Raw genomic sequence first — 72,089 nt, forward strand, 5'->3', positions numbered from 1 at the left:
CTATTTTGAATAGTGAGGCAATGAAATAGTCTACTACTTGTTTTTTGGTGGATATATGTTTTAATTTCTATTAGGCATACACCTAAGAGTGGAAAGGCTGGGTTATAGAATATGCATATATTCAGATATACTCTCAAACAGTTTTCCAAAATGGTTGTACCAATTTACACTCCTGCCATTAGTGCATGAGAGTTTCAGTTGCTCCACATCCTTGTCAATACTTGGTCTTTTAATCTTTTTCATTGTAATCATTCTAGTGGGTATGCAATAGTTTTAATTTGAATTTCCCTGATTACAAATGAATTTGAGCACCTTTTCATAAGTTTATTGCCACTCAAATATCCTCTTTTGTGAAGTATTTGTCCAGGTTTTTTTTTTTTTTTTTCCCTTTTCTATTGGGAAGTCTTCCTTTTTCTTATTGATTTGTGGATGTTCTTTATATATTTAGGATATTAGTTCTTTGCTGGATATGTGCATTGAAAATATCTTCTCTGACTCTGAAGATTTCCATTTAACTCTCTTATTTTTGTCTTTTGAGAAACACAAAATGTTAATTATAGTATAGTTTGATTTAACAAATGTTTTTCTTTTGTAGTTTTGCCTTATATGTCACGTTTTAAAAATAATCTTTGCTACATCCAAGTCAGGAAGATATTCTCCTGCAATTTCTCTCTAAGTGCTTTACTGTTTTATTCTTCACTATTAAATCTGCAATCCATCTGGTATTTGATTTTCTATACAGTGTAAGGTAGGTGTTAAAATACATTTTTTTCTATAGTGATATTCAATTGACACAGTACTATTTATTGAAAAAATCATTCTCTCCTTACCTAACTGATGCACCACAATAACCTTTTCTTGGCTCTTCTTGGACCTTTGCATTTCTATACAAATTTTAAAACAACTTGTTTTATTTTTTTGTTTTGTTTTTGTTTCCTGGCTTTACTGAGGTATAATTGACAAATAAAAATTAAATATGTTTACGGAATACAATGTGATGATTTAGTGTATGTATGCAATCACAATCTAGTTAATTAATACTTTCTTCACCTCACATAGTTACCATTTTTTCGTGTGTGGTTGAGAACACTTAAGATTTACTTTCTTTGCAACTTTCAAGTATACAATATGATATCATTAACTATAGTCACCATGCTGTATATTCGACGCCCAGAACTTATTCCTCTTATAATTGAAACTTTGTACTCTTTCAGCAACATCTCCCCAATTTCCCTCACCCCCCACCCCCTGGCAACCACTGTTGTACTCTCTGGTTCTATGAGCTCAACTTTTAGATTAAGCATATAAGTGAGCTTATACAGTATTTGTCTTTCTGTGTCTGCTTTATTTCACTTAGCATAATGTCCTCTAGGTTCATCCATATTGTTACAAATGGGAGAATTACTTCTTTTCTTTTTTTTTTTTGCTGAGGAAGATTAGCCCTGAGCTAACATCTGTTGCCAATCTTCCTTTTTTACTTGAGGAAGATTAGCCTTGAGCTAACATTTGTGCCAGTCTTCCTCCATTTTTTATGTGGATTGCCACCACATCATGACTGACGAGTGGTGTGGGTCCAAACCCGGGCCACTGAAGCAGAGTGCGCCAAACTTAACCACTACACCACAGGGCCAGCCCTCAGAATTCCTTCTTTTTTATGGCTGAATTATATTCCATCATATACATATATTTATATATATATATATATTACATTTTACATTTTCTTAATCATTTGACTTATTCATTTTATTATTCAACTTTGTTTCCATATCTTGGCTATTATGAGTAATGCTTTAATGAACATAGGAGTGCAGATCTCTCTTCAAGATACTGATTTCATTTCATTTGGATATATACCTAGAAGTGGGATTGCTGGATCATAAGGAAGTTCTATTTTTAATTTCTTGAGGAATCTCCTTACTGTTTTCCATAATGGTTATAATACTTTCCATAATACCAATGTAAATTCTTACCAACAGTGAACAAGGGTTCCCTTTTTTCCACACCCTTGCCAATACTTATCTCTTGTCTTTTTGATAATAGCAATCCTAACAGGTATGAGGTGATATCTCATTGTGGTTTTGATTTGTATTTCCCTGATGATTAGTGATGTTGAGCACATTTTCATATACCTGTTGGATACTTGCATATCTTTTTTGGAAAAATGTCTATTCAGCTCCTTTCCCCATTTTTGATTGTTATTTTATTTTACTTTTTGCTACTGACTTTTATGAATCCCTTATATATTTTGGAATTAACCTCTTACCAGATATATGTTTGTAAATATTTTCTCCCATTCTGTAGGTTGGCTTTGCATTTCGTTGATTATTTTTTTGCTAAAGGCATCCAATTTGGAAAAGTTAAATTTTCTCTGTTTGTAGATGACATGATCTTATATACTATTATATAAAATCCTAAATTTAGTAGGGTTATATAAAACTCTAAGGATTCCACCAAAAAATTATTAGAACTAATACATGCTTTTAGTGAAGTTACAGGATACAAAATCAATATACAAAAATAGGTTGTGTTTTTATACACTAACAATGAACTCTCAGAAAAAGAAATTAAGATAACGTTCCCATTTACAATAGCATCAAAAACAATAAAATACTTAGGAATAAATTCAACCAAGGAAGTGAAAGATCTGTACACTGAAAACTATAAGACACTGATGAAAGAAATGGAAGAAGATACAAATATATGGAAAGATAGCCTGTGTTCATGGATTGGAAGAATTAATATTGTTAAAATGTACATATTAACTAAAGTTATCTACAGATTCAATGCAATCCCTGTCAAAATCCCTATGACATTTTTCACAGAATAGAAAAAACAATCCTAAAATTTGTATGAAATCACAAAATACCCCAAATAGCCGAAGCAATCTTGAGAAAGAACAAAGCTGGAGGCATCACACTTCAAACCATATTACAAAGCTATGGTAATCAAAACAGTATGGTACTGTCATAAAAACAGACACAGAGACCAATGGAACAGAATTGAGAGCCCAGAAAAAAACCCATGCATATATGGTCAACTAATCTTTGACAAGGTTGCTGAGAATATATGATGGGAAAAGGATAATCTCTTCAACAATAATGTCAGGAAAACTGGACTTCCACATACAAGAGAGTGAAATTAGACCCTTATCTTACACTATTCACAACAATTAACTTAAAATGGATTAAAGACTTAATTGTAACATCTGAAACTGTAAAACTCCTAGAAGAAAACATAGAGGAATAACTACTTGCCATTGGTCTTGGCAATGATTTTTTGGGTATGACACCAAAAGCACAGGCAATAAAAGCACAAGTAAACAAGTGGGACTCCAACTTCTTTATTTTAGCCACAAAATAAAAACTACTTGTCTCAGTCACCTCGGGCTGCTATAATAAATTACCATAGATTGAGTGGCTTAAACAACAGAAATTTATTTCTCACAGTTTTGGAGGCTGGGTAGTCTGAGATCGGTGGGCTGAGATATTTGGTCTGATGAGGGCCCTCTTCCTGGTTTGTAGGCAGCCTTCTTGTTGCATTTTCACATGGCAGAGTTAGAGAATGAGAGAGAGAGAGAGAAAGAGAGAGAGAGCAAGAGAGAAACCTCATCTCTTCTTTTATAACAGCACTAATCCCATTCATGAGGGCTTCACCGACAAGATCTAATTACCTCCAAAAGACCCCATGTCCTACTACCATTACAGTAGGGGTTAGGATTTCAACATACGAATTTGAGGGGGACACGAACATTCAGTCAATAACACTGCTGGAATTTATATTGGGTCTGCAGTAGGTATATAGATTAATTTGTGGGGACTTGATATCCTCACAATATTGAGCCAATTCAAAAACATGATATATCTTTCTTTTATTTAATCTCCTTTCATTTCTCAATAATTTTTTTTAACTTTTAGTATAAAAATCTTACACATCTTCCATTGTATTTCTTGTATGTGATTATTATTTTTTGTGTGTGTGAGGAAGATCAGCCCTGAGCTAACATCTGTTGCCAATCCTCCTCTTTTTGCAGAGGAAGACTGGCCCTGAGCTAACATCCGTGCCCATCTTCCTCTACTTTATATGGGATGCCGCCACATCATGGCTTGCCAAGCGGTGCATTGGTGTGTGCCCGGGATCCGAACCTGCGAATCCCAGGCCGCCAAGGCAGAGCGCGTGCACTTAACTGGGCTGGCCCTGTGTTTGATTATTTTGATGCTACTGTAAATAATATTTTTAAAATTTTTTTCTACTTTTTGTTGCTTAGTACCACAAAATACAGTTATTGAATTGTATAAAAATAAAATTATTGTTGTATATTGACCTTCCTCGTATCCAGCAAACTTGCTACATTTATTTGTCAATTCTAAAAGTATGCAGATTCTTTTGGATAGTCTAGGTCCACAATCATGTAATCTGCAAACAATGCCAATTTTATCCATTCCTTTGCAATCCTTATGCTTTTTATTTCTTTTCGTTTGTTTGTTTTGATGCATTTACTAGGACAGCCAGTACAGTATTCAATAGAAATGGTGGAAGTGGGTTTTCCTGATCCCAGGGGAAAGTTTTCAATATTTGTCATTGAGTATGACGGTTCCTGTGGATTTTTAAAATACATATTTGAGTTGGTTTTCTATTGCTGCACAACAAATTACCGCAAATTCAACAATTTGAAACAAAACAAATGTATTATCTCACACTTTTGTAGACCCGAAGTCTGGGTGGAGTTCAAATGGAGTCTCTATTCAGAGTCTCACAAGGCTGAAATCAAGGTATCGGCAGGGGCTGGAATTTTATCTGGAGATTGGGTCCCCTTCTAAGATTATTCATTGGCTAAATTCAGTTCCTTGTGGTTGTAAGATTGAAGTCTCTAATTTAGTTTTTCTCTTGTTTTTTCTTGGCTTTCAGCTGGGGGTTTCTCTAAGCTCCTAGAGGCCACACTCAAGTCCTGGCTATTTGGCCTCCTTCACCTTCAAAGGTAGCAATGGAGAATATCCTTTACATCAAAAATCTGTCCGACTTCAGGGAAGTCCCAGTCCCTTTTAATGGCTCACCTGATTAGGTCAGGCTCACTTGGATAATATGCTTTTTTGTTTTTTTGTTTGTTTCAATTATTTTATTGAGGTCATAATGGTTTATAATGTGTAATTTCAGGTGTACATTATTATTTATCAGTTTCTGTATAGACTACTTTGTGCTCACCACTAATAGTCTAATTTTTATCCGTCACCATACATATGTGTCCCTTAACCCCTTTTGCCCACCCCCAACCCCCTTCCCCTCTGGTAACCACTAATCTGTTCTCTTTATCCATATGTTTATCTCCCACATATGAATGAAATCGTGCAGGGTTTATCTTTCTTTGTCTGGCTTATTTCTCTTAACATTATACCCTCAAGGTTCATCTAAGTTGTTGCAAATGGGACGATTTTGTCCTTTTTTATGGCTGAGAAGTATTCTGTTGTATATATATACCACATCTTCTTTATCCATTCACCAGTCGGTGGGCACTTGGGTTGCTTCCACGTCTTGGCTATTGTGAATAACGCTGCAATGAACACAGGGGTGCATAAATCTCTCTGCATTGTTGATTTCAAGTTCTTTGGATAAATATCCAGTAGTGAGATAGCTGGATCATGTGGTATGTCTATTTTTATTTTTTTGAGAAATCTCCATACTGTTTTTCCCACAGTGGCTGCACCGGTTTGCATTCCCAGATAATCTGCCTTTTGATTAACTCGACATCAACTGATTAGTAACTTAACCATGAGAGTGATCACCATCATATTTACTGGTTCTGCCCACACTCAATGAGAGGGAATTGTACAGAGAATATAGACCATTGGGTGGAAATCTTGGGAATCTTCTTATACTTCTGCCTACTACAATATTCTTTGTTAATTAATAAATCTATAACGAGTCTGCCAAGAGTTGTTATCATGAATGAGTGTTAAATCTTATCAAATGCTTTTTCTGCATCTGTCAAGATGACTAATATTTTTAAATTTTTCAACCTGTGAATCACATTGATTGATTTTTTTCAAACCTCACTTGATTATGATCGTACTTTTCTTAAAGATAGGTAGATCCAATTTGCTAATGTTAGTTTGAACCATATAAAATGGCTAACATTTGACCTACAAATGTCAATTTAGATGGTTCAACCTCATATTTTTACAAATTTTATGTCTATTTTTATGACATATATTGATCTGTAATTTTTCTTTCTTGAAATACTGTTGCTGGATTATAGAATTGAGCTTATTCTGGCCTCCTAAAGTGTTAGGAAGTATTCTGTCTTTTTCTATCCTCTGGAAGAGTTTGTGCAGGATTGGTATTATTTCATTATTAAACGTTTGAATTAATTCACTGACAAAGCCATCTGGGGGTCTGCTACGATTAGTCACTTTGAAAAGATGATCTAACTGATGCTGAAGAAATCTATATATACAGGTTAAGACTACTAGGCTGTAATCTATGATGATTTTTTGGAGCATAGTGGTGATGATGGAAAAAAATGATGGGTTAGTCCAGTAGAGAAAAATTCAGATATAATCAGGTATTGGTCCAACAATATTCTGACTATTCCAGTATTTTACATTTGAAATAGGTTCTCTGCTAGTGGTGATCCTTCAGGGAATCTGCTGTGAAGAACTAAAAACGGTGAGTCACTTTGACTCAGTCCTATATCCTGCTTTCTTTGATTCTTAGCAGGCATCAATTGGGCCACCTTTCAGATGATGTGTGTACTTGGGCAAGTGATTATGTCTCACTGTGCCTCACTTTCCTCACCTGCACAAAGGGAATAATAAAATAATCTAAGTTACAGAGTTATGAGGATTCATTTAGATTATGGATTAACCTAAATTAGCACAGTGGTTAGCCCACAATAAGCACTCAAGAAAGGCTAACTTTATTTATTTATTTATTTTTTGTGAGGAAGATCAGCCCTGAGCTAACATCCATGCTAATCCTCCTCTTTTTGCTGAGGAAGACTGGCCCTGAGCTAAGATCCGTGCTGATCTTCCTCCACTTTATGTGGGACGTGGCCACAGCATGGCCTGACAAGCGGTGCGTCAGTGTGCACCCAGGATCTGAACCCGGGTCACCAGCAGCGGAGCGCATGCACTTAACCGCTACACCACAGAGCCAGACCCCCCTAATGCTAACTTTAATAATGCTTTATCTAGTCACTTTGTTTTAGAAGCACTTCTGTTTTCCAGAACATTTATTCTTAGCAGAAGTAACAAATTTGCGGGTGACTTCTGAGGTATTATAGCAACTATGACACTTTCTTGCACTTAGCTGTGTCTTCTTTTGCCTATTTGACTATGAGATTTTTGAAAGAGGAAACATTACCTCATTCATATTTATATTTTCAGTGCCTTATATAGAATAGGTGCTCAATATTCTCTACCAAATAATCAAATGAAAAAAATATCCCAAAGTATCAGTGACAGAGATTTATTAAATTATGTCGTTATCTTAAATTTTAAGAGCACATATACTCCTGAAAATTTTGGTTTAACAATTCATCCCTCAAGATTTACGTTTATTAATTCCTTAGATTTGGAATAACTTGACATTTTTAATACAGGTGCAAAAGTGTGTCGTTCTATAAGGAAAGCTACTTCATAAAAGTAGTGAGCAATATTTTATTGATATATTTATGACAGACAAAATATACATACCCAGGTTTATTAATTTCAACCTTAAAAATCCTTCTTCACTAAAGGAACTTAGATCCCAAAGAGTAAATAAAAAATGAAATCTTAATTTCATGACTAGATTGGTTCTTGGATATTTTCAGAAGGCAGAGGGGCAAGCTTATATTTCCATATACTAAAAAAAATTCATTGTTTATCTGAAATTCAAACTTAACTGAGTGTCCTACATTTTTATGTGCTAAACTGGCAGCCTTAAATAGATCATTTGTGACGGTGGAAGCTCTTGAGCCGATCTATGTTATTCAGTGTTCTGAGGGAGCACAGTTTAAGCCTCATATTTTTTTGCTCCCAAATTCAAAATGAAAAATTCAGTTGTTCCACTTATAGAAAACTAATTCTGAGCAAAGATTTTCTTTTGAAAATCAATGAAAGGAGGATGCAATTTAAGCCCAATCTTTGAAAATGGGTGTGTTGCAGTTGGACCTCAAAACAGATTTTTGAAGACAAGTAAACATTTAAGTAGCAAGTAGTTAGGTCCTGGGGCTCCCTGACCTACTATAAATGAATATTGCCTTTCAGGATAAGTGAGAATAGAGGATTATACACCAACTATTCTCAGTGCCCAGCTTTGTAGTCTTAATCTAAATCGATATCAAGAAATGCTATGATATAAAAATTCCTGCTTGAGTGATAAGGGACCAATGACCAATAATTCTCTGTCTACACAGACAACTCGAAGACCTTGTTCTAAGTTTTCCCTAGCCCTGATTTTTAACCAGGTGCAAGATAGAGCATGATATTTTTATAACATTTAACCGATCTGTGTTTAGTTTCACACATGGAAAATGAAACTATTGTCTACTCCCACATACATTGCAGAGATAATTAAAGAAACACTGAAATAATATGAAACTAATGCCAAGTTATTTCTTGTCTTTTCCCACATACCTCATTTTATTAAAATGAACTTTATTATTTATATCTGCTAGCAAATCCCAGCAGAGCCTCATTTAGCATCTGCTCAGTTCATGGTCCACAGACTCAGAGAACAAGGAAGAAATCAAAAAAGGCCTTCATGATGTAAATCTAACTGTCAAAAGAAAAGGAACCCTCCTTATTCACACTCTTCAAAAATGCTCGAGTATTTCAAGCAAAGATGGTAAGTTAAGAAGTAATTTGGGGAACAAAAATGCTTAACTGTAAATAAAGTGGGATTTGCAGAGAATTTCCAACTAGATTTTGCTGATAGTACAGTATGGGCCAAACAAGACCATAACAAACCAAGATTACAAACCAGAGCTTTTAAAACATGATTAGAACCATGGGAGTGGCTTGGATAAGCAAAACAGACTTTGGTCTGAGATTGGTAGCACCGCAGTCATATTCAAGGGCTTGACTCTTGATATGGGCATAGAGTGATAACTACAGTAACCACCTTTATTAATTAACAAGCCCCTTTAAGTGCAAGAGTCTAAAACAATATGAAATAATTGGACTTTTAGCAGACCCACACATAAACCTGATCGTGCCCCTGGGATACCACAGCGAGGATCCAATTCCACAAACGTGCATTGTTTGCTTCTATTGAATGAAGCAAATTCATTTTTCCATCTGTCTGTGTTATTGTCACCCATCAATAATACATAAAAAAAGATATGATTCTACCACCCGTGCTAGTCCCTTTTAAATTAAACGGCCCTCTTTTGTATGATGAATAAAAAAGAGAGGGCATGTTAACCAATATTTATTTCTCCCATTGTTCTCCGCGAGCTTTGTCCTGTGGTTTCTACTTTATGAAAAGTTAAAACACCAAGTGGGTCAGGCTGTTTTGGTTGCTGGTCCATGAGCCTTGAGTAAACAGACTTTCTCTGCAATCTTTTCCCCCATTTTGCTGGGCATTTTGTTCTCTCTCGTAATGGCTGAACAAAGTTTTTCAAAGCCAAGATAGAGAAGGGGGCCAGGGACCTAAACAAGATGACATGTACTGTACCAACACTCCAAGTGAACACCAGCCTCACACAATCGCGGCTTTACAGAGCACACTTTGTGTAGTCGTTGCTGTTGTGCACTGCAGAAAAGGGAGGGAACCAGCGGCGAAGTCCAGTGGGTCGCATTCAATTCTGAGACACAAAGACAACTGGCAGGAAAAAAAGAGAGAGAGAGAAAGTTTCATTCGAAAGAACCAAAAAAAAAAAAAAAAAAAATTGACCTCTGTGTTGCCCCTGGGTCAAAGCCATGGATTTCTATATAGAAAATGGTTCATTCATTGCAAAGATCCGAACTTTAATTTGGCATAATGCTAGTTCTTCGTTTTGCAGAGTGTCTTTCATCATATTGACCTGAAGGTTCTTATTAAGCATCTGAATTAGAAAATAATTGTTTAGAAAAATGAAAGCTAGAAGCTGCGATTGGGGGAAAAGAAGCGGGCCAAATTGTTTTCCTCCTTTGAGACTTCATTTTGACCACAGCTCAGGGAAACACATTAATGCTTGCTTTCCTGCATCCTTTATGGGCTTCCTTATTTGCAGAAACCACGATTAACGCTTAATTTAAATAAAACGTGTGCAAATTCATCCAGAGCTGCACTGGATGAGTGCATCTTTTGCATCCTTGGGGCACTCTGAAGTATGCTCCATGAGCCACACTTGCCTTTCTAGAAATAAGGGACTGGGCCTTTTTGCTTGCTACTTGATCTGTTGATCTCACATCTAAATGCCTGAATGGCATTTAAGATGAAGAGTTCTGGGTGCCTTAGGGGGCTGTCTGTTTATTTGGCAAAATGCAGGACCTTCTACTCTCCTACCCATGGTCAAATGAAGCACAGTTTCTCCACGTACTCCGTGGTTTATGCAAACCACATTAGTAGATAATTTGTGGAAAAAATGCCTTAGCCTCATGATGTAAACAAAGACATAAGGAAGAACATTATGATCTGTCTCATAAACACGTAAGGAAGAGTTCAAGTTGTGCAAAGAGGCATGTTTTTCCTTAAAAAGCACAATTTACACAAAGCACATTTCTGAAATAGTATCTGTGACATTGGTCTTGCTTCTGAATGCTCATTTATGTTAGTCTATATATTCTTAATATAAAAAAGCCTTATAAATAACTTTTATTATGTTTCAATTACATATGCAGTACATAAAGACAAAAAAATCAAATAGAAAACCCAAAGAAAAACATAAAAATGACCCATAATCCCACCACCCAAGATTACCATTATTAGCATTTTGATGGTGCCTTTCTAGACATTTTTTTCTTTCAATCTATTGGTATACATTAATCCACACACAAACTCTATTGCATTTTTTAAATCAAAAGGTCACCAGACTTCACATACTCTTTGGTAACCTATTTTTTTCGTTCTTCAACAACATATCATAAATGTCTTAAAAATGTTAACAATTCCTTAACATCTTTTAGTGACTGCAAAGTGTTTCATTAGATGGTTGTACCACAGTTTAATCAACCAATCTACTTTTTCTTGAATATTTGTGTGGATTTTAATTTTTCACAATTATATACCATGTTGCAATAAATATCTTTGTGCTTACATTAAGTTTTCCTTTAAGATAAATTCTGAGAGATGGAATTATTAGGTCAAAGGATATGGACATTTATAGTGCCAAAGGATGTATAGTGCCAAATTGCCCTTCAGATGGGCTGCACCAATTTAATCTCTTACCCACAATGGATGAGACTGCCTGGTTCACTATACCTTCATCACTGCTGGTTATTATTCCATTTTTATGTTGGTAAATTTCATATAAAAAAATTTAGCCCATCCTTTTCAAAGCAATAGAGGTGAGCCTGGACTATAACATCTCTGTTAATGGCCATGATCATCTCTACCTTTTCTCACAAGGCCTCTTGTGAGATTCACAATGTACTGAATCGGAAACTAGAAAACTCAGAACTCTAAGAGAAAAAAATATGAATTTTTTTAAATGTGTGAAAGATGATAGAAATAACAGAGTTTAATTCTAACTTTTTTGGAATATTTAGGAAAGGGCAATGCAGAAGTGCCATTTCTGGCTGTCCAATATCCAATACTAAAACTCAAAGCATTCGGATTGCTTTTCTGGATAATTCCCTATTGTGTGTAGTCATGGGAAGAGATGGTGCCCACTCCCACTATGGGAGCTAAAGAAAACACAGCCAGAAGGCAGCCAGGAGTAGGTCACATGACCAGCTTTGGCCAATCAGATATCTTTCCTAGGATTTTGAATCTTGAGAGAAGGACACAATATAGAGATGTCAATCATACCTCTTAAGCATTGGATATGTACATCTTACAGCTTAGCCCCCCAGAGTCCCCATGGTTCTTGCTCAGTCTAAGCCTGGTCCTCCTAAGCAGTCTCCATATCCTTCCAAAATATTCCCTTCTGCTTAAGTTGCCCAAGTTGGTTTCTGTCGTCTGCAATCAAGAACACTGACTACACACAAACGGATATCGTGATTTTTTTTTTAACGTAGTGAATGCTAAATAATTTTTCCTCCACCCGTCAAAATTATATCACTCCTGTTAAAGCTTCTTTTTCAGCATCATGAGGAATGTATGTTAAACCTCAACCCTCAAATGCAGTCAATCCATGTGGAAAACTTTTCTCTTTGTCTTGCAGTGATGAAAGCTGATACCAGCATCTACTTTGCCTAGTCCATTGCAAAATCAGAAAATTGTACTCTCTGCCTCTCTGGTATCTCATTTTTCATTAAGGGACTTACCTTATTTACTTCAAATATGGCTTAAGAATGGAAAAATACCATGGGACTTTCCTTAGTCCTGTTAAGGTGACTGCAAATAGTCACAAATCTCTGGAGAGATAAAAGGCTTTGTATTCAGAGCCCAGATTGCCTGCAGACTCACTCTTTTAGCTTTTTTCTTCTTCTCCCCTTTCTCTGACATTTTTTTGTTGTTGTTAATATGATGAAGCCAAAGTAACTTACTGAAAAGCATTTCAAGCCAAGCTCCAAAAATACATGTCCTAGATTCTTTAACCAGAAATTCCCCAATAAATATATATTCACCAAGTTTATACTTTTTCAATCCAAAAGATAATAATAGTGATGAACATAGCAATAATTCAGTTATTAAGCAGCTATTAAGCACTTAACTGTGAAGCACTGTGGTCTATGCTATGTTTGGATTAGCTCATTTGATCCTCACAATAACCCTGTGATGAGGATAATAATAATAAGGATTAGTAGTAGTAGCATCACTATTATTAATATACTATTATTATCCCATTTTACAGATGGGAAAGCTGAGGCTAAAGAAATAAAAACCTAGCTCAATACACACAAGCAGTAAATGGCAGAGCTGAGATTCATACTTAGGAGTCTGACTCTCAACAAGTGTTTGGTTTGTCTGTGTTTCAGAGGTTACGGTGATATCAAAATTTCCCCCCAAACATTTCTGTTATTTCATCTGATGTATTCTTCAAAGGCCTTTCTCCTATTAGAGAAAGACTTTGTAGACACCATTTGGAAATGCAAGCCTTTGGAGGTCCTTGTTTCAAAATATGAGGCGAATTCTCACTCCTTTCAGGTAAAGCGGGTGAGGTTTTGCAAGTCTACACTCAGTGTGCAGAAACAATCGGCAACTGAGGGTAAGTTACTGTCACTCGTCAGAGGGCAGTTTTTCTGGGTTCTTGGTGTCTGAGGTGGTACCCCACTGACTTCTCAGACCTAGGCTGTGACCCAAGCAAGGAGGAAGGAACGACAGAGGCCGGGAATGCCACGGAAGGTAACAAACATTCAGAGAACCCAGCCGCCTCCAGATCCTTGGCTTTATTTTGCCCTTATAAATTGCACATATTTCTACCCAGTGATTTTCCAATATTGAATTCCAAACCCACCATTTTGGGAGCAATGAACTACCAATGTCTCCTTTCATGGGTCAGAGCCTTGAAAATGCCGTTGCTCGCTTGGAAAAAAGGACACCCCACAGCGTCTACTATTTGCTCAAATACTTTCACATTTTTTTCCTCTCCTTTTTTATCCCCTGGGGTGAAAACTTGCAGACAATAACCTTGCCACCTGTCACGTTCCAGTGTAAAATGTGCTGCTCGCAGACAGATATTCTTGAACCAACCTAAGCCTCTAACCTTGCCCCCTTTTGCCTACTCCTGTTCTGAACTGGGAGGTTACCCCACAACGTGCTTTTGTATATTAAATGGAATTGCATATGTTTTCATTTGAAATTCCAATGCCCTGTGCTTAAAAATTTAACTTGAACACAATAGATGAACTTGATTAAAAAATATTATATTTATATTTGTGCTATTAGTTATTACTGAAACAGGTGGTTTGCTGCACATATTGAGTTAGGTATAAAATGCGCTGAGCATGGAGAGTAAGCTCTTTCTGAGACACATACAGACAAATGCACGTGAAGTTTGGCTACCCTCTGAATTTCCTTTTCCTCTCTGATTTCCCCCATCATTGAATCAAAATGGTCATTTCATAGTTTAGCTCAAAGAGAGGGGCAAAATGAAACTTTTAGAAATAAAAGTTCTCTCTTTCTCTCTCTCTTTGCTACACAAGAGTCTTAAGTTTGGGGCCAGTCGCTCAATGAAAAATGCATCTAACAAGTTTAATTATTTAGATCCAGTGAAGGCTCACAAGAAAAAGAAACCAGACACAATTTTCTTAACTTGAGTGAAATTTGCCACAAATGTTCCAAACTAGCATCCAGAAATATCTGAGGTTTTAAGCTGGTTTTGTTTGTTTGTTTTTAAGTGACTATCTGTCAGGAGAAGGAGCTTGTGAGGAGGAATTAAGAATTTATTTGTATTGTTCATCTTAAAGACAGTCCATTTGTGAGAAAGTGACAGTAAAATCTACTTTGGGCAAATTTTGTACCAAAGTATGACTTTTACCAATCTCATTAATTTTAGTTTACTGAAAACAATAAGAACAAAATAACAAAAATGAAATAACAACAGCAAAACTCATCACTCAAACATTGTAATCACGTTCTTTAACCCATTTCTTTCATTTCTACTTCAAGCTATATATTTGGAAACAATGTCATGTGAAAGAAATATGGAAATTAAAGGGATAATTAATTAGAAATATGTAGGATTGCTATTACAGTGTTCATTCTATTTTAGTTTTTGGAGTGACTGTGTTCCTTTATTTTTTCCCAACATTTTAATGTGGTCATTTTCAAAATATAGACAAGTTGAAAGAATTGTACTGTGCATACTTATATACCTACCACCTAGATTCTACAATGAACATTTATCTATATTTGTTTTATTATAAAGCTATCCACTTATCCATCCTTGTATCCATCTATCAATCCATTTTATTTTTGGGTACATTTCAATGTAAGTTGGGACCTCAGTGGACTTGCCCTGAAACACTTCAACCTGCACGCCATTAACGAGAATTAAAAATTTGCTTGCCAATTAGTTGGTTTTTTAACATACTTTATTTTGCTCTATATTTTGGGACTCTCTACTCTCAGGATGTCTTTTCCAAACTTTACAGGCAGCTAAATCAGGGAGCTTCAGAGTCTAGTGCTAGTCAAATCTGAGGCCTGGGCTTTGTTGAAATTGTCAAAGTTGACCCGGACTCTTCTCACTCGTGACGAAGGTGGTTTGCTTGGAAAGTGGTTAAGACAAAGTGCCTTTCCCAGGCCTAGCGGCTTTTGAAATTCAAGTATAGGCTTGTATTTAGCGTTTGAATCCAGAGACAATTTTTCAGTGGTTTGTCTCATATGTCGCTGATGCGTGCGCGTCTGTGTGCGAGGGCATACATTGTGCGTTGTTTGTGTGTGCGTGTCTCCCCGTCACATTTGGGGCCCCTGTGACCTACAATTCAACATGGGGTTTGTCATCAAGCCTCTTTAGACTGTCAGCTTTATTGGTGCCATTTTTTTAAGTTTGTTTTGTTCCCTATGCTAATAAAGCTTGTCTCTGCTTCAATCAAAGCATATTATCTCTCCTTTTTTTTTTTTCCTGTAAGTAAGGCAGCAATCTGTTCTGTTTAAATGCCTCATCATCTTCGCTCTCCCCATCCCTCTTTCCCTAGATTTTCGAGATTGTTGACTATTATGTAACAGATGGCCCGCCAGACCTCCGACTCTTTGCGATGTTGGCCAGCTTGGCTCAGAGAAATCGCAGCACTGGAGTAAATTTTCCCAGGCATGGGACGCTCATGAATTTTAACTCCTCTGCAACAAAGGAATTCAAAGGGGGTAAGAGCCAATCTATCAGGAACCGAGGCAATTAAAAGATGTAGGTTGGCATTCTGCTGCGAAGGATTCTCTTCTCGGGTTCTGAATATTTAGACTAGATTAGGTCAGCCTGGCTTCCATTCATCGCTGCCCTGCCACAAGGCATCAAAACAATGAAATGACTCAAAAACAGGCGCCAGTGGGTTTTTAGCTTTTAACGATAAAATGTTTGTATTGTTGTATAAGAATACAATGGGGGAAGGGAGAGAGGAGCCATACACAAGATCCCACCTCATCTTCCCAAGGATAACTCCATTGACACTGGGAAGAGGCCACCCTTTCTGGTGCGGATTCGCCTCCTAAGGCGCTGGTATTGAGTATTTCAGCCACATGGAGGGTGGGCTTAGAGCTCGGGTTGCTCATATTTTGGCGATCATTTCAGGGTATAAAGATATCTGTAGAGTAATGAGATGAGGAGATGGAGTGGTAGTTATTTGTCTGTGTTTTAACTTAAAATGTACAGAAATCGACAATGAAGAAAATAGCTATTTTTCATAGTCTCACCATTACAAAACACTTTGGGCATCTGCTTGCTTCCTGACCTTTTTTTACCCTGTATTTACATTTTGTGTTAAATTATACATACTATATATGACTTCATTGTCTCTTTAAAAAATTAGATTAATGCAGATAAAACTACACAGATTCAGCACCCAAGCCTCTCCAGTGTGGCCTATTTCTAGCCCTCTCTGTGCCTCAAAATCAGCCCACATTCACTTCTGAGTGCTCTGTATATTCCCTTCCCTTCCCTTCCCTTCCCTTCCCTTCCCTTCCCTTCCTCTCTCTCTCTCTCTCTTTCTCTCTCTCTTTCCTCCCTCCCTTCCTTCCTTCTTTCCTTCTCTCCTTTCTTTCTTTCTTTCTAGACATACACATCATAATTTTTTTGGTTGCCAGAAATCTCCTTTTTTTCCTTTTATTTTTGAGCTCAGCTATATGCTTATTAATATTTTTAAATACTGACCTCTATCATTTCTATGAGTGTGGGAGCAGAATGGGAATGATTCTAAGTGTGTTTAAGCCACCATCTGGAACAAAAACTCTGAAGTTATTTTTAACCTGGAATAATAAATGGTGAATTCAAAAGTTATACTTGCAATTCACTGACTAATATTGTTTGAAAATATGAAAGAAATTTATATATCATCCACATGTCTGGAAAATAGCACTGAATATCATTGTTATTATTATTATCATCTGGTTCAGTAACGTCCTTTATTGATGAAGAAACTGAGGGCCAGAGAGGTAAAGTAAGGACTTAGGGTCATGCAGTGTATTAGGGGCAGAGCTAGGACTAGAGTCCTTATTTCCACTTTGGTGTTCTTTTTTTGTGTTTTGCAGTAAAGTGTGGTATTCAATTAAGTAACAATGAGCGCTGGACCTTATGGGGAAAATACAAGGAAAGTACAAGACAGGGGCATTGTTCTTATAGAGCTTAAAATCTATCTGGGGAGACCAGGTAACTCACATGGCGCCATCTAAGAACGACACAAATGCATGATTGTGTTAAACTGTGTAGTATTGATGGTAAAGGAAGTAAGAATTCTACAAAAGTAGATGATTAACCCCATAGAGGGGTTTAAATTTGAGCTGAATCTTGAAGGATAGAATTGAAAAAAGAATGGCAAGGGATGAGTTGATGGAAGAGAAGGGCAAGAGGTGAGCAAAGGCAAAGTGGAGAGTGGCTTGGCTTGTTACAGTCGGAGGACGGAGGCAGTCTGATTGGCTCAAGAGCTGTGCTGTGGCATCAGTCAAAAGGGAAACTGAGGTGATGAGGAGAATGATGACCTTGGCTTCTCAGGAAGTGCAGGAAACTTTCTTTTCTGACTTGTTTTCTTCTGGGGAATATGTAGTTTCCCGGGAAAGAATTTTGAGTGAGCATTTCAGAAAAGGATTTTACCCCACTTTGTCTAATATTTTGGAAGAGCAGGACAGGAAACAAATATGTCTAATTCATATTTAGCTCCTTTTTGATAGATGGTCTGAAGTGTGACTTTCTCAACATGAGAACTCCTCAGCACCATCACTCTTACCACCAAAGCAATAAGAACATCACACACCACCACCACTATCACCCCCTCGCTACCACCACCAACAAAAACATCACTCCTCTATCACCACCACCAGTACGATATCACCCATCAACAACATCACTCAACATTACCCTACCCCCAACAACAATACCTGACCCCCAACATCCTTACTACCACCAATAACAATATCACCACCACCAACATACCCCACCAGAACTCCCACTCAAATGACTAAAACTGCCCAATTTTCTGTGAAAAATCTTTAGAGAGGAGTCTTTCTGGATTGAGTTTCCTATAGATTTCTGCTGAGAAAACAAGATAAGAATGAGCAGAAATGGTACAGATAATTCAAAGACTCTTAGAAATTTAAAGTAATATGGGGCTATAACTAAACCACAGATGATTTGATTAAAATCATCAAAGGGAAAATCTGACAAACTATAGTTTGTGAAAAGTCAATGTGAAAGTCAATGAAAATGGATGCTTCCCAGATTATGACTTTTGGATTGGAATGCAGTTTGGGGCTGAAAAAGCAAGTGCTTTAAAGACAACTTTGATTAGAGAAATATAGTAAATGTGTAACTCTTAACTAGTTAAAAGCCAAGACTGATCATATTTATGCATCAGATTTTGTATATATTCCCAAAGAATTCAAAATCCTTCTCTTCCTATGTGAATCTTTAAAGGATGCCAAGTAACTCACCAAGGCCTCACAATTATTTCTAATTAAGGCAAGCTTATTCTCCTCTAGTAATAGATGGAATACTGTGGCATAGATTCCACTTTTATCAGTTTTTTTATGCTATTGTTGCCACCATAACTCCCACCAGCACATTCACCAACATCTACTTTGGGTATCCAGGTAGGCAGCTGTAAGTATCAAGATGGTCAATAGAAATTATTGGATTCTAATTTAGCTTCAGAATCAATAAAGAATGTAAATTCTTGGGAAGCAATGCTACAGTCTATCTAGAGAGCTGCATGGGCAAGGGTGTCCGTATGGGTGTCTGAGGACCAAATTCTTATTCTGGCTGTACCATTGACTAGTTGGCAGCTGTGGGGAAAAATCCAGTGCACCCTTAGCTGCTAGGGATTGCAGCAGCAACAAGAGAGCCACCTGGCACAAGGTCACACAACCTTCAGGGGACAGTCCACATCCAGTGACGCATCACTGTGAGGTAATTAGGCCCAGTCCCCTCACCCATACTCAAGGCCATTCTACCTCCAGAGCTCCCTAGCCTTGGCCAAGGCTGTAGTTGAGTCTGCACCGAGCTTGACTTCTGCCTGTGCCCAATCCTAATTCTTTTCCTTGAGTGTTGATCTGCAACCAACTCCCTAAGAAATGACCTAAACACTAAGCCACCTCAGAGTCCGCTACCTGGGGGACCCACCTGCCATTGTAACCGTGGTCTTCTTTCTCAGCTTCGGTTCCCTCCTCCAACCCATAGGACTTTTGTGAGGGTCAAATGAGATGGTTCAGTAAAATCTCTTTGAAAACCACACTGTAAGCTTTGTTTTTTTTTAGTTAGAATGATGATTAAAAATAAATCCTCAACCAAACCACCTAGAACGGAAGTTGAGGACATAGACTTTGAAGGCAGACAAACTCAGCCTAGAATCCCTGCTTCACCGTCTATAGATATAAGATCTTGGCCATGTGACTTTGCCTTGTTTCCTCTCAGCTCTTCCATCTGTAAATTGAAGGCAATAATAACAATTACTGAACTGTTTTGCTAATCAGATGAGATAATATTTAAAGGGCTTGGCACAGAGGTTGATTGGAGAAAGTGCAACTATATGGTCTGTACCTGGGAGGGAGTGATTATAAAATGTCAGGTACTCACATGTTTCTGGGAATGAATAACACAAATCTCCATGAGATAGGCACTTTTTCCCTGGGAAGGGGATGGGGAAAATGTTCAGCATTCAAGCTAATTGGCATCCTCAGAATTTGTCTGGGGATTTGCGTGGGCACTGGGGATGACAGGTAGGCAACACAGGGAGAGGTCCACACACAGTATGGAAGACAGAAGCTAGGTCGGGCAGCAGTAGGTGGTAGCAGATGTCCCCAGGATATGGGCCAAGAAGCCATTTGGGCCAGGGAAAGCTGGAAGGTGATCTTGTGCCAGAGGCTGGGCTGCTGGATTAAGAGAAAAAGATCATTGAATCTGTAGATTGCTTTAGGCAATATGGACATTTTAACTATGTTTATTCTTCCAATCCATGAACATAGAATATCTTTCCATTTCTTTATGTCTTCTTTGATTTCTTTCAATAATGTCTTATAGTTTTCAGTGTATAGGTCTTTCACCTCCTTGGTTAAATTTATTCCTAGATATTTTACTCTTTGTGTTGCAGTTGTAAATGGGATTGCATTCTTGACTTCTCTTTCTGCTAGCTTGTTATTAGTGTACAGAAATGCAACAGATTTTTGTATGTTGATTTTGTACCCTGGATAAGGAGAACAGATTAGTGGTTACCAGCGGGGAAGTGAGTGGGTCGAGGGTGAAAGAGGTAAAGGGACGCATATGTGTGGTGATACAAACTAGATTATTGGGGGTAAGCATGATGCGTCTATACAGAAACGGATATATAATAATATACACTTGAAATTACACAATGTTATAAACTAATATGACCTCAATAAAATAATTAAATAAAAAAATGAGAAAGGTCATTCAGCATTCTGGAGTATGGAGGATAGTGAAGACTGGGCAGGAATGCCCTTTGATGTTGTTTGGGAAGGTGTGAGTAGAGAAAAACACATCACAATAGGTGGGAAAGGAGATCATAAAAAAAAAAAAGGAGGGGGAGGAACCTTGAACTCTGAGTGAGGTTATCAAAAGGCAGCAAAAACAATAATCACTTAGGATGGGTCTGATACACAGTAGTTACTAAAGAACTATTTTGGTTGATTGCTTCATTGATTGGGAAAAGTGGGGGTGGCGAATGGAAAAAACCAATGAAGTATATCCAAGTATATCCACAGAAACTGCAGCCCGTCCGCTTGGATTTCTCCCATAACCTTTCCATCTTTCATCCCACATGACTCAGCTCTGGTCAAGGTCCAGCGTCAACATGCCCTGATGCCACTCAGTTCCATGTAGTAACACATTGGAATCATGTGCAAAGTCTGAAAAACCAATAGTTGTTCCTCCCATATCTATTGGTAGTCTCTTTCCTGTAGTCCCAAGCACTCTCCTGGGCTTGCATCAGCATTTTCTCTGCTGTTGGTCTTTAAGTACAGCTTCCAAGAATATAGCATGCAGTCATCATGCTTATCAATGGTCGTAGACTGGTTGAGGCAGATTTCTAAGAATACTGATTACTAATACGTGGGAAGACCACCCCACTTATCCTGTAGGTCCATTCAGTGGATGTGACTCCTCCGTCTTCCTCCACTACTCCCTGAATATCACATCCTAGACTCTGCAGTCAGTCAGCCAGTATGACCTTCCCAAGAGAAAGATAACATTTCTTCCTTCAAGAGCATGTAAAAGGCTATGCTACCTTCTAGCAAGCTAGTAATTTCATTTACAGAAATAGTTTCAAGAAATATTTAAAATCTTATAGTCTATCTGGCCCACTAATAACTAATCACCTGAAAAGACTTCATTGGATGATCAGGATGATGAAGATAATGATGATGACTCTATTTATCGAGTGCCTACCACACATGGTGCCCCATCCATCTCACTTTACATACGTTATCACATTTACACTTCAAAACAACTGTGCAAGGTATTGTTGTTCCCATTTTACAGATGAAGAATCGGGGCTCTGAAAACTTATGTGTTTGTCCAAGATGACACAGTCAGTAAATATTTGAAAAAAGTTTAGAACAGTGCTTGGCAAATGGGAAGCATGATGTGTTTGCTAAATAAAAAAACAAATACAAATAGTGAGTTGCAGGATCAAAATTTGAACCCACCTCTGTAACCCCAAAGCTGATGCTTTTTCTACCCCAGCACATTGGTCCCACCCTATACCGTGCTGCCCATTCTGTGGGGCCCCCGTGGGGCAGGATGAGCATGGGAAAGTATAAAGATTTATCATCAGCAGACTTCTCTGTTTTTTTCCTCCCTCTCTTCCTTTTTTTCTCTCCTCCCTCCTTCCTTCCTGTATTTTTTTTTTTTTTTTTTGCTTAGAAGATTTACCCTGAGCTAACATCAGTGGCCAATCTTCCTCTTTTTGTATGTGAGCCGCCACCACGGCATGGCCACTGACAGACGAGTGGTGTAGGTCCGCACCTGGGAACTGAACCCCAGCCACCAAAGCGGAGTGGGCCAAATTTAACCACTAGGCCACCGGGGCTGGCTGTCCTTCCTCTGTTTCTTGCTTTCATGAACAAGTACCAAGCACTTTTCACATGGCAGGCTCTGAGATATGCACCTGGGAAACATGATCCTTCCTTTCAGGTTGTTCATGGTTCCAGACTTCAGAGGATTTATAATTTAGTTGGAGAGTTGAGACAAATAGACAGAAAACTATACCACAATAAAACCAAATGGACTATCATTGTCTTAAGTGATGTAGAAGTATTAGAGTAGTTCAGAGAAGGGAGAGAGAGATTAGTGAAGAATTAAGAGGCAAGCAGAAAGTGGTGCTCTATGGGCATTTCCTCCTCCCCCCATTTAGATATTATTTTATAATTTTTCTGACTCTAAAAATAATCTAGCTTCATTACCAAAAACATTCAGATCACAGAAAAGTATAAAGAAGCAAAGAAAAATCAAGCAAAGAATATTCCCATAAGTACTATAAATAGACATATGTATGTATATATGTATCAGGGTTTCTTAACTTTGGCACTGTTGACTTTTGGTCCAGATAATTCTTTGTTGAGATGGGGGCAGTCTCGTGTGTTATAGAATATTTAGCAGCAATCTTCGCCCCACCCACTAGATGTTAGTATTTCTCCCCTGTCCGGTTGTGATAAACAAAAATACCTTCAGACTTTGCCAAATGTTGCCTTGTGGGGAGGCAAGATTGCCCCTATAGACAGAGAGATGAGACAGTCTGTCTGTATACACATTCACACATATGTACTTCTATACTTATATGAGTGTGTATGTGTATATATGTATATGTGGGTGCACACACATACATATATACACACACACACACTTACATTTTCATTCCAAGAGTTTTTCTATGCAAACAATATACTTTTGTTTATCAAAACTTGGTTATCCTACGCACATTGTTTTTTAACGCATTTTTTTGTTTAGGTAATAATGTCTAAATAATAATATCTTAGACATTTTGCATTAATATTGCATTTTATACCTAGTGTTGCATTTGATTCCTGTACCATATTCGCCTAACCATTACCCTGTTTTTGCCCTTTTAGGTTATTTCCAAATGTTTTCCCAGTATAAGAAACACTGCAATGAATATTCTTATGCATAAATGTTAGTGAAGGAAGATTTCTGTCTGATAAACTCCTAAAAGCAGAATTTCTGTGCTGATGACCTTTGTAGATTTTGCTAATTTTTCTCCAGAAAGTCATCAACTAATCAAGTAATGCTCCTCTCAACTCTGTGTGACAGTGCTTATTCTTCACATTATCATCAACAGTTGGTATTAGTAATATTTTAAATCTCTGCCAGTGTGACAGGGAAAACGAATAATACCACATTGCTAATTTGAATTTTTTTATCATTAGTGAGATTGAACATCTGTTTGCATATTTTAGCTATTTGCATTTCTTGTTTTAGGAATTGTATTCCATGTTCTTTGCTTATTTTTATTTAGGCATTTTCTTTTTTAAAAGTTGATTTGTAAGATTCTTTATATGGTATATATAATAATCCTTAATATTCTTATAGGCAACCAATAATTTCTCAGTTTGTTGTCTTTTAACTCTAGTTATAATTTTTGTTGTACAGAATTTTTAAAAATTCTTTAAAGTCATTTAAAGATTCTTTAAGATCATTTATAAAATTCATAAGTAATCCTGTTGAGAATTTTATTGGAATTACAGTCTTTGTAGGTAAAAATGATTGAATATTGACAGTTTCATATGGTTTAATCTACTACTTTAAATTTAATATTAATTTTGGGAGAATTAATATCTTATCATTTTTAGACACGGAATATTTTACGCCCTTCCGTATATTCGTGTCTCCTTTTATGTCCCTCAGTAAGTTGATGGTATATTTTTACACAGAAAATTTTTTTATAATTTTATCTTCAGTTATTTCATATTTTGTAGTTCTTGTGAATAGAATCTTATTTCAGAAAATTAACTGTTATATGGGAAAATAATAGGGGATGGCATTTTTAGCAGCTTTTTCAGTCGGTCCTTTCTCTCTCTGTTTATTTTTTCAGTTGCTGTGGAGTTTTCTATCACACCTACAAATGGCAATAAGTTTGCATCTTCCTTTCTATTTTTTAACCTCTCTCTCCATTCTTGAACCATTACACTGATTATGACTTCCAGAAAAGTGTTGATAATGTCTCTCATAATGGACATCTTATCTTGTTCTGATATTAATAGATCTGAAACTAACATTTCACCACTAGGTATGACTATTGTGAAGCTTCCCATTCCTAGTTACACTGTGGGCTTTTCTCACTTGCTTTAGAATCAAGAGTGGGCATTCCATTTTTTCAGGTTCTTTCTAGAGGTAACATGGAAAAGGCTAGAGCTGTGGGACTTCCCGGCAGCGGGTCGCCTTGGAACCATTTCTTTTCTGCTTTCAATAAACCAACCATCTCTAGGATGTTGGTCCTAACAGAACCTGCCTTTTATTTTCATCCAGTTTCCTGGGGTAGATACGGGCAGTAGTGCTGCCTAGACTTCTCCCAGCCAGGAGTCAGCTCCTGCCATGCTGTAGTCAGCTACTATTGCCGCCTTCATCCGGCTTAAACTCTGAGGGCAGCCCAGGGACACTAGCAGCTTCCATATATGCTCACTGCAGCGGAGAAAGAGAGCCCAGACTGTGTGCTTTCCATTTCCAGCCTAGTGACTCTAGTTAGGGAATTACATTAAGTCAAAGAGTGTCCTGCCCGTGTCTTCTTCTGGGAGTTTTATGGTTTCAGGGGTTACCAGAGTGGAAGGGGTTGAGAGGAAGGTGAAAGGGGTAAAGGGGCTCATTTGCATGGTGCTCCTTAATTAGTCCTTAATTAGTCTAATTCCCCAGATTATATCTCTTGCCTATTCCTTCAAATTAGATACCTTCTCTGACCCTGTGCTGGGACAGTCGTGCCCGGGGTCACCGCAGGATTATTCTGGGAACTGACTTCCTGCCACCTGCTAAAACTAACAGCTTGCTTTCTGATCCAGTCAGTCTGAGGATCTGAGCAACAGTGAAGCCTTCTGCGCTCCCTGATTGCAATTACTCGTCTGCAGACATTTGCCAACTGGCTGAACTTTTTCTTAGGTAACCTCCTCAATCTAGGACAGCTGTGGCTCATTAGCATCACAGGGCAGGAGTTAGCCCATACACACTGTGGCAAAGTCCCCGAAAATCCCCACATTTGAACCCAATAGCTTCCCCTGACATGCATCAATCTCCATAGGAACCCCTGTGCACATTATTTCCAATAAAATATATCCAGAATTTGACCACTTCTCATCAGTTCACTGCCAACAGCTCGATTCAAACTGCCATCACTCTTACCTGGACTATCGTAGTAGCTTCTTAACTGGTCTTCCTGCTCCTCCTTTGCCCCCCTTCAATATATTCTCCACACTGCAAGGCCATCTTAGGATACAAGGCCGCTGATACCACTTGTCTGCCCACGTGCCCCAACAGCTTCCCATCTCACCCACAGTAGAAAATCAAAGTCCTTACATTCACCTGTAAGACCCTTTGCCATCTGGCCTGTCATCCCTCTCTCTTAGGACCCCACCTCCCCACTCTCTTACTCTGCTCTAGACCCTCTTGCTCTTCCTTCACCATACCAGGCAGGCTCCAAACTCAGAGCCCTGACACTTGCATTTCCTCTGTCTGGAACATGCATTCCCGATAGCCACATAGCTTGCTCTCCTGTCTCCTGTAGGTTTTTAGTCAAATGTTACCTTATCAGTGAGGGCATTCCTCATCATCCTGTTAAAAATTGCAACCCTGTGCCAACACTCCATTACTCCCTTCCCTGTTTTATTTCTTTTCATAGAACTTATCACTGTCTAACATTCTATACATTTTACTTATATATTTTTTTCTTGTTTGTCTGGTTTTCTTCCATATTCCAAGTGACCTTGTATGTCTGGATTACTCCTGAATTCCTAGAGGCTGTATAGTGCTTGGCGCAGAGGAGGTGCTCAATACGTATTTGTTGAGTAAATGAATGAATGAATGAATGAATAAAAATAATGGCTGAAACCTTGTGCTTAATTCCCCTCCCAGGTCACAAAAGAAAACAAAAATGCCCTGATGGATGCAGAAAGCCTAGTGCCCTGCACGTCGGGAATGCTGGCTCTACCCTCTGATGAACTTTGAAGTGCATGTACTCTGAGTCCCTCCACGAACCTGTTCCTTTTTCACACTGGGGTAGTTGTCAAATGAAACAGACAGAAGGAAGAGCTGGCAGAATGTAAAACAGTTGTTTACACCCTCTTGGCTCATCCCGTTGAGAGTTCAAAGCATTTCAGGCTGTGGCCATGGTTCTTCCTCCAGCCTATCCCATACTTTCCTCCTTTCACAGGAAAAAAATAATAATACCATGGCCACCTTGAGCAGACACAAGGGCTGTATGTACACATACAAAATGAAGTAAAAGATTGAGGCAATTTTTCAGATAACAAAAAAACAGAATCCATCAACTAGATGGTTTGTTCAATCCAAATAATGTCTAAAATTTCCTCACTTCTTCACTTTGAAATGACACCTTTAGCCCCCAGTTCACATATTTTCTCAAAAATACAGAAATCTATCCCATTTCTGTTAGGTGGGTAATTTCCACCTAAATTTCCCTATGTAGCTGTTAAAGCGCTTGCGTTATTAGTTTCCTACTAAGTTGAAATACAAGTGACTTGGGCTACAAAATATAGTAATATAGATATTAAAGTTACAAAAACTAGCAGAGGCTAATCTTTTCATCCAGTATAAGTCATTTCACCAAGCCTTGGGAGTAGCAATTCTTGAACACCAGGGTCGTCTGGGTCGTCTGGATCAGCCTTCACGTTTGAGAAATACCTGAGGATCGGACTCCAGTTGGATCTGTGGGACAATGGCAGCATGGTTGCTGGGGACAGCTTGCTGGTGTTGGCTTACTGAGCCAGATACCAAAGTCCACCCTCTTTGCTCCCCGGTCTGACCTGGTCTGTCTATTCCTCCCCAGCCACATGATACCCAATTCCTGTGGACTAAGGACATTCCATGTTTGATACAGCTCACTGTTCTTGGATTTTCATGGAAACTCCAGTGATATAACATTCCCTTGAATGCTGTCCTTCCTAAGACGTTGCTGCAGCATTCCAATGCCACAAAGGAAGGTTTTCATTCAGCCTGCTGATCAGGGATATCAGCTCTTCTCCTTAATTTGTCTTCTCATTTGGTAAAGAAACATCTCTTGCCATTTCTGAAATCAAAATTAAGTTTTATTTGCATAATTAAGATCAAGAGTAGATTATGTTCACTTCTTTTAAGATTAACTGGTTATGATCTCTGCCTAAATATGGTAGAAGACAACATATTCCACTTGAATTATTTTGTTGGACTTTTACTCTGGTTTTAAACTTCCACTCTACACAGATACAGCATCTTGGAAATTATCTGAAAGCAAGATTTAGATAAATCTGAGCCTCTACCCATGTTAACTGATTTAAACTTTTTGCCAGATTAGGTGTCCCCAAAAGTTCATGATTTTGACAACAGCACAAAGTATTAATACTAAATTCTGGAACATTTATATTAGCTGAGGCTTTTGATGGAAGATATTTATGCTGAGAAACCTTCATCCATTCTCTCCGTCAGTCTATAAACATTCTACTGCCTTCTTCCAGGCTTCTTCTAAAAAGAAATATAATAATAATCATTATTATCGTAATAACAATAATTGTAGTAATAATGTTAATAATACAATAATTATAATGATACTATTAATAATTATTATAGCAATAATAATTACTATAGTAATAATACTTATATTAGTAATATAATAATCATTATAGTAATAATATAATAATAATTATAGTAATAATATAATAATTATAGTTATAGTAATAATAATTATTATAGTAATGATAATAATCATTATAATTATAGTAATAATTATAATAATAATTATTATTATAGTAATAATTATAATAATAATTATTATTATAGTAATAATTATAATAATAATACAGGAATAGCTGCCATATATCTTATTTAATGCTCACAAATGACCCATGATGTTGGTATTTTTATTATCCCCATTTTATTGATGAGAAAACTGAGGCATGGAGAAATGAAATTATGTGTCTTAAGTCAAACAACTGGTATATTAAGGTGCTGGGACCCCTTCTCTCTCTCACTCCTATCTCTGATGATTCAAATGTTCTTACCTCTAGAATGTGCTTGATCTCTTTCCACACTATTAACGTTCATCACAACCTTCTGGAAATGATAGACTCTTTACCTGTGCATATGTTCTTTCTGCTTATTCATCCCACAAATTCAGTCTTCAAGACTCGACTCGAATGTCCCCTCCTCCACGAGGCCTTCCACATGCTCAGATACAGCGTTAATCACCCCCTCCTCAGTGTTCCTATTATGTCTTGTTTGGGCTTCTATTATTGCACTTATCACACTGTCCCAAAAGTATGCTCCTTGTTGTCCCTTGAACTCAGCTTTCCAGCAAGGGGCTTGTCACACTCACATCTGTGTCTCCAATGCATGGTACAGTGCCCAGCGCATAGTAGATGCTACACAGAGGATGGCTTTATAAATTAAACATGTGCTTCCCAGAAACACAGGAAATGGCTCTTCTGTGTCTTCTGTCCTTCCCCACCATCCCTTCTCCCCCGTCCTCTAGTGCGTCAGGACTCCCCAGTTGATAATTGAGTGAGATGGCCAATTTCCTCAGAAGCAGCAATAACCCAGGGTTGTACCACCACATCAAGGATCTTCAGCTAACAGCAAGGCCAAAGGCCAAGTCTGGGTTGAACTGGCAAAATCTATTGCCTCCCTCCCTTTTTCTATCACAGAGGGTAGTGCTTGGCTTGGGGGTGAAAGGTCAGAAATGGTATGTGCGTAGACACACATATGTATAGTGTCATTCCCTTCAGTTCCATTTATTTATTTTTTCAACTAGTATTTATTAAATGTCTTCTCTATTCCACGTGTTGGGCTAGGTGCTGGGAATACAATTTGTACAGTTGGTAAAAAGGTCAGATATAGTTCCTGCCCTCATGGAGCATGTAGCTGACTGGGGGGAGATGGACATTGAACAAGGATTCCATTCTCTGAGAATTATCCAGATCTGCCAGATCATGATGGCTCATTACTCATTGGCCAGTTACCACCACACTTTTCTCTGCCACCACAGTCTACGTCCTGGGATCTTCCCCCAGGCTTACGACCAGATGTGACCAACATTTAGTGGCTGGGCTGTACCTCAGTGGGACAAAAATGGGAGGGAAAACTACATTCACAGCTGATAACCAATATTTATTAAATGATTATTGCATACCAAGCCTTATACTTTTATTTATTTATGTTTGTGCCAGGCACTGGAGAGAAACAAAGTGAGTAAGTCATGGCGTCTGCCCTCCAGATTTTCACAGTCAAGTGAAGGGGGCAGACACATAAATGATAACTGCAGTATCATGATTTCCCTCCAGTCATGAGCTCCCTCTAAGCCTCTGGAGTTATGAAAATACTAGCCTTTTACCACCAAAAATTTATGCCCCCAAATCAAAAATTTAAGGACATCAAAGTATCTCATGCTTCACTTTCCCTTGTGATTTATAATTTACAAATCATTTTTCCATAAGTTATCTCATTTAATCCTTGCAGTAACAATAGAAAGAAGGTATTCTAGCTTCATTTGATAGATGAGGACACTGAACCTTAAGTTTTACAAGACTATAGGGCTAGTAAGCTAGAGGCCAGGGTTTGAAACTTTAAGGTTTTTATTTACAAATCAGAGCTATACTCAGATTGCATTCATAAATACACCCGAAGAAAATAAAGAATAACCCAGAACCTTTCTATAAATAGACTCCTACAGAATTAAACGAGGTCCTTTGCACTATTGCAACTTCTCTTACCATCATTTGGGGATTATTCTTACAATATTAAAACAGTCATTATCAACCACATACATATAAACCTATTTTAAAGACTGAATGACATTTGGGTCAACATAAATTGGCTAATCTCAGTATCAGCCAGAAATATCAGTTTGTTAAAAGGAGACGAATCAGGGCAATGATGGAAGTGTGATCCATTTTCTGATATTCATGCATCATACACAGCCACACAATCGCGTCACTTCTGCGCGGCTGCGTGCCACTGACGCACGACCACTCAGGATAGAAGGCAAAGCCAGTGCACAAAGTCAGAGAAAGGGGTTTGAATGCCAACTTGTCCACTTACTTAACTCTGCCTTCTCAGTGTCCTCCCCTGCACTTGGGGATAGTAAGGGGGGAGAGAACTCACCTCCTTGGAGTGTTGTGAGGGTTAAACAACAAAATGTGAGCGGAGTCAACATAATAAGTCAGAAGTAACCCGTACAAGGAAGGCAGCCGTTGTTTAAACCCTGAGATATGGTTTACACCGAATTAAGTGGAAAGAGTTATGCTGGATCTACAACTGCTCCATTGAAAGAGTATTTAGAGCTTACAGTTCTCATGACAAAAAGAGTTAAACACTAAATAGAGTTGGAGACTGTATGGCATTTTGAAAATAAGATGGAGTTAAGAGTTAGGTGAACCTGGTTTTGAATCCAGTCTCTGAGTTACTTAAACCCTCTGAGCCTCATTATTCTAATCTGTGAAATGGGAATAAAAATGTTTCCCCCGTAGTGAAGAGTATAATAAGTATATAAAGAACCTAACGGGGTTGGGGTGTGGGGTGGGGTGGTGGCCGCCCAGTGGCATAGTGGTTAAGTTCACATGCTCTGTTTCTGCAGCCCGGGGTTAGCAGGATCGGGCCTAGGCACCGCTTATGAAGCAATGCTGTGGCAGGCTCCACACATATAAAGTAGAGGAAGATGGGCATGGATGTTAGCCCAGGGCCGATCTTCCTCAGCAAAAACAAACAACAAAAGAAGTACCCAACGGGGAACTCCGTGAGGGGGCAGGGACTGGTTTTGTCGTGTGAACTGTTGAATCCCCAGCATGTTGCCCAGCGTCTCCACACAGTAAATGCTCACTAGTTGAATTAGTGAGAGAACTGGCACAGCATAAATGCCCAGTGCATCTTCACTACTTTTATTAATAACGCTTGCTGGTATTAGAGATTTGGGGCCAGGATAGAGGAGGGCACAGCGCAATGCCCACGGGGTAATGGAACAACCGGGCTTGGCTGAGAGTCAGTACGACATACTGACCAAGGCAGGCACCTTATCACCCCAAATTTAACTGTCATTAGGAGGCCAAGGACACCTTTATCAGCACCCCCTTTTGGCAGTAAAAATCTGCTCTGTTTGACTCTCCTTATCAGCAGGGGCAATGATATGTTCACATATTGATCCACTGTTCCACAAATGTTCTTTTATAACCCAAATTCCATGAACAGAGCACTCCATGACTGAAATCCTGTTCATCTTGTTACTACGCGGATAGCACAAAAAAAAGCTACGGTTTTTGCAAAACCTGTCACTATATTCACGATTTCCGCAAGTGAATTCAGTCATATTTACCAAGAAAATCCAAATGCTGTTTGTAGCACTGGGGGAGGTTCTTATATGTTCACAAAAGCAAGCCTGGGTCTTTGAACCCACTTTTGGAGATAAATATATATCATCTTAAATGAGCACTTACTGTGTGCTGACCTCGGCATTAAATTCTTTCCATATACTAAACATCTTATTATCTCATTAAATTATCCAAACAATTCTGGAAGGTGAGTAATATGATCTTACTTTTACAGATTACCAAGACTAGAACCAGCTATGAATAAATGACTTAACTTCTCTATACACTCTAAATCAAAGTAACGTCTATAATGAATTTCCTTTGGTGCCCACACAATTTTCTAAGATGCTCTTTTGACTTAAGGAGATACAGGAAATAAAACAGCTTAGAACTCTTAACTTCCAGTAATAGAGGATTTGCTAAACTGTACTTGCTTGTGGGGGGGTGGGGCAAATACTCTCATAATATCACATTGGAACCTCAACTAGAACACTAAAAATCTCCAGATTATTTTATGGTCATAATCAAAAATAATCCAGGGGCGGGCCCGGTGGCGCAAGCGGTTAAGTGCGCGCGCTCCGCTGCGGCGGCCCGGGGTTCGCTGGTTCAGATCCCGGGCGCGCACCGACGCACTGCTTGGCAAGCCATGCTGTGGCGGCGTCCCATATAAAGTGGAGGAAGATGGGCACAGATGTTGGCCCAGGGCCGTCTTCCTCAGCAAAAAAAGAGGAGGATTGGCGGATGTTAGCACAGGGCTGATCGCCTCACAAAAAAAAAATTAATAAAAAAAATAATCCAGTGACTATTTAGAGATCCAGCTGAGATTCCACAACTTGTGTTATTCTGAGAGCATTAGCCACTGTGGTAGCTTAGCAATGAAGAAAGCAACAAGAGTGTGGCAGATTAATTTAGACATCATTAACTTAGAGATTAATATAAAGACTTTGTTCCTTTTTTGCAAGGCAATAGGTGACCAACCAGACCAAATGCTATTTCCACAGTGTGTTTTTAGTTCTCAGAAGTTCAGTGTACAATTTGTTGTCAACAAGGACCAAGTACATTGGGATACAATTATGCCAGAATACAAACACTTGTTAAATGTTTTTGGGTGACTTTTTTGCGTGGCTTGCAGGTTTTCTTGCTTAGCCTGTTAAACACTGAATCATTTTCATGAATCCTCTATCTGATAGATAAATGGCCTGAGCCACTTGTCCCAGAGGTGGACATCTGCATTTGGGGGATAACGGACAGAAAAAGTCACAGACACGTTTGTAAGTGAGGTCCAGGCCTTCTGTCCTCAACAGCATGGATTCTGACTCTAATTTGTCACGGCTTCACAATATTAGCATTATGTTTTGCAGTTTACAAAGCACCTTTATATCCAAGTCTCCTTTTGTTTTCATCCGGAGAGGCAAATTCACAAAGAAATTGAGAGCCAGAGAAGGTAACTGACTTGCCCAAGTGATAAAGTAGGAAGTGAAAGGGCTTAGATCTGTGGTTTCTCACACTTAAGTGTGCATCCAAGTTACGTGGAAGGCTTTTTGCTGGGCCCCAACTCCAGAGTGTGTGGGTCTAGGTGGGGCCCAAGAACTTGCATTTCTCACAAATTCCCAGGTGGTGCTGATGCTGCTACTGCTCCATGGACCACACTTTCAGGACCACCAGATTAAAAGACAGGCCTTCTGATTCCCACGCCAGGTCTCTTCTCTCTAGGCCACACTTCCTTGTACTCCAAATGGCAGCAGCTCCAACAGCTTTCTCCCCTAAGTCCTTTTATTTATTTATTTATTTTTATTTTTTTGTGTGTGAGGAGGACCAGCACTGAGCCAACATGCAATGCCAATCCTCTTCTTCTTTGCTGAGGAAGATTGGCCCTGGGCCAACATCCGTGCCCCTCTTCCTCCATTTTGCATGGGACGCCGCCACAGCATGGCCTGACAAGCAGCACGTCGGTGCACGCCCGGGATCCGAACCGGTGAACCCCGGGCTGCTGCAGCAGAACGCACGTGCCCGACTGCTTGCGCCACTGGGCCGGCCCCCCTAAGTCATTTTAAAGTTTTTTTTCTTTTTCTTGTGAGGAAGATCAGCCCTGAGCTAACATCCATGCTAATCCTCCTTTTTTTGCTGAGGAAGACCAGCTCTGAGCTAACATCTATTGCCAATCCTCCTCCTTTTTTTTTTCCCCAAAGCCCCAGCAGACAGTTGTATGTCATAGTTGCACATCCTTCTAGTTGCTGTATGGGGGACGCGGCCTCAGCATGGCCGGAGGAGCAGTGCATCAGAGCGCGCCTGGGATCTCAACCCGAGCTGCCGGTAGCGGAGCACGCGCACTTAACCGCTAAGCCACGGGGCCTAAGTCATTTTAAATTCGTCTTTCTTTAAAATGTCAAGACTTGGAAGCAACCTAAGTGCCCATCAAGGGACGAATGGATAAAGAAGCTGTGGTATATATACACAATGGAATACTACTCAGCCATAAGAAACGATGAAATCCAGCCATTTGTGACAACATGGATGGACATTGAGGGTATAATGCAAAGTGAAACAAGTCAGAGGGAGAAGGTCAAATACCATATAATTTCCTTCGTTAAGTACTAGATAATAACAACAATAAACAAACACATAGAGACAGAGATTGGATTGGTGGTTACCAGAGGGGAAGGGGGGAGGGAGGAGGGCGAAAGGGATAATTCAGCACAAGTGTGTGGTGATGGGTTGTAATTAGTATTTGGGTGGTGAACATGATGTAATCTATGCAGAAATAGAAGTACAATGATGTACACCTGAAATTTATACAATGTTATAAACCAAAGTTACTGCAATAAACAAAAAATTAAAAAAATAAAATAAAATAAAAAAAGAAAAATTCAAATCAAAAAAAAAAAAAAAGTAAAACACAGGAGCCGGCCTGGTGGTGTAGCAGTTAAGTTCTCGACCTCCACTTCGGTGGCCTGGAGTTCGCAGGTCTGCATCCCTGGCGCAGACCTACACACCACTTTTGTATGTGGTGGTGTCCCACATACAAAATAGAGGAGGTTGGGCACAGATGTTACCTCGGGGCAATCTTCCTCAAGCAAAAAAGAAGAAGACTGACAACAGATGTTAGCTTAGGGCCAAGCCTCTTTACCAAAAAAATAAATAAATAAAATATAAAACACAAAGTCTTATTTGAACAATTCAAACCTTTACAATTGAATATCTTCCATCTTATTTAAACATTTTAACAAAGAGGGAAAACAATCTTTTTTTTCTTTACTGGTAGGGGAAAGAACAATTACTAATCACGATATTAAAGAAAAACTAGGATTTGACAAGAAAATTTAAAGTGTTGAACGTATTGTTAGCATTCGTGTAAATGGCCTCGTTTACTGGAAAGAGACATATAATAGAGAAAGTAAATGTGTAATCTGGTTGTAATTGATATTTTCTGCCCCAAACTCTACGTTGAGGAAACTGAGACCCTTATTTGAAGATTTCCACAGTATCTAGGAGAAATCAATTATTCTCATTTAAAAAGCAATTAGCCTATTCCAAATCTCCAATACTAAACTTCAAATCACTTTAAACCTGGGTCTCTCAACCCCAACACTATTGGCTGAATTCCCCAGATGTGGCTATCTAAGTATGTCAGATGGTTGCATAAATGCCATTTCACAGCGTCTGGACTCTACAGGTTCAAAAGTCTCTTTCTTGTCATGTATTCATTCAGTCGTTCAGTCATTGAACAAACACCTATTGAAGAAGATGACATGACTAGTAAGTGGAAAAGCAATCAGATCTAAGTCAACCGGGATAGCCCTGTGTGGTGAGAGCAATGGTAGAAGCAGGTTGTAGGTGTTACAGGATCACAGAAGAGAAGTATCAACCCCACCTGAGCAGATCTGAGGAGGCTTCCTAGAGGAGGTGCTGGCTGAGCTGGGTCTTAAAGACTAAGTGGTAGTTAGCCAAATGAGGATATTCCAAGCAGAGTAGTCAATGGACAGCTTGGTTTATCAGGGAGACATGAAGTTAGAGCTGTAGAGACCAGATCATGAAGTCCATGCAAGCCAAGTTAAGGACTTAGTTTGTATTTCATCCAGAGGCTTAGGGGAACCAATGAAGTATTTTGATCAAGAGCACCTATCAAAGTGAATGAAGTAAAAGATGAGATAGAAAGAAACAGAAAGCACGTTTTGTTTCCCACTTAACTAAATTCCTCTGAGTGCACCTTAATCCTTTCTATCATGTTCCAAGACTGCACCCCCCTAAAGAACCCTCTGCTGGCCTCCTTCCTGCCAGCCTTCTCACCTGTCCCACCTCTGCAGCCTAGAAAACATGCCTTGCTTGTTTCTGCACGTGACCCTATAGATCCCACTGCTTACTTGTTAATGAACATTGAAGTTGGGTATCATTTATAAAAGGATGATGATAAGCTTGTTTTGAGTAATTTGATAGGTAGGTAAGACCACTATCCAAAACTCACCAGCATCCAATCGGAAATTGGAGCCATCCTGAAACTGACAACGCTTTCCATGAAGTGTCCCACTAGAAATAGAATAGACCAGGCTTGTTCATATCGTTGTGGATTTTCTGGATCTACTTGACTCATCAAGTTCTTTTTTCCTACACTTAAGACAATGTAGGTAAACTTTGTAATTGCTCAGACTAGTGGGGTCATAACTTAAAATTATGTGTGAATTCTCAGCATGATGGGAGTGAGCTTCTGAAGGGTGCTTTAAGTTGGCCTTAGGGAATGAGAGACCATCAGAGCATTCACATAACATGATAACATGTGTTCACCTGATGCCTTCTCTCTATGCCCCAAAACTCAAATTGGAGGAACTGTTCTGAAATAATCAAGAGGAATGCAGTGCTTTTGAATTTGTTTTCTATTTTTCAAAGCCAATCTTTACATGACACCATGCTTTTCTTAAGAGATCACGTTTCCCATGAATCTTTCAAATTCTTTTATTTTTCCTCCCCCAAGTAAAATATTTATTAAAGTTTAAAATTAGAGCTGTTACTCTTTTAAACTATGGAAATGTGATAGATATGTAGCAAAATGAATGTTCTAGAGGTTTGCAACACATTCTTTTTAAAATTTTTTCTATTTTATTTTCTAAAAGAATGTTCACAAAAATTACAATTGATATGGACTATCTTATATCTTGCCAAGTTACTAACGTTTTCTTTTCTTTTCTTTTTTTAATTTTCTGGTGAATCTTTCAACTTCTTGATGTGTGCCTTGGGCATATGTAGTAGGCACTCAACAAATATCTGGAATTATTGAATGATTTAATGAATGATAATGTGACACAAGCTTCCACATAACACTAAAATAGATGGCATAAAAGAGGTTGTTGTTAGGACAAACCAATTGATGGGAATTCCAATTATAGTTTTGCAGAAGTGAGATTTACAGTCATTAGCTCCATAAAATGAAAGTCACCTGGACTGGAGAAAATAGAAGTTAAAAAAACCCAAATTTAAAACACGTAAATAATATTCACATAAAATCAAAGGGAACAAGTCATTTTGTAACTTATTTTTCTATGTGTTATTTTTATTGTCTATTGCTTTTGGAATTAGTTTAAAATAAAAGACAGCAAGACCATTGAAATGGAAAGCAAAGATGGAAAACCAAGTAAAAGAGGGAAGAAATAAATAAGACCCCAAACTAGGTTAAATTGGGTGCCATACCTGATAATTGAGCTCTGAGTTTCCTGGCAGCCAAAGCAAATACGATTAAAAGCAAGAGCTGCCTAGTGTTGTCTGGCCCTTTCAGCCATCAAGGATGCTGAGGACGTGGGGAACATGACATTTAACAGTGAACAAGTACCTCATCTGGTGTTACCCACTTAAAATCTATTTGCATATTTGCTATAAAAGACTAAAAATTAATGCTTCCAGGGGCCGGCCCCGTGGCGCAAGCGGTTAAGTGTGTGTGCTCCATTGCGGCGGCCCGGGGTTCGCCGGTTCAGATCCCTGGCGCGCACCAACGCATCGCTTGTCAGGCCATGCTGTAGCAGCGTCCCACATAAAGTGGAGGAAGATGGGCACGGGTGTTAGCCCAGGGCCAGTCTTCCTCAGCAAAAAAGAGGAGGATTGGCAGATGTTAGCACAGGGCTGATCTCCTCACACACACACACAAAAATTAATGCTTCCAGGCTATCAGCATTGTTTGTAAATAAAACTCTTGCCAAATCTCTCCTTCCAAATATACAAACCGAGTTCAAAATATAGCAAGTTATTCTTTCCTATAATCCAGAAGGGTTTTGAAAATAGGTAATAAAGCAGTAGATATTTGCGTTCGTTTGTATTATAATTTATAAAGATTTTTGGTAATTTTATTCACTGTTTGCATTGGCCAGAAACTTTGTACGACTTTTTAAAACTGTATTTTAATTTTGATATATTTTAAATATGAAAAAAGCTCATGGAATAATGTAACAGGCTCTTTTGCACCCATTACTTAGATTCAACAAAACACTTTGCCATAATTACTTTAGAGCTTTTGTTTCAAATAAAATGGATTTGAAAGTAACCTTCCCCATCCAACTCTTCTTTTCCACTCCTGGAGATAACTCTTATCCTGAGGTTGCTCTGTATCCTTCCTATGCTTTCCATAAGTATGTTTCCATAAACAATAGGCAATCCTGTTTTGTTTATTCTGAGAATTTATATAAATGGTGTCATACTCAAAGTCCACTTTTGATAATTGCTTTGTTCACTCAGCAAAATTTTCTAGTTTTAACCATGTTGATACTTGTAAATCTCTTTCATTGATTTTTCTGCCCTATAGTACTTCATGGTGTAATATATTTATGTATCCTCTACTGATGGATATGCGTTATTACTCTCCAAAGAGGTTGTAAGATACTGTGGGAGATCCTGATTCCAGCTTCAAAAGCTGACACTGGATACCATTGGATATCTGACATCATCAGACTTTTTATTTTTACAAAGTGGAGGTGCTTACATTCTTTCACTGTGGCTTTATTGAATTTTCGTGATTACTGATGTTATTATTGCGATTTTATTTCCTCTCTGTGGATTACTTATTCATAACCTTTTCTCATTGCAGAGAGCTGGAGATGTGGGAGGGATTGTTAGCCATTTACTTAATGTTAATTGAAATTGTTTATATATATTGGATGTTAGTTTATTGTTTTTAACCGATTAATTTGCACTTAAAAAAATTTGTGGCTTATCTTTTTTGTTTGTTCATGGTGCCTATTTTTATATAGATATTTAAATTTTAATGTAGTATCACTTATAATCAGTCTTTTCATTTATAGTTTATGCTTTTTGCATCTTGTTTATGATGTCATTGTCTATCCAGATATTATAAGGATATTTTCTTATTTTTTTCTTCCAGAAGTTTTGTATTTCACATCAAGAGCTTTACCCCATCTAGAGTTGCTTTTTATGAAAGGCATAAGGTGGGGATCTAATTTGGTCTTTTTTTAATAAGGCAAGCCAGTTGTCCCGGAACCAGATAGTTAATGGTTCTTTTTCCCGCCACTGATTTGTAATGGTTCCTCTCTCATATACTAGTCTTATGCACATAACACGCATGCACGCATGCACGCACTCACACGTACGTGTATATGGGCTTCTTCCTGAGTTCTCTATTCTGTTTCATTGGTTTGTTTCCCTATACCTGTAACAATATCAGACCTTTATTAATCTGGCTCTATACTTGCTTTTAATATCTGACCAGGCTAATTTCCCCTTCTGATTCCTCTTCAAAACTATCTTGATTATCCTTGGCCCTTTATTTGTCTATATAAATTTTAGGACTAGCTTTCTGTCAAGCCCATGAAAAACTCTTGTCAGGTTTGTGATAAGTTGCATTCTATTTAGAGACTTATTAGATGAAAATTGACATCTCTATGATTTTGTCTTCTTATAATGACGTATATATTTCTCCAAAGATTAACATCTTCCCTTATGCACTTCAACAAATTTTTATAATTTTCTCCCAGAGTCTTTCACATCTTTTCTTAGATGTATTCATAGGTATTTTATAGTTATTCATACATTCTGAAAAAAGTTACTTTTATATTCTGGGTACAAGCCCTTTATCAGATGTACGTTTGGAAAATATTTTATCTTAATCTATGGCTAATCTGCATTTTTTTGGATCTCAACTCATTAAGATCTTCTATTCAATGTTAAATAGAAGTTAACGGGCGTCGGTGAGTTATTCTGGATTTTGCAGAGAATGCTTCTATCAGTAACCATGATGTTTGCTTTCACTTTTTGGTAGATTCTCTTTATCAGATTAAGCAAGATTCTTTCAATTCCTATTTGGCTAAGAGTGTTTAACAATGATTGGGTTGTATTTTTTATATTTTTTCAAATTACCATACTTTTTTTACTTCTTTAATCTGCTCGTGATAAACTATATTGACAAATATTTTTAGTATTAAATCATCTTTACCCTACTCTGATGAATCTTATATATAAATACACACACACATATAGTTGAGTTTGATTTACTAGTATTTTATTTATGATTTTTGCATATAGGCCATGAATGAGATGTGTCTTTTAAGTTTTCTTTCTAATACAGGTTTGTCTGATTTTGCTAGCAAGATGTTATTAGCTTCATGAGATGATTTAGGGAGCTTTCCTTCCTTTGTTGTTTTCTGAAATAGTTATTCAGCACAACAATTGTCGGTTCCTGCAAGATATGATAGGTCTCTCCAGTAAAATTATGTTGGCCAGTTCTTTTTTATAACAAGGAAATTTTGGATATAGATCAAATTTATATAACGATTATAAATAAATTTGTTCATGTCTTCTAGTTTATCTTTACTCAATTATAGTAATGTATATTTGCCTAGACTTGTTCCTTTTAATACTTTTTAAAAAAATTATCGGCATTAAGCTGTTTATCACTTCATATTTTAAATATGTTCTATTTCTATATTTATTTGCCCTTTTAAACTTCCTAATTTATTTCTTCTCTTTTTTGTAAATCCTTCATGCTAGACAGTGATTTTATTAATCTTTTCAGTAGGACAGCTTTCGGTTTAGTTTTCCTTTCTCTTTTTTCTTTTTTTGTAGTCATTAATATATTCTCTTTATTATTTCCTTCCTTCTACTTACTTTAGGTTTACAATGTTGTTCATTTCCTAACTTCTTGATTTAAATGTTTAGGTCATTAATTTTTAATCTTTTTCCTTTTCTAATTTATGTGTTAAAGATTATAAATGTTCTCCAAGGACTAGCTCCATCTCATAATCTTTAAAATGTAGTGCTTTCATTGTCATGTAATTGTAAACATTTTGTAATTTCTATAGCACATTTTTAACCAGTAAATTATTTTAAAATATATTTTGTTTATTTCCAAACATATGAGAGATTTCTAACTATAATTTTATTATTGTTTTTTATATTTACCTGTATCATGGAGGAAAAAAAATCAGATCTATACTTTGATTCTTTAGTACTTTTTGACAATTGCTTTGTGACGTTGCGTGTGGTTAATTTTGTAAATGTTCACCATGTGCTTAAAAAGAACATTATTCCCTAATTTTAGGGTGCAAGGTTCCAATATGTAAGATATATATTTAAGAGTTTTTATTTTGTTTTTCAAAATGTTTTGTGACTGTGTTAATTATTTTGTCTGATTAACTGACCTATCAGTTTCTTAAAGAGGTATGTTAACTTGTTTGTGAATTTGTCATTACCTAATTGCTGCTTTATATAGTGTGAATCTACGTTCTGTGATTCTTACAGGCCAGCATTGCTATAGTTTTCTGATAAATTATTCCTTTTAGCATTGTTCGTAATAATACTTTTTCCCTTCAATAGCGCTACACCTGCTTTCTTAGGGTTAGTATCTTCCGGGTAGATACTTTTCCTTGTAATATCTTTCAATTTTTCATTATCATTATATTTCAGTAGTGCCTCTTAGAAACAGTCTTAGCAGGATTTTATAATTTTATTCAATCTGAGGATATCATCTTTTGACTAAGTTTAACAAATTCATCTTTATTGTGATCACTAATATTTATGATTTTTTTTGTTGTTTAATTTTTAGTTTTATTTTTCCCATGCCTTCTTTTTTTAGCGTTTCTTTTTTCCCCCTCCTTTCCTGCCTTCTTGGGCTTAATTGACTTTTCTTTATTCTCTCTTTCCCCACCATCAATCTTTAGAAGTCATACGTATTATTTTCATATTTTTAGTGGGCTCACATAATTTTTAACTCTGTATTAACAAAATCTAAAGTTAACAATATTTCCACATTCCTCCTGAAAAAAAAAAAAAAACTTAGATCACTTGTCCTATATTTTCTTATTGTTGTCTAAAATTATAATTCCATATTGTTTTATTTTTTTTTAAATCTCCCCAAATTACTCTTTTTTTAGAAAGCAGTCTATGTTTAGTTATATTTTGCCTCATGGTTAGTATTTTATTTTTCCACCATTGCTTCTTGCACCCAACTTCCTTCAGTTTCAGCTTCCTTCTTACTTAAGTACATCCTTTAGTAATCATTTCAGTGAAGGTCTGTGAATGATCAACTGTCTCAGTCATTGCATGTCTGAAATATCTTTATTTCACTCTCACTCTCGAATTTAGTTAAGCTGGGCGTTATTCCACCATCTTTTCACTTCTAATTTGGTTGCTGGGAAGTCTTTTGTCAATCTAATAACCATTCCCCAGGAGTAAATAAATTTTGCCCTATGGCTACATTCAAATAAGTTTTCTCTGCAATTTCATCATGATGTGTCAGATGAGGATTTACTCTTTTTTACCCTACTTGGTACTAACATGCTTCTTTAATCTATGGATTCACATTTCTAATAAATTCTGAAAAAAATCTCAATCATTATATCTTTGAATAGTCTCCCTCATCCATTCTCAAATCTCTTCTTCTGGAGTGCCTATTGAAAGGTTATTACATCACTGTGTTCTGTCCTTGTCACTAACACCCTTTCTATCTTTTCATCCCTCTGCGCAGCATTCTGTGTAATTTCCTCATATTTAGCTACAGATCACTACTTTTTTCTTCTTCTATCTAATCCGCTGTCAATTTGTCTATCGAGTTTTATTTAAACAAGATGTATTACATTTTAGGCAGCTCCATTTGGTTTTTCTTCAAATCTGATGATGTTTCAGTTTTCAGTCTGTTTTTTAAATTAAGGTTTTTATTTCCTATTTTATAATCTCCTTCATACATAATAATATCTGAAATTATGAAGGGGCTTATCCTCGTCTTCATTGTGTCTGCTGATTCTCCCTTATAGCGCATCCTTCCCTCCTGTGGTTTGTAACTTTTGACTGTGAGTTTATCTTTATCTGTATGTTCTTCTTTTGGGGTCCTACACACCAGGTTAGAAGTGTCTCTATGGAGTGTAAAATGGGTTCCTTTACTTCTGGTGGGCATCCGAGGGCTTTCTATCTAAGACAAATCCTTACATGTGTTTCTTTGCTTGGAATACCAGAGCAGTGTGGGAATGTACATTCAAAGGCCACACCTGCAACGGTTCAGGCTGGAGTTTTGATGTTTCATGGGGAAGATGGAGGCTGTTTTGTCCTGCCTAGAGCCTGAAACAGACACAAACATCTTTGCTGCTTTTATGCCCTTGCGGGTGGAGGTTTTCTCCCGTATTCTTGCATGGCTAGGCAGCCCCACCAGGGTTGGAACCTTATGCATATGCCTCAGCTCCAGCTGCACATTTGGGCAGGCCCAAGCCCACATCCTCTCTGTCTTCTTTCCCTGTGTAAAAATGAAAACCCCAACTCCTAGCTATTGGGATGTGTATCTGAATCTGACGAACCCTGGCTTGCTGTGATGTTCATTTGTTCAGTCTTGACTCTGGCTGTTCATTCTGGTATCTGGGGGTCTCTTTTTCTTTATTTTGAACTCATGTATGTTTAAGTAAACTATGTTATATTTTAACTAATATGTGTGTGTGTGTTTTGTTGAGGAAGGGACTCTGCAATGGATCTGTCTACCTGTTGCCAGAACTGAAAGTGCTCACATGTAAACTCAGACAGATAGATACATTTGAGTCCAGATACATTCTTGCCACTTATTAGCTGTGATTGACCTAACTTCCTTCTACCTCAGTTTCCTCATCTCAAAAAAAAAAAAAAATGGAGTTAGTGATACCTACTGCATTTGACTATCATAAAGATTAACTGAAATCATATATATAAGCTAGGCACAGTACCTGGCATAGCGTAACCACATGGTAAATGCAAGCTATTGATTAAGTAGCATTGAGTACTATTGACAAACTTTAATTATGTTGTTGAATATCTTTAACTCTATGGATTTTGGAAATTACTGCAATCATTTTTTGTTTATTTATTTTTAATAAACACAAACTTATGTTTGTATGTAGTATACTTACTTTATTATCCAGAATCTTAAAGGGAATAAAAACCCATTTGGCCCACAATATCCTCTTTCTGGTGATTTTTCAGTGTCCATAGGGCCTATGATTAAAGTCCAAAAATTGAACAGATGGTGTGTTTTGAGCCCAAATCACTTATATATCTGCCACTTGTCTGCTAGTCTAGCCACTTCTGTGACTTGGTGTGCTACACTGAAAACTGAGAGCCTTTTCCCTGTGTCCCCGCTTATGTGAGGAAGATTGTCAAGGGAAAGAGTCAGTCTGTCAAGGAAGATGTTTATCTTACAGGCAATAGGAATCATGAAATGATTAAATGCCAAGGAATGGCATAACCAGTTTTTATTCTGAAGACATGGCTATTTTTGGAAGATGGGTTGGAGGCAGATGTAGTAGACAGAGTTCTAAATGGTCCCCAAGATTCCCACTCCCTGATATACACACCTTGTGTAATCTTCTACCCTTAAGTGTGGGAGTATTATGATTATGATGCCTCACCTCTCCCTTGATTAGATTAAATTCTGTGGCAAATGATGATGAGTCACCCCTGTGATTAAGTAATATATATAAGATTCTGTCTTAGAATATTGGGTGGGTGAGGGATGAAAGCCAGTGAGATGTGCTCCTGCTGACCTGGCAGAAAGCAACTCTCATGTTTATGGAGCAGACCTTGTAGCAGGAACAGCAGGTGGCCTCTAGCTAGTAGAAGGGCCCCCAGTTGATGACTAGCAAGAAAGCAGAGACTTCAGTCCTACAACTTCAAGGAATTAAATTCTACCAAGAGTCCCATGGGCTTGTAAAGGATTCTGAGCTCCAGGAAAGAACATAACCCAGCCAACATCTTGATGTCAGCCTTGTGAGATCCTGAGTAGAGAATCCATCTAACCAGTACCTGGACCTCTGGCTTACAGAAACGGTGAGGTAATAAATGGGTGTTGTTTTAAGCCGCTAAATTTGTAGTAATTTATTCCATGGCAATACAAAACTAATACAGAAGGTAAGACTGTAGAAAGATTAGTTGGGTTATCACAATAATTCAGGCCAAAATGAGAAGGATCTGTATTAACACTGAGTCTATCAGAAGGGAGACGATGACAGCATTGAATAAAGATCTATTAAGAAAGTAGACATAATAAAACTCAGTCATCCACTAAATGTCAGTGTGGAATGTACCAGAATGACCTTAAGGTTTTTGGGTAGATCTCGATGGCTTTAACCAAATTGGGGGAAACAAGTGAGAAAAATTTCATTGGAACATGACGAGCTCAGTTTGGGATTACTGGCAAAAATGGCCATAATTATTTCCCTCCATGTATTCACACTTCTTTGCAGTGAGACTTTGCAGTTCTTACCAAAAGAAGTGTCATCCTTTCCACCCTCCCTCTCCCACTCCTTGAATCTGGGCTGGCCTTGAGACTTGCATTGGCCAACACAATGCAGAGGAAGTAATGGTGTGCCAGTCCTAAGTCTAGGCCTCAAGAGGCCCTGAACTTCTGCTCTTTCTCTTGGTATTGGGTAGCCCCCATGTGAGCAAGCCTACGCTAGCCTACTGCAAGATGGAAGACCGCATGTAGCAGAGACAAGCCATCTTGACTGAGGCCATCCTGGATGAGCCAGCCACCACCTTACCAAGCAACTGACCACAGACATGTGAGTGAGACCAGCCAACACCGGAAGAACCACCCAACAGAGTCCAGCCCAAATTGCCAACCTGCAGAATTATGAGCTAAATTAATAGCTATTGTTTTGAACCACTAAATTTTGGAGTAGTTTATTATACAGCAAAGGCTAACTTTTATAGAAATATTAAGTATGAGATACCTGTGAAATATCCATTTAGGTGTTAAGGAATTTTGGGTTCCAGATCTGGATCTCAGTAGAGCAGACAAAGTTCTAGGTAGAGATGTAGGAGTGATCAGCTTAGGGATGGTGATTGATGTCAAGCATGTACATGAGAATATTTTTTATTTTCTGAACTGATGTCAAACATGTAAAAAGAATATTTCTTATTTTCCAAACAAGATGTTAATTTTCTGTTGATAATGACTACTGTGAAATATTGTTCTTCATTCAGCTCTACTGCCATTATTTCTGAGGAGAAACTATCATGAGATGAACAGTTAAGAAAAATGCCTCTAAGAGAGTGAGTAACAGATTTTTCTCTTGAGGTGGTTTGAGGTGTTATGTGGCTTGAACCATTCCTCTCAGAATGAAGTGAGTGAGAAACAAAGTTTAAATTTGCCTTTTCACTAGAACAGATTTACCTTTACTTTTCCTGGTAGACCGCTCTACTTGGTATATATGTCATACCCATGCATAATGTATGTAGATCGGACGTGAAAGATCACCAACAGTTGTGTGATTCAATATAACTTACAGGTTTCTTCCTTATGTGATCCTTGTAATAACCCTGTGAAGTTAGGATTATGATTATCCCCATTTTACAGGTGGAGAAATGGAGATTCTCAAGTCTAAAAGATTACGTAAAGTCACTCAACGAATAAATTTAAGAGCCAAGCTTCAAACCTGGTTTTCTAACTCAAAGGCTTCTGCACTTCCCACCACACTACCACATCCCAGATGAAGGACTTTTCACATATCCAATTGAATTCAGTTCTCACCACTATTTGTGAGGTATTACTAAACATTTAAAAACCTCCTATGTCTTTTAAAGCTTTATTTTTGTCCTCCTCAACACACTTTTATACAGATTATTTCACCCTGTCTAAAATCCCATGGATGCCCCTCCACATGGCCCAAGAAATAGGGCAGGACCAGACTGGGTTATGCTCCCGAGTGAGTCACGCTAACCTATCTCGTTATTAGAAATGGCTCTGAGTCTTTATCTGCCCACAAACTCTAATTAATGATCATTTAACTGTACTGTCAACTCTGTTTAAATTTGAGTGATACCAGTCGTTTCTTCCTTGGGCCAACCAATAGTAGTAGGGGAAGGCATTCATGCATGCCGTTGTACGGGTGGCTCTGGGCCTATGGCAGCCCAGTTTAATGGGCATTCAGAGCTCATTAGTGAGGAAACACATCGGGAGTGACCGCTCCGGTGCCACACGTTGCAACTAATAGCCCTGCCGAACAGAATCGTTTCTGTTTCTGCTCACTTGTTGTGAAATCCTTTCAATGTCAACAAGTGGTCGTGTCGGCAGGAGCCCGCCATCCTGCCCAGCAGTTTTATCCGTTGCTCTCCTGAGCCAGACTTGTGTCCTCCTCCATTGTCCGGTCCCACAAAAGAGCCTGAGCAATCACAAAGCCTTCACAGCCACTCATCATCAGCTCACCGATTCTGCGGGCAAGATTGCCCACCAAAGTTTGGGCCAGTCCTGTGGGCATGGCATGTGTGGGTCCAGAGGCAGGACACCAAGTCTATGTCCCCCTGCCTTGGGGATCTGAATACCACAGACATGGAAGTCTTGAATTCCTTATCCAAGAGACAACGAAAATTACATGTAACGTACAGAATTGAGCTAAGAATGTACTATGAGCATAATAGAAAAATTGGAGGTGTGGCAAGGTTGGGTAAATTATTTCATTAGGTAGACGCATTCTATAGCTTGGAAAAGAGAGGGAACTTTCTGATCAAAGAGGAGATCGCATTAAGTAGATAGGTTTATCTACTCAAGGGATGTATATTCTTTAATCTTGAATAACTTGGTGCATTTGCCCAGTACATAGACGTGAAAGTTGTCTATAAAAGTTCATGTAAACTTTCTAAGCTATATTAGGTGTTTAGCAAGAAAGGTTCTACTCCTGTTCATGCAATGTTTTGATAACCAGATTGTTGAAGATTGATTATATTTTCCTGAAATACAGAAACAGTAAAGATGATTCTCCAAATATAGCATCTCATACCATAGGAAAAATGCCTTATATCTTAACTAAAAGAATAAAATTTCCTCTCCTTGGATGTAATAACTTTCTTCATTCTTTCAGAGCTCTCCCAAGAAAGTGTCTGTTGTAATTCATTTTGTGTTTGACAATGTAGGCAACGGTAAAAGTGATAAAGATCCTGAACATCTCAGCTCACCTCCAAACCCCAAGCCTGGCCTCTGTATGCCTTCTGTGTCCAGCTTCCATATGCTTTCGTGTATGATTCTTTTCTAGTCCAGAATCTGCTAGATATTTTAGTTATTGGTTTCTGTGTCTGCTTCCCTTGCTAGACTGAGAACTGCTAGAAAGCTGTTTCTACTTCTTGTTCATTTTGGTTGACTCAGGTCATGTAGATGAGTAGATGCTTGATAATTATTTGTTGAATTAAGTAATCAATGTCACAAAGTTGTCAGCAAGTGAATCTATACCTTTGCATTTTCGACCTAGTGGTACCACAAAAAGTGATCAAGTTGTTAAACATTTTGGAGCATTACATCCAGTTCACATTCTTTGCAAATTTGGGGCTTTAGGGTATAATAGATAAAAATCACCTCCTGATCAAAATAATTGCAGCAGGATGAGCAAATTTTTCAATATCCATGTTCTGACAAACAATACGTCACTGAATTCTTTTTGTGTTTTCTTCCTAAGATGTGGTTTCTCTTATTATCTGTTGTCATGTTACTGTCACCATAGCTTCCAATAATTGAGCACCTACCATGTGCCAGACACAAGCTAATGACTGCAGTCTATGCTCATTCAAATCTGCTCATTTGCTTTTATTAATGCCATGAATATGCAGGATAGCATGATGGTTGTGCACTCCTTCTATGCATTATTATAGCTGCAGCTTCTTGCAAAGGCTATGTATTTATAAAATATTCTGAAATACCTCTATGTGTGTTCTGTTTCAGATACTGAAGAGATGTTAAAGGAGAACAGAATTCCGTTTCCTAACGGAATTCCTAACAGAATTCTGTGCTCTGGTTTTCTTTATAGTGCTTCTCTCACGTGGCACTTTCAAAATATCACTGACTCACACGTGGGTTTTGCCTCTGTGGATGAAGATGCACAATGCCAAGGTTAAGCACATGGCCCTTGCTCCTTTTTTAGATGAGAGACGTCATGCATTGGTTTCCAAAGGAAGTGCCCAGAAGATGGCTAAAATTTCAGACTTTGAAATGTTTTTACAATTATTAAAATTAGAGAAAACAAAGAAATACAAATTCTTTATAGTTTGCTTTTTAAAAAAGTTTCTTTGGTATCCATAATAGATAGCTCTGACATTCGTATGTGCAATCTAGTTATAAATGCTTTATATGAATTATCTCATTTAATCTTTCTAAGGATCCTATGAGATAAATCTTACTGTTATCTCCATTTTACACATGAAAAAATTGAGATTTAGTGGGACCGGCCTGGTGGTGTGCTGGTTCAGTTTGCATGCGCTCTGCTTCAGTGGCCCAGGGTTCGTGAGTTTGGATTCTGGGTGTGGACCTACACACTGCCCGTCAAGCCATGCTGTGGCAGCATCCCATATACAAAATAGAGGAAGATTGGCATGGATGTTAGCTCAGGGCCAATCTTCCTCAAGCAAAAAGAGGAAGATTGGCAACAGATGCTAGCTCAGGGCCAATCTTCCTCACCAAAAAATAAAAATAAAAAAAAAATTGAGATTTAGAGAAGCTAACAAATCTGCCCAAGGTTAGGGAGCTAGAAAGCCATGGGGCCAAGATTCAAGCCTCTTTTAGGGTTTGTCTTCTTGACAAGAGTATATGTCTCCATTGGTTCCCATTATGAGGCTGTGGCTGAAGTTCAAATTTGCCTTGCATCATTTGGCTGTTGCAGGTGGACGTTTCCTTAAGTAGTCTCTTGTAAGGCCAGAACTACTTTGGCAACATTGGCCTAGCATTCCTAGCAGGATGTCACTAAGACCTTTCTGCATGCAACTTGCTATCTCCTGTTCTTCAAGCTATACAAGAACAGCTCTTTGCTGCCTGACCACTTCTAACATTTTACAGTAGGACACGTTGGGGTTGATTTTGTCTTTGTCTTGCAATCCCCACAGGAGGAAGTGATACAGAACTGTTATTGAGATCAGCTTTTGTGTCCCCTCTGCATGGGTGGGGAATGGAGGGCTTTGCAGCACATTACTTTGGGGGACTTTAAAAAGGGTAATTGAATTGTTTAAATCAAATTTGGGGCCCCCTGTCACAAATCATTACCTTGTCTTTCCTCTATCTATCTCCTTGTTCTTCAGATTAATGGTGCATACCACACACTGACCTCCATTAGCTTAATTTGGTTGAGACATTTTCCAGCCCATATCGTCAAAACAAGAGAGAAAATTATATTGGCCGGGGGACCATCTGTGGAGTGCAAAATGTTAAGGAAGCAGGCATTTTTCTGCATTTTCTGATTTTTGAAACTATTCTACACACAACTCCAGATACTTATTGTTACTAACTCAACACATTTCTCAGGTTACTAACTTGGATTTGGTAAACGAGACTGGTATTTCTATTGTCTAGGATGAAATTCAAAACATTCTTATCCTCATATCCTAACGTGTGAACTACATAAAAAATGATAAAGGCTTTGACTTCCTAATCAAACATTTCTCTTAACAGAGAGTGCTGTCTAAAGCTCTCTAGAGCTATATTCTCTCTAGCATTTCATAAGAAGTGCTGTGAAATAAAGTCATCTCCAAGCACACCTGCTCAACACACTCAATTTTTAATGTACCGACACATTACCAGCACTGATTCCTTCCTTCCGTAAACTAAGTGATTTTTCTAACTTCCCTGTTTAGTTAATTAACATCAATATATATCTGAGAATAAGAAATGTGATCTATAGATTTAATGGTCACTATATAATTCAATTTAGCATGCATTTTTTGAATATGTTCTAGGAATTATGCCAGGCTGAAAGGACATGGCATAGGAAGGAAAGTACACTCTTTACTAAAGCACAGGTAGAGTGAATTTACATCTATCAAAATCTCAACGTTTTCAAAAATTCCTTCATAAACTCTGTATAGACATAGGGAGGAAGTCGGGTGAAGTACATTGGAAAAGAGACAAGAGACTAGATAATGATCCTGGTTCTTCCTTAACCAGCTGTGTGACCGTGGTCACGTCACTCAATCTTTCCAGGTCTTAGCTTCCTCATGTGTTAAAACAGGGCCTTGGACCAGATCTAGCTTCTCTATCCAACCTTGGCTAAGGAGGCTTTAAATATCTTTTCTTCCAGTTCCTTATGTTTTGAAAGACTTAATCTAAGAAAGAACATTTATTAATGATTAATTTGTTGTTCGTTAATGATTTATTTTCTATTAAAAACATACGTAGTATTGCCAACAGACGTTTTCAGAAACATGAGACCACAAGGTTGGCACACTAATTTGATGATTGTAGCTGAAATCAATAAAATGATTTTTTTTAAGCTTAGGCTAGAGGTGCTGGAACTTTCCCAATTCATGGCACCCTTAGGGCCTCAATTTTTTTTCACAGTGCTGCTGGGCCAAAAGAAATATCTAACAGTTCTGTTTATTAAGTACTTAGTCCCAGACAACTTAGTAGGTGTTTATATCCTGACAAAATAGTAGCCATTTGAAAAAAATAATACACCTAAATTTTAAAAAATATTTTTTATTTCATTTTCATAAAACCACAATTATTTACTAACAGGATGTATGTGCCTATTGGGTACTGCACACCTTGACAAATCTTGGAATTAGATTTGTAAACAGATTATTAACAGATGATAATAAGCAAATTATTTCCTGTTCTGCATCGACTTACTTTTTGTTACAGCAGTTACAGAAAACTCAGTTTCACAAAGATGGGATGTTATCAAAAGAAATGTAGCACGATCTAATGCTGAAACTGTGAACTACCTTGAGCTAGAAATTTCCCTGGTGTCTGAAAGATGTTGACTATTGATGTCTTCTGGAAATTTGAAATCATCGTGTGGTGTTCCTCTGAGTTCACTGGGGTCCCCCCATAACCCTCCATTCCTGTATTCCTTAGCACAGTTTGGAAACCACATGACTAGGCAATTTTATCATGGCCAAATATTTAATTGTCACTAGGCTTTCTGAAAATTATGGAAAGACCTAAGAGATGCCATATGACTTTCAGAGACTCCAGGTCAGGAACCACTAGACCAGAGGATCTCTAAAGTCCTCCCTTTTAACTCTAATATTGTACTGTTCATTCATTCAGTATTTAGTGAGCACCTACTATGTGTCCGAAATTGATCTAAGATCTTAGGAGACATTATTGAAAAAAAAAAAAACAGACAAAAATCTATGCAATTGTGGAACTTACATTCTATCAGAAGAAGATAGAAAATAAAGTAAACATAATAAACACGTGAATTATGTCTGTGTTGAAAAGTGACAAGTGGGGGGAATCAGAAGTCCCTGGGCGACTACAATTTTAAACAGGGTTGTTGGGAATACATCTTATTGATACAGTGACATCTAAGCAGAGACCTGAAGGAGGTGAGACATCAGTGCTACACCAACCTGGGAGAAGAGTGTTTCAGACAGCGAACAGTCAGGCAGAGGCTCTAGGGCAGAAGAGCATCTGTTCTGCTCAAGGACCAACTAAGACACCAGTCTAACTGGAGCAAAGCCATGAAGAAATGGAGTGGTAGGAAAAGAGGTCACAGACAAAGCTGGGCTGGAGGCAGAACAGGTAAGGCCTGGCAGACCACTATAAGGACACTTTGCTTCTTCCGAAGGAGATGGGGAGCCACTGGAGGTTCTGAGTGATGGTGTGACATGATCTGACTTACATTTTATTTTATTTTTATTTGTTTATTTTTTTTGCTGAAGAAGATTTACCTTGAGCTAACACTTGTTGCCAATCTTCCTCTTTTTGTATGTGAGCCGCCACCACAGCATGGCCACTGATAGACGTTTCCTCACCAGGGAACCGAACCTGGGCCATCGAAGTTTAGTGTGCCAAACTTAACCACTAGGCCACTGGGCCTGGCCCCTGACTTACATTTTAACAAGATCACTTTGGCTGGCTACTGTGTTGAAACCTACTACAGGTGCAGGGGACCAATTAGAGGGCTATTACAGTAATCTAGGTGGCAATAATTACAATATGATGTGATATAATATGATAATATATAATATATATAATTATATATTAATTATTGCTATACATTTTATACTATAATAGGTATGATATACGTATGTGTATATATACAGTAATAAGTTTTTGGCAGCTTAAACCAAAATAGCAGTAGAAGTGGTAAGAATGGCTGGGATTCTGGGTATGTTCTGAAGGTAGAGACAAAGGGATGTTCTGATGGATTCTGGGATTTGAAAGAGTGGAGTCAAAAAGACTCCAAGATTTGGGACATGAAGCAAAAAATGAAATACTACAACTTTAAAAATTTTAAAACATTGATATTATTCAGTCCATAAAATAACAAAATTAACTTTGAGGTTTGATTTTTCAGTGTTTCTATTTTTTCTTACCTTTTGCACTCAATACTACTTAGCTCAGATATTAAGCAATTTTACCAGGAAATTACTTCAGAAAACATTAGCAACAGTTCAATCTAACCTGACACATAACACAAACCACAGATATTTAATAAAAACAATTATCTTTTCTCTAACAAGTGTGCATCTTGAATTTTTTGTAGCAGGCAAGGTCCAGCCTTTCTGGATGACTTAGAAATGAATCATACTTTGCTCCTGTCCTCAAGAGATGTACACTCTAGGAGGGTAAATAAGGTATGTACATATGAAATATTTAAAGATATAAAAGGGACCAGAAAAGAAATGCAGATAAAGTGCTGCAGAAAGTAAGAGGAGGAAGAGATGACTTCTAGCTTTTGATGTGGAAGGAGGGTATCAGGGGACAGGAGTCATGAATTAAATGGGCCTCTAGGATTGGAAGGACTTAATCCTGTCAAGATAAGAAGGAGGGGTAGTTCCTGTGGTCTATGAATTAAAACAGATCCAGGAATGGATGGTATACTTTAAGGCTTATAGGACATAAGATTGTTTTTGAGATCTATGTAGAAAAGCCATAAGTGGAGTTTGAACTTGATTCAATATGAAATATATGGTATTTGAACAGGGAACTAACTTGAAAGGCCCCAATGTGCAAGAATGGGAGGGATGAGAAACCAGTGACATATAGCATAAGTAAGAAGTTAATAAAGACTTCATATAGGCTAGTGGCAGGAAAAACAGAGGCAAGATCACAGCTTAAAACAATTGTGCAGTAGGCTGTTTCTTTACCACTGCCTTGACTAGAAGGAAGATCTTGAGCAGATCTCTCTCATGTCTACCCAAATACCTGTGTTGAGGGCTTTTCCTCTCACACCACCATGCCCTCTCTAATATGCAGAACAGAGCCCATTCTCCATCTCAAGGGATGGGTGGGAGGGTAGAGGTTTACAAAGTCAATGACAGGAGGTCACCTACACTCGGTAAGTTGGTACGTCACAGTTAAGTCATTTATCACTTAGATGTCCTAAGTCCTAAGTCATTTCTGCTGGTTACTCTCCATAGATGAGCACCAGATGCATCATGAAGGACCATTAATAGAGCTTCCCAGCATGGCCATGTACACTGCTCACTAAGATGAACCTTGCACAGTGAACACTGTATCAACTCTCCATGGTTCATGGGCCTGGCCAAAGACGACATCCACAGGAGTGGAGGCTGTGCAAGCCCTGAATGTGATCAATCCTGGTCTCCTTGTCCTGGAGCTCACAAATTTCTCTCCTATTCACATTCCTTCCGGTCCTCTAATTTTCCCCTTCAACCCAAGATATCCTTACCTAATGGATGCAGATAGGGGAGCCGGAAATGCCTATAAATTTCTCCAAATACAGTTTTTATACAGCGAGTTCTCTTAGAGTCATGGTTTTTGAACTCAAGAGACCCAAGATTATTTTCTTCTGTGCCATCTCTTTAAGGCCACGAGAATGGTGGTTATTGTAAGACAAAATGTATATGTAAAAACAGGGAGTGTGGGAGGGGGCGGTGGGACACACTGTCTAGTTCATCAAAATAATATCCTGCGATAAGATGCGTAGAGTTTGAATCTATAGGCCTTGGCGACCAATTAGACGGGGAGAATGCTACAAAGATAGGATCAGGTTTAACAACAGCTAATTCAGATGTGGTCAAGCCTAGTTGGAGACTCATGAGACATCCTTGGGGAAATAGGAAACCAGGTGCTGGGAATGAATGACTGCAGAAGTCTCTGCTTGAGGTTGAAATTTGGGGTTGTCTTTTTAGAAAAGATTACTAGGAATCATGGGAGAAGATAAATTGCTAAGAATAAAAGTGTAGAAAGAAAAGAGAAGGCAAGTAGGAGATCCAGGATGGTGACACATCACAAAGGTGTCAGGCTGAGTGGTTCTGGACAGGGGGCAAGGAGTTGTTCATGCTATAGCAAGGTCAAGGGCCTTGAGGACTGTGAAAAGGATTTGGCCACTCAGATGCCCTGGTAATAATCTTTGCTGCATAGTAATCAATTATTTCAATATGTAATTATCCTTTGATACAACCTTTTAAAAAATTGCAGCAACAAAGGCTTGAGAATTATTCTCTTGGTACTTCATGATATTTGATCACTAGTGGCTGGATTGGAGGGGGGTAGATTGGGTAGTGGGTGTAGGGGAGGTTGGAGAATTCATTGAGTTGAAATGATTCAATAAATAAATAGTGTTCTGAGGGAGAATGTCTCAGATGAGTTGTGAATCGCTGTAAAAGATGCATTCTTTTGCTGTTACAGTAATAGAAGCAGCAGCTCAGTGTAATTAAGACTTCTGTCAACTTAGTTGTGAATATTTTCATGTTGTAATAACAAAGAGACTGGCAATCCAAGGTACTTTTAGCTGGGATAGTATCACAAAATCCCAAATTCAAATGCTGCTTTTCTTCCTGTAAATTAACAAAAGAGTGTAAATAAGAAATTTGGGATCCTTTCTGTCTATTATTAGCTTCCTGCCTCTTCAGAGCACATCCAGTGGGACATGCTACCAAAAAGCAGATGGTAGCAACAATTCGTGTGCTTCCTGCTCTGTTCTCCAATGACTGAGACTTGTGGCTGACAGGTAATAGAAATCTCTTTAGTCCAGTAGCTATTGTAGGAAACTAACATCCTTTGTTAGTGCCCCCTAAGAAATGCTAGGAATCAGAGAAAGCTATTCTCTAACAAACAAAAACAAACCAAACGAAAAAACATCTGCTTTTCTTTGTATATTGACCCTTCTCCCCAAGTGCTCTGATCAGTTACCATCATATGATCCATCACCAGTACTATTGATGACATCCAACCCCCCAGTGCCCTCTCCTACCGATGGGCTCTTATACTATGGAACTTGACAAACTATGAGATGAAATGCTTTAAAAGACACTTTTCCTCCCAGCAAGGGCAGAATTTAGTCTTGTAAGAAAACAATACTGTGCAATCAATGGTACAGTTCATCTAGGAAAAAAAGTGATTTCAAATGAAACACATTATTGTTTTATTCATTCTTAAAGGCAAAAGGTGGATAAAAACCCAAAATGTCTTTTAAATGAAGAACGACAGATCTCTAGGCTTGGCAAATGATGCATGAGTAACAGGAATATATGCCTTGACAATAGAAGAATCCCAGTTTCCAGATTAATTATAGATTTGCATTTTCTTTTATTAACATTAGAATTTTTGTTTGGAGGAGACTTTGCATTTCTTCCATATCTTTCTCCTGTTTCTATCTCAAACCAAAGAGAAGAGAGCTCCCATATCATACTGCCATACCAGATAACAAAAACAGAAAATGAGAAGATATAATGAACTACAAGTGTGTTCTATGACCCCAAGGAAATGTTTGCTCTTGTATCTTTTTTTTTTTTTTAATTTAAGACGGGGAGAAAAAATACTTCACAGAGAAGTGAACCTGAGACAGTGATTCAAGAGCCAGACAGTTCAATGAACAGGATAATCGGGGTAGTTTTTGACAGGTGCGGCTGCCCGCCTATAGCTGGCATATAATCATTACCATTTTAATAAGGCTCTAATAGGGGGGCTGATCATTCAATGGGGTGTGAGGATCCTAATTCAGCTCCCAATCCCACATGAATGTGCTAGAATTTGCAAGCTTTGTTTTCCTCTTTTGTACCTCTGAATGCCAATAATTACTGGCTATAGATTCAAAAATTCTTAGAACTGGAAGCTAAATTAGCTCTCCTAATACTGCACAAGAATGTCAATACTCATAAAAAAGGAAGCAAGTGGTTTTTTTGTATTCTTTTTTTATTTTTTTTATTACACTTGTAGGCATTGTGAAGACCAGCAGTTGAAGTGGGCTGGCTTACAGCATGAATAATGACACGACTGTCTCTCCCATGAAGAGCCCTCCCCCTTTCAGGAACAAAAAGTTATCCATTGGTCCAAAGAAAATAAGTCTTCTAAAAATCGTACATTGCTTTTTCGCTTTCTGCTTTTCTTGTTGTGAAAGACTTCTCTATGATCTGGTTTAGAGACGGGATTTGTAAATATTCTATAACACCCAGTTGAAATGTAGCTATCTCCCTGAAAAACAAAAAAACAAACATTTAACCTCTCCAAAACCTCTCTCCAAAGAGGTTATTCATAGTCAAACCACTCAGATCATAGGTGGAATTGTAATAATAATTACTATGATATTGGGTATCATTTATTTATTTATTTACATTTTTGTGAGGAAGATCCGCCTTGAGCTAACATCTGATGCCAATCCTCCTCTTTTTGTCCAGGAAGATTGGCCCTGGGCTAACGTCCATGCCCATCTTTCTCTACTTCATATAGGACGCCGCCACAGCATGGCTTGACAAGCGGTGTGTCAGTGTGCACCTGGGATCCGAACCTGCGAACCCCGGGCCACCGAAGCAGACCACACGCACTTAACCACTACCCCACCAGGCCAGCCCCCGAATATCGTTATTTAAATAGCCCAATGTGCTGGACACTATGTTTGATGCTTTATGTGGATTATCACATTTAATACTTCAACACCTTTATAAGGTAGATATTATTTTTTTAGGCCTATTTATAGTGAAGGAGACAGCGTAATTAAATAATTTACCCAAAGTCATACATCCAGTGAGTGGTGGAGAAATGATTCGGATGGCCTGTATAACACAATTTCAGTCTGTGCTTCTGATAGGTGACATTCATCCCATCTGTAGCTCCCCAAGGCTTGTGCACTTAATTGAGTGGTGGCTGTGCCTCACCCCACATCCCACCCAATGTCACAAGGTGCCACTGGCTAAGTGAATACTCAGCCAGTGTCGGCAGTAATGCTCCTCCATGGAGGTAAGAAATCTGGCCGAGGTCATGCTCTGGCTGATGCCAGGAAACGACTTTCAGGAAAGTTTGAATTCCCCTCCTTCACTCATTAGGCCATACTATCATCAAACAAGCTGGGGAAAATGATATCTTCAGTTGTTGATAAATAATCTCCAAAATGTAGTTTGTCTACAGTGATGACTTGTTACATTGTTGTTCTTTAGGAGTCATGCCAGATGTTCTGCTAGCGTCTAACACAAAGTGTGGGGGCAGCTATGTACCAAAGACCTTTTGTATAATATTGCAATTGTGTTCACCTTAAAACAAAATCTCTTCCCTGTCAATCAGTGACATGCTGAAGTTCCATGTACCCATCTTTAAAGTCCAAGAATACTGATGACCATTGGCAGGCCTTGTTTTGTTTGGTTGACAAACTTTAGTCATAAAATTTTTAACTAAAAGGGACTTTCAATTTTACAATTCAGAGAGCTAAAGTGTCCTGATCATTGTCACACAGTAGACCTGACACCAGAATCCGATTTTCATGATGCTTCAGAAATATTTTCACTGTGAATCAAGATCACTGGGGACTTTTAAAACACACACTCACACACACAAATCTCCACGAGTTGTGCCCCAGCCCATGTGAAACATCACTAGGAAAAGATATTGTTAGGCCTGATTCTTATATGAAAGACTGGAGTCTCATTAACTGCTTTCTGGTGGACCAATATGAGTAGGAAGAAGGTAAGCAACGGAAAGAGGTGCCAACTGATATTATATATTTATTTTCTTAAGTGTCCGAGTCTGATTCTGTGTCACTCAGTGCAACTCTGTATTAGCTATTGCTACAAAAGAAATTACCTCAAAATTTAGCAGCTGAAGGCAACAATACACAGTTTTTGTAGGCCAGGAGCTCAGGTGCAGCTGAGGTGAGTGATTCTGGCTTAGGGTCTCTGATGAGGTTGTTGTCAAGATATCAGCCAAGTCTGCAGTCATCTGAAGGCTGGACTGGGGCTGGAAGATTGTTTTGAAGATCACTCACATGGCTGTCTAGTTGATTCTTCAGTGTCTCACCACATGGATCTCTCCATTGGGCTGCTTGAGTGCCCTCACACTTGATGACTGCTTCCCAAGTGACGTAAGAGAGAACAAGGTGGAAGCCATAATGTCTTTTATGACCTAGTCTCAGAAGTCACACTCCACCATTTCTTCAATGTCTTATTGGTTGCATAGGTCAGCTACCTATTCAGTGGAGGAGGACTACACACGGGCAAGAATATGGCAGGAGAGAATTTCCAGGGGCCATCTGGGAGCTGGCTACCACAAACTCCATGGCAGAGCTCTTGACTCTAGTACTGCTTTGGATGGAGAAAGGAAAGAGATCATTCCCTCTCAACTAACAGAGTAAAGCCAACTGGTTAATTCTCCACATGTAAGTCTACACAGATAGCAGAGATCTCAGGGACAAAACCACAAGCTATCTCATAAGTGTTTTCTATTAATGTCCAACTCATGGCTATGGAATATAAAGACTTCTAGTTCTTATTTAGTCATTTATTCATCCTTCTATTCAACAAAAATTTACTGAGGACCCGCTACCTGCCAGGCACTGTGCTAGGTGTTGGGTAACAATGGTGAAAAATATATCTAGAATGTACCCTCTAGAATTCAACTGCCACCTTCACAGAAGTGTACCACTGAAGTACTCTTTCCTCACGGAAAATTTGTCTAACATTCTAGGTTTGGGCTCCTTATTTTACCCGTAGGGGAAACCTGACTTGCTGTGAGTCCCATCTTAATTACCACTCTCCCTAAGGATCAAAAAACCACCAGCCCCAGAAAAATGTTAGACAAATAAGGTATTTTACCCAACCAATGTGGGGAAGGACATTTTGGTAAAGGTCAACGGGGCAAGCATATGCCCGTAAAAGGTGCCATTTGACATTTAAGACTGTCATAATAGAGATAATACCTGGTCCTGGGTTCATAATATCCAACTCATAACATTACCTCAAGTATTTATGTGCAAATTTTATACTATTCATAAAATTGAACATGTTAATCATATCCTATTGGATAAAAACGTTACACTAATATAAGAGATGACTGAAATAGCCATACCTGACCTGATAAATAATCTTTCTCCCCTTAAACTGTTGGACCTCATTTTACTCATTGGAAAAGACGGACATAAAAATAATAGTGCCTACTTCATAGGATGATGTGAAAATAGAATGAAATAACTTATATATAGCACTTAGCACAGTACCTGAACCATAATAAGTGCTCAGTAAATGTCACTATTGTATACCATTATATTATTATAAATCCCTCATGGATAACTGGCTTTACTTTGATGTTTCTCAATTATTATCACTTTTTTAGAGAATTTCAGTGATGGATCAAGAATTCAAACTTTGAAATTTTCCCCTAAAGCATTAAAATCTCCCTGAGTTAATGGGCTCTCCTATGACCTAAATTGGATGCTTCATATATGTATTTTTCTCCAGTGTTATATGACTCAGGAGCTAGTTACATGACTCAGCGTAGCTGGTGTTTTTAACAAATTATAGCATCATTCTGTATTAAGGCAAGAGTCATTTTAGTCTATGACAGATTTTTCCACATGTAAAATGGGATGAATGTGTTTATTAGTCTTCTGTCATTTAATATGTGACAATTAATATCTTAGAAGCAGAAATGTACATTTTGATGAAATTATTAAATGGAATAGTCAGTGAAATTAACCTATGGTGTCCTACTTTTGATAATATCCTTGAGTTTTTCACTTGTCAAATTTTTCGTTTGTCTAGTGCTGTAACAGAGGAGAGAAACACATTTTGACAACATCCAAACTTCTGCTGATTTTGTGAGTATGACCTTTAGAACCAAACTTAGGCCTTCCCTGCTTCCAACTCTGCTGAACACGAAGAAAACATAGTTTCCTGGAGCAAAATAAAAGGCTTAGATGAAGACTGAGAAGGCTTCTTAGATATCAAATAGCTCTTATGAAACACCATTTTGATGAAGTAGTGTAAGCGACTCAGAAACATATGTATTAAATTTCTCTTGAGTTATTGGGGATTTTAAAATCAAGGGATTAAGAAAGTGGTGGAGGCTGCCCTTCACTTGCATAGTACCCTTTGAAACCCCCAAAACATGTTTTGGGGGGGAGATTTAGTCAATCTCTCAAAACTTCAAGATAGTCTCTACCAGACCTGGAAGTACCCAGAATTCATAAGATTATCTCTTACTGCTGGATCTCCAGTTCCCTTTCTAGATCAAAGAAGTGGAGTTAAGTATCCAGATGCTGGGAGGCTTATCCGTCCTGAAGTAATGATCCTTTCCTTAGGTTTGCCATGAATTATAAATAATCCTCTCTTTTTTCCATCTTAAACCAGAAAAGAAATATGAGACACATTTTAATTCACTGAGCTCCAATTCTGAAGATATTACCCTCAGAAAAATTTGTTAAATTAAGAAATGTAACTAGCTCATCTTTCATTTAGCTTAATTGAGTAAAGTAACTCTTCAGTGCCTAAGGCCCCAATTCTCTGTTTTGTTGTTGGAGAGTGTCAACAGTTGTCTCCAAAGCATGTTGGGGAATGCTTAAAAATGTTCCAATAATATTATGAAACTATATTCTCAAAAATAAACAGATTCCTAATACCACTATCAAAAAGGAGCGAAGGTGGGACGAGCAATGAGGTATCCAAAAATCTAACAACAAAAGGTCCGCTCTGAGGTATTGGAGTTCCACGTGTTGAACAAATTCAGATTCAATTTAAATCCGGCAAGGTTTGGAGACCATTCTCTTCGGAGCTTGGCGAAATTGGCAAATCAGCTATTAAAAAATAAGACTAAAGTGTTTTATCTGTGTTGTCCTTTGTAATTAGGCTGCTGAATAACAGAAGTATTATCACACCAGGGTTAGTGCCAGAGGATTATCCAAAGTTTTATAAATGGGATGCTAAAGTGGCCCGAACAGGTGCACACACAAAGGCTAAGGGAGGGGAAAAGTAGGAAAATGAAAGCTGAGGCCTCTACTTTCAGTCCCATAGCAAAATTAATGGTTTCTGTAAATGAATGGCACGGTTAGATTACCATTGAACTTGTAAAATTAGAGGAAGGAGTCAGATTCTTCATTACACTCCTTTTTCTCTTTTTTAATTTGAACGGAGGAGGTCGACCTTAATTGTCGTTTTACCTCAAAAAAAAAAAAAACTTTTCATTCGAATAATTTTGCAGCAGGCACAGGGACTCTTCAAAAGAATTGTGCTTTCTGAAATCTTTTTTGCCCCCTCCCGGTCTACTCGTGTGACCTGTGTGCTGGAGAGAAAAGTGAGTTAGATTTGAATGAGCTCATATTTGAGAAATTGATGAATTCAAAAAGAAGAAGGAAGAAAAAAACAGCCACTACCTTAAAAACAGCAGCGAAAATGGAAAGTCAAATGGGCTTCATGTAGGCAAATTAAGGATTAATAATTTTTTTTTTTTTTTTACTAAGGGCCTTGCTTAGAATTAGAAGCAAATGTGTAGGAACTCATGGATTCTAAACATCCTCATTTGGACTTTATATTAATTTCCCATAATGTATTTATTTTCCAATATAATAGTAGTTCCATTCATTTAACACTGAGTTACTGCTTTATTATAATTTACTTGCAAAAAAAGCTCTTGATGATTAAACTTTGGAAATTTAAATGTTCTAACTGCTACACAAGGATGATTCATTTCTACTTCCACCAACTCTTCAACACTCTCTTACTCATTTCCCCTGGAGATGAATAGGATATGTTTATCATTTGGCTATCTGAGTAAGCCTGCAGTCTTGATTTTGCTTGAGTTGTTTTAGATTCCAAGAACCCAACAGTACTACCTAGTTTCCAAGCCTTCCCAAGGCACCACAAGTATGTCTTTATTTTAGCCAATATAATGTACATAAAGTATGAAACTTAGTTCCTGACAAATGACAATGTCTCAATGCATATTTAGCTGTTATTGTTGTTACTGTTGTTATTGTTATCATTATGCCAACACATCCTCAAACGCATTCCACCAATATAAAATGCCTGCCAATAGAAACAGGCTAGTGCTTCCCATATAACCACAGAATCCAGTTTGTAAGCATAACCTGTGGCCATGAAACCGCATCATTGACACCCTCTTCCAGGAATGAAATACTGTATCCAGTCTGAATTTCATCATGCACTAATCAAATTAACTTGTCAGCCATGTGGAGATTATTATTTATATAGCTATTTGAGAAAAGTATCAAAACACTTACATACATCTACAGCTAAATCTTAAAACTCAGTTTACTTATTTTTATAAAAATTTGGGAATTAGAAACTACAGTTATCGAGTAACTACTTACCACATCAAGCACTGTGCTAAGCACATTATGCCCTATATTGTATTGAATTTTCCAACAAACCATCAATTTCAAAAGGACGTATTATTTTGTCCTTATCTATAGTTGAAGAACCTGGAGGTTAGAAATGTTAACAACTTTGCCAAAAGATACAGCAAGTGGCAAAGTCAGAAGACTCACCCAGGATTGTCCAGTAACTAAAGATCTAGTACACTTCATTGTTTTATATCCTATTTCAGTACAATGTATTTATTGACCAAAATCAAAAGATTCTGCTCAAGTTTTTTGAAAGCTATGGAACACCCAAAATTGATATTTAGAAGTTTTAACCTCAGTTTTTCATCTGAAACTACCACCTGCAATTTTGTCCACCTAAAAAATGATAGCTTTAAAAGCCATACGTGTGATGAAAAACATTTATATTAAACAACGGTTGGCAATAGCTTGAGAATCTAGCTAGAGAATCTAGCTAGAGATTAAACTTCAGTAAAAAGATGAACTAGTTTGGCCTTGCCTCACACATTTTTTCATAAAACGAAGTTCTAATTCGTATGACTAAATGATCAAAATAGAAACTCTACCTTGAAAAATAACTCTGGGACAAGACCGAGAAACTGTGGACTTTGGGTGATTATGATGTGTCAATGTAGGTTCATCGATTGTAACAAATGCACCCTCTGGTGAGGGATGTTGATCGTGGACGAGGCTAGGCATGTGTGAGGGCAGGGGGTATATGGGAAATCTCTGTACCTTCTCTCAGTTTTGCTGTGAATCTAAAACTGCTCTGAAAAAATAAAGTCTTAAAAAAACAGCCTTGGTCAGCAAACTGGATGCTGGGACTTGGAAGTTGTTTTTCACTTTTGTGTCTGCACTCACCTGTTTCCTTCACCAGGCTTCACTTCGTGTCTCCATCCTTGGTTGGCATGCCCTTGGAACCTGCTGTAAAGCTGTGCCTGAGATGTCCACTGAACAGGCATGCCAATGCCGTCACAAGAACCTGCTGAGCCCCTTACGCTCCTAGCTGGCTGTGTGTCTAATTCATACTAAGCTTCGCTGAATTAGCTCATTTGCAATATTTTACCAAATAATGTCACAATTTACCTACTATTCACCTCTTGAATAATTATGGTGATGTCAACTTCTATGGTGGTAGTTTTCTAATATTTTTACTGGCTTTATACACGTGAGATATTTTAAATTGAGGGTAACAACTAATCATTTAAAGGAATAGGGATGACTTTAACGATCAGAGGTGAAAGTAGATGTTCAATAAATATTTGTAGAATAAATGAATAAATAAAATGATATGAGAGAAGAAACTACTAAATAGAGATTGGATGTAAGTGAGGTCAGCACGAAGTGGAGGAATAGGGGAGGAAAACATGAGACAAGAATTCTAGGACTGGTTAGGCCGTGATTACTGTAGGGTAATCATATGTCCTAGTTTGCCCAGAGCAGACCTAGTCTACCTGGCTTTCATCTGCCCTTCTGGTATAATTATCAATATCATTCCCTTTGACTCTCAGAAGTGCCTTGGTTTGAATGATAAATTCTGTGATCACTTGACATATTAGCATGTGACATTTAAAAAAAACATTTAAACTTTTCCAGCTGGTTTTTCTCTCTATAAAATAAAACAGTGGAACCAGATAGGCGCTTTCTCATCTTAAGTTTTGATATTGCCAGTTCCTTGTTTCTCAAATATCTTCACTCATTCTTTCTCTATCTCCCTGCTGACCTGTTCCCGCTTTCCACTGGGAACGTAAAAAAAAAAAATAGTGACAACATTAAAAGAGCTTCTGTATAAACAATATTAGATTTGGGGAGGAGGGAAGAAGTATATATTTGTGTTAGCAATAAGAGTGAGGAAGATGCATATTTGAACCATAATGCAAAACATATCCAGGTTATTATGAAACTATAAGCCAAAATCAAAATTGTACAAATATGCAGCAGTGTTCACTATAAATTTAAGAAAATATTCTTATCAAATGAAATTAATAATTATGAAAATTTCTTGATTGTTTTTGTGATGTCAGATTCACTTACTGATGGGATCAAGAATCAGAATGGAACTGAACCTCTCAAAAGCAACATTAAAAGCTAAAAGATGATGGAGTAATGCCTGCAGAATTAGGAGGGAAAATTTATTTCCAACCTAGAATCCTATGCCCAGACAAACTGTTATTTAAGTATGCATGTAGAATGAAAAACACTTGCAGAAATGGAAAGTTTTAATAAATTACCTCTCATGCACTGTTTCTCAGGAAAGTACTGAAGGATGCGCCTTAACAAAACAATAATGTACTAAGAAAATACAAGATATGGGATCCTAGATAGAAGATCCAATACAAGAGAGAGGCGAAGGAAAACTCTATGACAATCTCTTCATGAAGAAAGATTCAAAACAGCAGCTTTGTATCAGACCTAGAGAATAACTTTCAGATTAGACTAACTCAAGAGACCCTGAGAGCAATCGACAAGAAGATAAAATTTATAGAATGTGTAATATGTTTGAATGTATTCAGAGGAGGTTTACACAACTTGGGGAGATTTTGAAGTTAAATTAGTTGCTCATCTATAAATATCATTTGCTTCGATATAATGATTACTAAATATTTTGTTAGCCTATGGAAGATGGGGTATGGGACGTATGCCTGTGTGTGATGGGGAAAAGAGCTATTCACCAAGTGGGAAGTTAATAGATAAATATTTAACACCGAATAATCAGAATGTAAACATATATAGAGAGATGTGGTATAGCATAGTTATGCGTGCAGACCCTTGAGTTAGACTATCTGGGTTCAAATCCCACCACCACCAGTTAATAACCATATGACCTTGGGCAAGTTGTCTTACTTATTTGCATCTCAGTTTTATCATCTGAAAAGTGGGATAATAATGATCTGTTTATTTTATAACATAAGATGTTATGTGGACTAAATTTTTAAAGTGCTTAAACCAATACTTGACACATAGCAAGAAATACAGAACTGGTGGCAATTAAGATAACATTGTCAGAGATATGAGGTAAATGTCAAAAGAATCAGCTGAAAAAGTAGAAATGGTTGTGGCGGGAAGAGATCGATGCAGTAGAGGAAAGATTGTTGCTTTTCATACTCTGGAAAAATTTGACTATTTTTTTTAGTTTATGTTCATGGATGACTTTACAAAAAAACAACTACATTTAAAGTGATAGGAATTATATTCTTCCGTTTAGCCAAGTGCTTTTGTTCAGGTGTTGGCAAATATTATGATAAATAGGACAAGAAGCATGCATGCTATTTTAGGCTACTTGTATTAATCATGATTCTTAGATGTAAGCAATAGAAATTTGTCGAGCTGACTTAAATACAAAGGTATTAATTGAAAAGATGTTGGGGAACTCACAGAACTGATTGGAATGCTGGAGAACTAGGCTTTAAAATGTACAGTGTGACAGGAAGCTACACAACCATAACTACGTCCTGAATCACATGACGTACTATCAGGTGAGGGTCCCATATTGGTCACCACTGGACTTTGAACACCTCAGTTCACACTTATGACATTGGAAGTCATTACTGGCTTGGTTGCCACAGCTGTTCCTGGAAATCGGATGCGGTTGCCACCAGAGCCTTGCCAGAAAGAACTCTCCCATCTTATGTTGCTTTATATCACCAATTCCAGTTCAAATCACACCCCAGGGCATATGATTGGGGTCAGGAAGGCTGGGAAGGCCAATTATCAGGTATTTATAGTTTCTATAGAAGGAAACAGGCTCTACTTCCTTCCAGGAGCCATAAGACAGATAGTTTCGCAATTACAGAACTGCGTGAGGTAGACTGTTAATCGTCACTTATATTCACTGCCCCCCCCCAGAAGTGCATTATTTACCCCCATTGACTCAGGTTTAGCAATATGACTAACTTTGACACATTAAATATGAGTAATAGTGACATATATCACTTCAGGACAGGGGCACTAAGAGCCAAGATGTGGTTCTCCCAATTTACTTTTTCCTGCCTCTGCAGATACGGAAGCATGCTAAGGTGATGTTTCTGTCAGCCTAAATCCCTGAGTGACTCCAATGAGCAAAGCTTCCTTGCCAACCTGTGGTGGACGTGTAGTGTGCACAAGAAATCAGCATCATTATTCAAAGCCACAGCAATTTGGGGAATTGTTTGTTCCTGCAGCTTAACTTTGCCTATCCTGTCTGATGGTGGTGATTCAGCTGCTGGGCAGTCAAAACATGACAAGTGATCACCATTGTACTTGTTTGTATGCCAAACATCTTGAAACTTGTCCAGGCATACACAAACTTCCTAATTGTCAGCTAACAGCTATAAGTGCAGCTGCTCTTATGTTATTCTAGAAAGCTGTTCTCAGCTGCCCTTGATTTGCACCTGACCTGTGCTCTCTCAGAGCCTATTTCTGTCCAGTTACTATTGCTTATCTCTGTTTCCCACTCTTGCCCTGTTGAACTCAGCCCTGGTCTTTGGTTTCCCCAAACCTTGACTCTGAGTTCTTTCAGAGATAAAGCAGTGAACAAAACAGACCAAGATTCTAGCCCTTGGGAGCTGACATCTTAGTGGAGGGGGGAAACTGGCAGAGGAGTATATGGCAAATACTATAGAAATAAAGTAAGCAAGTTAAGGACAATGGGGAATTCTGTGGGTAGGTGGGAAAGAGTAATTTTGATTTTAAGCAAGGCTGACCAGGGTCATCCTCATTGAGAAGGTGACATTGGAGCACAGAATTGAAGGATTAAGGGAGTGAACCATGTGGCTATCTGAAGCAGAAGAAGTAGGCAGTGCAAACTCTCTGAAATAAAAAAATACCCCAAATTTTCAAAGAACACCAAAGGGGTCATTATGAGAACTCTTATCTACTAGTATACAGAGGTGCCCACTTTCTTTGATGTAATCTTTTTTTGTGATTTATCATTGTACAATTTGGGCTTCTGTTTATGCCTATGTCATCCATAGGTTGGTTGTATCATTGTAGGAGAGAACATTCTTAGTTCTCTTTGTCTTACTTTTACATCAGTAAATTATTTGACCATAATTGTCCCAGAGATTGGTGTGGGGGGCAACTTTTCCTTAGTTGCTTACAAATTATTCTACTGTTCCATTCCACTCACATTCTTTCTTGGAAATCATCAAAAGTCCATATTTGGCTTTGTTACTAATACCCAAAACAACTACCACTGAGACCGTAATCTCTGGATGTAATGGAAGAGGTTTAAGTGTTTGGGTATCTGATGGCCATTTTATAAAAATCAAAAAAGACAAAGGCAATGAGATGTGTTCACAGATGTCTTTGCCTCCTCTAGGAGCAACATGAGGCAGCACACTGGAGCTGACCTCAATGTTCAAACCAGATATACATTCCTATAGCTGAGTCATTTGAAGTTCGCCCCGTGTGGTTTAGCGTGCAGGATAAGATGTCAAATAAAGCATAGTATAGGATGTCGGTGTCCTTTTGGACAAAGCAACTTCTGAATTTTCAGCAGGGACAAAATTACATTAATAAGAATGGAAAACACCCACTGTCGAAAACGAGTCCTTTCTTGTCTTTAGATCAAGTCTTTTCAGATATTTCGAGATTAAAATAGACCATGCAAACAATACCTATAATCAAATTTTCCCCAATACCTGTCACTCCCTAGAAATAAGTTAACCTCCTACAGGAATGCATTCAAGGTTTTCACTTGAATGGGTTACCGTAGACCCACTGTATGAAGCACAGTACATGCAGCCATCACATAGTTGACTAAATCTAAATTTTGTTAGTGAGAATAAACATACTTTTCCATCATATTTGACTATTAAGTTAGAATCCAAAGAGAACTTCCAAGAGATGGAGGTAAAGGTGAGCTAATATGGTGGTCACCTAGGTAGTAGCTCTTGAGTTTATAGAATAGCAACAACACCATATCCCTTCACACATTTCTAAAATTCTGGAATTATAGGTTTGCAATGATGAAAGGGAGGTGAAATGGAAAAAAATTTTTTTGAAAAACTACATAAACTTTGATGCTTTGAATTTCACTAGCTGAATGACTTTAGACAAATTTTTAATTTCTCTAAGCCTTTGTTTTCTCAACCTTAAAAATGGGCAGTAATGTATTACCAGCTAATATTATGAGGATTAAATGAATCAACGTGTGAAGTACCTAGAATAACTGCTTGTACATAAAAGGAAATCAACAACTGTTAGTTTCTTTTCCCCTATTTTATAGATGGTTAAACAAAGGCCCATGTAGTATCAGAGAATTGCCCAGTCAATGATCTAGTGAATGGTAGAGCTAAGGCAAATTTTTAAACTCTTAATCCAGTGCCCCTTTAATATGGTGCAAATTATTACCATCAACTTTTTCTTCACCTTTTAATTTCATCAAATTAAATTTCATTTGCTAAACTGTGAGGGTGAAAATAGGACTGATTAAATTCAAGTTGTGACTGCATAAGAATGAAAATCGCTAACGGAGGCAACGATTATAGACTCTAAATTCAGAATTTTGATTCCTAACATTGACTTTGGGGATTAAAATTTCAATGGCCCAGTTGGATCCCTTCCAGTGACACACTAGGGAATCTCCTTCTCACCCTCACCAGATTTTAGTGGGTCACAAGTGAGGAGAGTTGTTCTTTTATGGCATAATGGGGTCACCTGGCACTAGGAATCTCTCCAGGAATTCTCTTGGCTTCCTGTAGGCCATATTCCAGAGACCTTCCAGTCAAGGTTACCAAACAGTCTCCCCCTTTCTCACTCGCTACTTTATGGCTAGCCTGGATCAACGCAGCATGGTGGGTAAAAGCACAGGTTCTGGGGTAGCTGCCTGGGTTCAAATCCAGTTCCACTATTTACTTGTTAGGTGACCTTGGGCAAGTTACTTAGTTAACTTCTCTGCGCTTTGGTTTCTCTACCTATAAACTTAGTACCTATGTGTAAAGTTTTTAGAAGAGTTCCTGGAACACAGTGAGTGCAATGTATTTGCTGTTACTAATATTATTAGGCTTCCTCTGCAGTGTGAGTTTATCCTGACTTTATAATCTCCAATCCCAAAATATTTGTACCTTTCTTCTCTGTTGACTGGCATCTTACAATGCTTAATGGATATTTTCTACATGAGATGCTCCAACTAGCAATTTAAATTGAATGCCTCCAGATTTTTAGAACATGTTAATTACATCTTCAATTACTTTTGAAAGAAGGAGGGCATAAGCAAACAGACAAATCCATTCCTTCATATCAATCCTAATAATTTGACATTGAATTGTACATACTTAGGGCAAAGGGGTCTAGAACAAAGTGCCAAGATCTTGCACCCAATTTGTATACAGGTACAATTTTATTTCTTCAACCTACAAACTTGATTTAAGTTAATTGGCTGATATGAACAGAAGTACAGCATACGCTCTGGCGTCAGACCATCTGGGTTTGAATCCCAATTCCATCACTAACCATCTGTGTGACTTTGGAAAATTTTATTAACCTCTTACCTCAGTTTCTCTGTCTTTAAAAGGTGGATAATAATTATACCTAATGATAGGGTTGGTATAAGGATTAAACGGATTATTTATAAAGCACTTAGCACATAATCTGGTATAGTGGAGAGCTATATACACATTTGTTTAATTACATAAATAAGTGTTAGGTATCATTAGAATGGCACAGAGAGTGACTAGCAAAGAATAGAATGATTCTGATGAGAGATTTTACCATATAATTCTCACTGGACTTTCTCCTACATCATCCATCAAGACCAAGAGAGACTTTACCCAGTCACTGGAGTCACTGAATAAGTCCCTCCTGTGACTTTGTAGGAATGGCGCTGGACCCAGTCCTCCTATGAATCTGAGAAGGCTCCTCTGGCCCAAGAATAAGCACATTACTAGGCCTCCTAAGCTTAAAGGTACACAGCTTGAGTGGTTGATGTAACAGTGATAGCCCATATTTCTCTACCTCTTACACTTATCCCATCACACAGAACATTAACTCCCTACAAATTACCCAACAAACACCCTAAGGAGTTCCAACACAAGATCTTGCTTGTGTTTGAGAAATTTGCCTGATATTGATGGATGTTTTAAATATGTTGATTTCTTGAAGACAACCCAACCTTTGGAAATCACATAGATGCCTCAAAGCACTTCAAACTCCACCTGTTCCAAACCAAACTCAATTACTTCCCTTACCTTCACATTATACTAACTCATACTGAGTTTTCTGTGTCCCTTACCCAAACTAGAAAATGTGGAGTCCTGTTCAACATCTCATACTTTCTCATTATCCCCTCTATCCCCGATCATGCATAGAATCCTAAGAATTACGCTTTTAAAATGTCCTGTAGTACTCTTCATCTTCCATAGCCACTACTCTGATCAGACCTTCCATTGTTCATAAATGAGGAGGTGATACTGAGATTTCACTCTCATTTGCCTGGTTGGG

The sequence above is a fragment of the Ceratotherium simum genome, chromosome 25, assembly GCF_057802395.1.
Source record: "Ceratotherium simum simum isolate JZ-2026a chromosome 25, ASM5780239v1, whole genome shotgun sequence".
NCBI classification, from domain to species: Eukaryota; Metazoa; Chordata; class Mammalia; order Perissodactyla; family Rhinocerotidae; genus Ceratotherium; species Ceratotherium simum.